The sequence below is a fragment of the Gobio gobio genome (genome assembly GCF_949357685.1).
Source record: "Gobio gobio genome assembly, chromosome: 22".
In the NCBI taxonomy this organism is placed as follows: domain Eukaryota; kingdom Metazoa; phylum Chordata; class Actinopteri; order Cypriniformes; family Gobionidae; genus Gobio; species Gobio gobio.
In genome coordinates, this window is record NC_137118.1 from 36,640,532 (window position 1) to 36,700,185 (window position 59,654).

At 40.7% G+C, this 59,654-nt stretch overlaps 1 protein-coding gene across 2 annotated transcripts; it reads right to left on the reverse strand.

The window, feature by feature from the left end:
• Nucleotides 1–19,153: 19,153 nt before the first annotated feature.
• igsf5a (immunoglobulin superfamily, member 5a) lies at nucleotides 19,154–51,388 on the reverse strand. Of its 2 annotated transcripts, XM_079804774.1 has the most exons (12): nucleotides 50,868–51,378; nucleotides 50,339–50,431; nucleotides 39,156–39,467; nucleotides 32,450–32,731; nucleotides 30,630–30,911; nucleotides 29,027–29,308; nucleotides 27,503–27,622; nucleotides 27,162–27,263; nucleotides 23,420–23,447; nucleotides 23,194–23,282; nucleotides 21,411–21,451; nucleotides 19,154–20,342 (listed from the first exon to the last, which is right to left on the reverse strand). In XM_079804774.1, the coding sequence occupies exons 2-12, from the start codon at nucleotides 50,379–50,381 to the stop codon at nucleotides 20,283–20,285; spliced, it is 1,641 nt and encodes a 546-aa protein (XP_079660900.1). In that variant the 5' UTR covers nucleotides 50,382–50,431; nucleotides 50,868–51,378; the 3' UTR covers nucleotides 19,154–20,282. The 2 variants fall into 2 exon arrangements, with proteins under 2 accessions (XP_079660900.1, XP_079660901.1); XM_079804775.1 differs by lacking the exon at nucleotides 27,162–27,263 and having other exon boundaries at nucleotides 50,868–51,388.
• Nucleotides 51,389–59,654: the final 8,266 nt, after the last annotated feature.

Consider the following 59,654-nt stretch of genomic DNA (forward strand, 5'->3'; position numbering starts at 1 on the left):
TGCATGTGAGCTTGGGGAGAATTCCTGTTTGCATACTGCCACCCACAATCTAACACAATTTCAAACCGTTTTGGGGCTTGGTGCATCAGATTCGCATATGGTCTCTATAATCGCTGCTGAGCAGCGAGTTTGGTTATTATCACAGATGTTATCATCTCTCTCAACAGATGAGCTCCATTAAACACGAGCTATTCCTCTGGTATGGGGGGAAACCAGCTAGAGCGATGCAGCTACCACCAGATCATATAATTGTGTGACATCTCTGTCTTTGTTCCTTGTATTTCCATAAAAAATTTTATTTGCTGACTTGTTAAACGACAATCGATCGCGTTCCTTTAACGCAAGCTGGAAGATTGGCTTTAACAGAGACGTTTTAATGGAGATTGGAAATTTAAAAGGCAGTCCATGGCTTTCTCTATTGACTCCCACGTGGTCAAACAGGGCACTTGTCACCATGAATTTTGTGATGAACTGCCTAAATGGAAGAAACCCCTTTTTATCTCCTTTTTTTTGCATTTCCAGCACTTTAATTCAAATCACAGCCCTGCAGAAGGTCACTGCTCTTTTCTTTACATAAGAGAATTGTGCTCGGGTCTCTGACTTTTTGCTCTTTCCTGAGTAAACAGTGCTGCAGACAGTCCCTGTTTAATGGCGCTGCTTGGTGTCATATAATGTCTCTGCTGCCCCCGAGCTCTGAATTTGATAATGACCCACACTGCCTCAGAGTTACACTGCAACACTTTAGTAAGGCTGGCTGCATGTGTTTTTCAAATTTTCCTGCATAGTATGTTCTGTTATAAAAATCCGTACCGGTCATCCAGCCAAACCTGACAGAGATTGCACTTAACTGTACATATTCAAGCAAATGTTTAATTAAAGTCTACTTCGTGTGATTACTTTTCAGCTATTAATTACACTGACAAGGCTTTGAAAATGCTTAAGCCTTAATTAAGGCCATTTCTGATAGACTATCAGTGACCATTAGCAGAATCCTATGAATCATCTCCAATGCATTGCTGGCACAGAAACTGCCTACACTGAGATGACCGCAGGAAATAGAAGAGGGGAAAGCGTTCATTGGCATTGATACAGCTTGGCTTATATTTGCCTACTAATGTCTGCGTGCTGTAACTACAGAGGAAACCCCTCTCAGACCTTCTGCCAGTTATTGCTTCTGCCCATGTGTGCATATACACCCATCACGCATAACATTATGACCATTATTAATATTGTGTTGGTCCCCCTTTTGCTGCCAAAACAGCCCTGACCCATCAAGGCATGGACTCCACTAGACCCCTGAAGGTGTGCTGTGGTATCTGGCACCAAGATGTTAGCAGCAGATCCTTTAGGTCCTAATTTGTGAGGTGGGGTCTCCATGGATCGGACATGTTTGTTCAGCACATCCCACAGATGCTCGATTGGATTGAGATCTGGGGAATTTGAAGGCCAAGTCAGCACCTCAAACTTGTTGTGCTCCTCAAACCATTCCTGAACTATTTTTTGCTTTGTGGCAAAGCAAAATACGCAACAAACTGCAATGCACTGTGTATTCTTACACCTTTCTATCAGAACCTGCATTAACATCTTGAGCAATTTGAGCTACAGTAGCTCGCCTTCGCTCCACACGTGCATCAATGAGCCTTGGCCGCCCATGACCCTGTCATCGGTTCACCACTGTTTCTTCCCTGGACTACTTTTGATAGATACTGACCACTGCAGACCAGGAACATCCCACAAGAGCTGCAGTTTTGGAGTCGTCTAGCCATCACAATTTGGCCCTTGTCAAACTTGCTCAAATCCTTACGCTTGCCCATTTTTCTAGGATGGATTCTGATTGGCGCATTGGAGATTCATTCTCGTGTGTTACACATCACGTTTGAGCTTCCACAAGAACCAATGAGATTCATTTTCGTGTTAAGCAGGACATTTGAGCTTCCGCAAGAACAAATGAGGTTTGTTCTCGTGCTTGAAGCGGGTTCAGTTGAGCTTCTGTTTATGTTCGCTGATCAATGTTTATATGTGAACAAAAGCTTAAATTGAATCTGTTAATCATATAAAGCGATCAAGTCTCTACAGAAAATTTGGACTAAACCTCTCAATTCATATATGGATTAGTTTTACAATCTCTTTACGAACTTTTTGAAGTGTCAGAGTAGTAGTTGACTGGTAGTTGACTAATATATTTGCATAGACTGTCAATGGAGGGACAGAAATATCTAAAATTTCATAAAAAATATCTTTGTTTGTGTTTCGAAGATGAACGAAAGTGTTAGAGGTTTGGAACGACATGGTGAATAAATGATGACAGAATTTTTATTATCTCTTTAACCCTATTTATTACAAGGCTCTCTGGAATACTTGATTCTGATTGGTTGCGGCATTCAGCAGCCAGATATTTCCTCATATTTGCCATTGTCTAATGAAGCATGTTTCTGCCATGGAATGTTTATTCCACAATTCTGACTTTTTTCTCACAATGAAAATGAGTCTTTTCAAAAACTGCAAGTTTATATCTCACAATTCTGAGTTTTATCTTTTGACTTTTTTTCTCAGAATTGTGAGGAATAAACTCGGAATTGAAGGGGAAAAAACTCAGAAAACAATGTCATTATATATATGGAGCTTAAGTTGAAAGCTGATTGTAGATGACATAATCAAAACATCGGCATTGCTCTTGATCGCACAACCTCATTTGAAATTTCATAATGTAAAGAGGTTTTTGTGCTTCTTGTGTGCATCTTTTTGCAGCTAAGAAATTATGAAAACATTGGGAGCCAATCAAAATCCTTGCATTCACAAACACCACTCTTTTTTTCATAAAATATAATAATAATATGATCAATATTCAATGAAGACTTTACAGTGACCACACTACACTCGGCATCCACTTTGCACCTCACTTTGACCCATTAGCTGTGTGCCGTAATGAAGTGTTCAATTCACAGTGGACTCATTTTAAGTAAATGGCTCTCTGACACTGAATCACACTGAATTATTACTGGCCTCCTGGAAAGCTTGAACATTTTGTTGGAAGAGCTTGCTCCTCGCTCCAAATAACTCCATGGAAACATGCAATACATTTTTAATTGGCCCAAATTAATGAGGCAAATTACTGAAATGGCTGAAATGTGTATGGATCTTCAGTGCTGAGGAGAGAAAGATCTTGATTACAGTATGCCTGCGTGCTTATTGGACTAGAAAAATTGGATTAAACCATAGAGTTTATGTCTCTCTGAATGTGAATGCTGCACTACATGAAACTGCAAACATTATATCAGTGAATTCAGATATGTAATCTTTACTGCAAGAGAAACACTAATGTAAAAGCTGAAATCTACCTGACTAGTTCAATTAGTTTAATACATTAATTTGGTTATATAGCAAATCTAAATACACTTAACATTATTTTGCCCCCTTTTAGAGATTATGAAAATGAATTGGCAGGGCTTTAGGGCACATTTGGGATTGTTCGGATGGCAGCCCACCATTCTGGGTCAAATTTCAACCCCATAAAATGTCTGAGCTCATCGTTGAACCACTGATATAATTTTGCTAATGAATTCCTCTGCATTGGCCTGCTGATCAGCATCGCCCCTTTCCTGCTGAAAGTACAAAACAGCACAAGACGTTAAATATTCAGACAGAAATGAGTCTCAAGTGAGTATGCAACTACAACGGAAACATTTTATTCGGCTTGTAAGGAGAGAACGTTCAGTTTTGCTACTCTCTGTAGGCGTTATTGTGAGAAAGTGATAAAGTTTTAAAAGCAAGGTTGTGAGCAAAGGTGACAATAACTCCTTTCCGATCATTAGCTCCTAAATTTTGCCTGAGACCGAGCTGCATCTTCTGGCAAGACCATCCGTTTTAGAGGTTGCCGTATTTCTGCCTTGTTTTTTTCCGAAACACAATGGCGGTTCATTAACTCCCAGATTGCCTTTAGCAAAGATCCCGCTGGATTGTTTGGACAAATAAACTGTGGAGTCTGGCTGACCTTTACGGTTTTCACATCCATGATCATTTGCTTCAGGAGAAGACAGTCATTCAAACCAACTGAATTAAGAGAGAAGTTGTTAATAGTGGGCCAAGATCTTTACATGCTCACACTCTGAATATTTCATAACTTTGAATGTCCATGTTCTTAAAGAGAGAACGGTTGGACTGTTTTAGTACTGAAGATAGATCTGTATATCCTACAGTTATTTTAGTCCATTAACACAACTAAATTACAGTAATAATGAGAATTTCTTAATGCATGAGATGCCAGTTCATTTTAATGTACTTTATTCAACCATCAATAATTTAATCCAGTAAAGGCGCACATTTTGGCATTTTTCTATCAGATGTTTCACTTATACGAACCCAAAAAAAGTACCATGATGGTTAGTTGAACATTGTACTATGGTCATACCATGGTAATTTTAAAATGTAGCATGAACATACAGTGGGGCAAAAAAGTATTTAGTCAGCCACCAATTGTGCAAGTTCTCCCACTTAAAAAGATGAGAGAGGCCTGTAATTGTCATCATAGGTACACTTCAAGAGACAGAATGAGAAAAAAAAATCCAGAAAAGCACATTGTATGATTTTTAAAGAATTTATTTGCAAATTATGGTGGAAAATAAGTATTTGGTCAATAACAAAAGTTCATCTCAATACTTTGTTATATACCCTTTGTAGGCTATGACAGAGGTCAAACGTTTTCTGTAAGTCTCCACAAGGTTTTTGCACACTGTTGCTGGTAGTTTGCCCCATTCCTCCATGCAGATCTCCTCTAGAGCAGAGATGTTTTGGGGCTGTCGCTGGGCAACACAGATTTTCAACTCCCTCCAAAGATTTTTTATGGGGTTGAGATCTGGAGACTGGCTAGGCCACTCCAGGACCTTGAAATGCATCTTACGAAGCCACTCCTTCGTTGCCCGGGCGGTGTGTTTGGGATCATTGTCATGCTGAAAGACCCAGCCACGTTTCATCTTCAATGCCCTTGCTGATGGAAGGAGGTTTTTACTCAAAATCTCACGATACATGGCCCCATTCATTCTTGCCTTACACGGATCAGTCGTCCTGGTCCCTTTGCAGAAAAACAGCCCCAAAGCATGATGTTTCCACCCCCATGCTTCACAGTAGGTATGGTGTTCTTTGGATGCAACTCAGAATTCTTTCTCCTCCAAACATGACAAGTTGAGTTTTTACCAAAAAGTTATATTTCGGTTTCATCTGACCATTTGACATTCTCCCAATCCTCTTCTGGATCATCAAAATGCTCTCTAGCAAACTTCAGACAGGCCTGGACATGTACTGGCTTAAGCAGGGGGACACGTCTGGCACTGCAGGATTTGAGTCCCTGGCGGCTTAGTGTGTTACTGATGGTAGCCTTTGTTACTTTGGTCCCAGCTCTCTGCAGGTCATTCACTAGGTCCCCCCGTGTGGTTCTGGGATTTTTGCTCACCGTTCTTGTGATCATTTTGACCCCACAGGGTGAGATCTTGCGTGGAGCCCCAGATCGAGGGAGATTATCAGTGGTCTTGTATGTCTCCAATTTTCTAATAATTGCTCCCACAGTTGATTTCTTCACACCAAGCTGCTTACCTATTGCAGATTTGGTCTTCTCAGACTGGTGCAAGTTTACAATTTTGTTTCTGGTGTCCTTTGACAGCTCTTTGGTCTTGGCCATAGTGGAGTTTGGAGTCTGACTGTTTGAGGTTGTAGACAGGTGTCTTTTATAGTGATAACGAGTTCAAACAGGTGCCATTAATACAGGTAACGAGTGGAGGACAGAGGAGCCTCTTAAAGAAGAAGTTACAGGTCTGTGAGAGCCAGAAATCTTGTTTTTTTGTTTTTGTTTTTATACTTATTTTCCATTTTTTCTCATTCTGTCTCTCATAGTTGAAGTGTACCTATGATGAAATTTACAGGCCACTCTCATCTCAAGTGGGAGAACTGGCACAATCGTTGGCTGACTAAATACTTTTTTGCCCCGCTGTATATGGTATTCTTTTAAATGCTTGGCATTTGGTAATCTTTCAGAATCATAATATACAACAAAGCACCATGGTATTTTTTTTTCCAGTGGAACCATGGTCATACTTTGATATGTTTTACATGTAAAAATGGCATCTTATTATTTCATATAAACTACCATATAAATACAATGCTACAATACATTCTATATGGTAATCATTGTATACCATGATATTAAAATACCGCAATTAATATTAACATTTATTTATCTTTTGGTCCCAGTTCCAGTTCCAGTTAAAGGAACTCTTAATGCTTCAGTATACCAAGACATTTTGGACAATTTCATGCTCCCAACTTTGTGGGAACAGTTTGGGGATGGCCCCTTCCTGTTCCAACATGAGTGTGTACCAGACAGTGCACAAAGCAAGGACCGTAAATACATGGATGAGCGAGTTTGGTGTGGAGGAATTTGACTGACCTGCAGCTCAACCTGTCCTGAACTCAACCTGATAGAACACCTTTGGGATGAATTAGAGCGGAGACTGTGAGCCTGGCCTTCTTGTCCAACATCAGTGCCTGACCTCACAAATGCACTTCTAGAAGAATGGTCGAAAATCCCATAAACACACTCCTAAACCTTGTGGAAAGCCATCTGTTAGGGACCAAGGCAGTGAGGCAAGAGGACACAGGAAGCTGTTTTTCAAAAGTGGGGTTTTATTACCCAAAAATATGAAAAAGTTACATAAGGACCAAAATTAATAACTAGGCCTTAACAAAAAAGGTCAACAAAATTCCCCCTGGCACATGGTGAGACATGGTATGGCCTAATGAGCTGGCTCCCGGATATAGGTCTCCTCAGCCCTTAGCCACTCCTTTCGCCCAACCAGGAAGGGATCGCCCCCAACAGTCCAGGTAACTCAACACAAAGAAACATGTGATTAGTGCACTCCCTGTACATCAATGTAAAATGTAATACCAAATAAACTAAATCAAAAGACTGTATTGTGTTCGTTATTTAGATATCCTAGTTTAGATGACTGTAAATAATAATAATCAGTACAATAAACTATAGAGGTGAAATAAAATGTTAATCAAATGTTTAGAACTGAGGTGATGTTACCCTGTGTGGCCGTAGCCATCACACCTTCCCAGAAGAGTTGAAGCTGTTATAGCTGCAAAGGGTGGGCCAACTCCATATGAAACCCTACGGATTAAGAATGGGATGTCATTAAAGTCAATGTGCATGTAAAGGCAGGCGTCCCAAAAGCTTTGGCAATATAGTGTATATATGTAACCCTGGTCTTGCCATTTTTTTCAGATATTTACCATGTGTTTGTTTACATGTAAAATGCCATCTTATTCTTTCACTTACATTCTTGTTACTTAAAGCAATGTATAAATGCCTGGCATTATAAATACATTCAGGCGCGCCGTTGGCACGGGGGACAGGCCGCAGTTTTTAAAAGACAGCGACCCCCACACTTTTGATAAGGGAAAATAGCCTGCGCGATTCACTAACTAAAACGTCCGACAACGAACATCACTCATTGTAAGTAATTCAAGCCATACACTGGGGTGTGCGTTATATATCGTCTGCGATAATATCGTAATTGTTGTTTTAATGATGTGTCTGACATTATCAAGTATATTCCTATCCCATACACTGCGTGATGTAGGGGAGAGTGGGGCACAACCTAACACTTTTTGACAGTATTCATTTTTTCCCACATTAATTTCACACGTCTAGTACAAGTATATGGTTTTGTTTCATTAATACAATGTATACTTTTTTCTTGATTTACCCCGAAAGAATGGAAGTGAAATGTGACAACATGCCCCATACGTGGGGCACATTGTAACATGACCATATGACAGCATATGATAGCTTATTCACCGTATTCCCCAGAGTAAGATAAGTCCTTACATGCCATTCTCATCTCTGTGCGTGCCTTAACTCTGTCTGACGCACCCACCGCTAGCCTAGCTTAGCACAAAGACTGGAGGTAAATGGCTCCAGCTAGCCTACTGCTCAATTAGTGACAAAATAATGGCAACATTTTACTATTTACATGTTGTGATGTGTATAGTTAGATCGTGTACTAAGACTGACGGAAAATGAAAAGTTGCATATTTTCTAGACCGATATGGCTAGGAACCATTCTTTCATTCCTGCGTAATAAGCATGGAACTTTGCTGCCCTACCATGGATGCAGCAGGCGCAATGATATTACGCAGTGTCTCTTTCACTGAGTGATTTACTCTTATATCATTTAATATAGTTAATACATTTCACACAAAGAGTGCCGTTTTTATCCAGGCATCAGCATAACAAATGTGATATTTATTTTATACAAGTTTATTAAACAAGAAGTTAATAAGTGACTAACATTTTAGACACCATATTGCCTGTTTTTGCTCTATTTCGCCAATGAAAATTGTTAAAAACAAAGCCACATCACACTCTAAAAAACTCTTAATTAAAAACAACCCAAGTTGGGTTGAAAATGGACTAACCCAGCAATTGGGTTGTTTTAACTCAAATGTTGGGTTGTTTTAACCCAGCAATTGGGTTGTTTTATGCAAACATTTAACCCAACCGTTGGGTTAAAACAACCCAAATGCTGGGTTAAAACAACCCAATTGCTGGGTTAGTCCATTTTCAACCCAACTTGGGTTATTTTTAACACAGCATTTTTTAGAGTGCACTGTAATTGCATCTTTGAGCAACACACGGAGATGTTTCCTTACTGAATGAATCAGCTTTTTGAACGAATCAATTGAATCAATGATTCGATGACTACACGCTAAAAAATGCTGGGTTAAAAATAACCCAAGTTGGGTTGAAAATGGACAAACCCAGCAATTGGGTTGTTTTAACCCAGCAATTGTGTTGTTTTAACCCAGCAGTTGGGTTAAATGTTTGCTTAAAACAACCCAATTGCTGGGTTAAAACAACCCAATTGCTGGGTTTGTCCATTTTCAACCCAACTCGGGTTATTTTTAATCCAGCATTTCATCCAGTGTAAAATAGATGAATACAGTCAAATGCTTCGTTCCTGAATGAATCAGCCGTTTGAATGAATCGGTTGAATCTCAATGACTCACTCATTAACAGTGACTTGCTGCCACATACTGGCAGTTTTAAATTCACGTTAAAAGTATCTTTTCATGTTTTAAATCATTTCAAATATCAACATTCAACATTTTATGTTTAAAACTTCAAAGCATTATTTATGCATTTGTAACCACAGGTTATTCATTTGTCACCTCTGAGCTACATTAACAGCTAAATGCCACTTGTAAAGATAAATTTTGTTATTTAATTTGATTGGTAACAGCCCTATTGTGTCTTATTATTATAATTAAATTTGATTAAATGATGAAATTGACAAAAAAAAGATGATGCATGCAAACAATTAAAAAATACAATTATAAAAGGTAAAAAGGCCCACAAAAAGGTAAAAAAAATCAATTAAAAAGTATTGGAAAAGATAATTAATGTCACTGCTGTGAAATGACCACCACACAGAATGTGAAAAATATCAAAAACTTTAGGAGTCAGCTGTCCACAGCAGTCCTAAACCTGCCAAGGGACCAGCACAATAACACACTCAGCAAAATATTGTTTAATTATCGCACACCCCTAATCAAAATTGATCAAAGTAGAATTGTGCAAGGTTGAAAGTTGAGACATACCACATAAAAGGCTGGTCTACAGGGGACAGATTTGTCATTCTGCAGGCATTTTGCTCATCCCTAAGTTTTGATCATTCACTTACTTTATATTGGAATAATATTATTATTCTATTAATGAATGATCAGGCAAGTTTAATATATGATGGTGGTCCGACAGTGAGCCTGAAGTGGTGGTCCGATATCTGTAAATCCGATCTTACTATCTGGGCTTCTACCCCCCTAAAATGTCTCCTGCGCCCCTGAATATATTATACTGTATATAGTAATCATTACCTATTCAAAATACTTCATGGTATTAAATTTGATAGCTATTGATATTTAAATACCTTGGAGTACCATGCAAATACCTGTTATACGGTAATCATTCAGTGCCTTGTTAAAATACCATGTATTTTGTTTCTTTTTAAATGTAGCATCGTTATGCTATTATTAGATATTTACCATGTTTTACATGTAAAATGCCATATTATTATTTGACTTACATTCTTTCTATAAAGAACTATACGTACATTATATATGGTAATCATTGCATGGTGTATAAATACCATGACATTAAAAATTAGCTATTGATATTAAAAATACCTTCGAGTGCCATACTATTTGGTAATCTTTCAGTGCCATGTAACAGTACATATCAAAGCACCGTGGTATTCTTGGAAATTACCAGCTGATACCATCACTATACAGGGCATCACCACAGAGTTCTCTGTGATATTTTGCTTCCCATTAGAATGAAACGGGAGATTCTCCATATCTGTGTCTTGGAGGTACGCAGTTACGCTGGTTATATAACAGGAAGTGAGTTTGGTGTGGTTGTAATGAGTGGGAGAATATCAGCTGCTCGGCCAGCTCAGATCTGGGTGGAGTGAGGCGTGAGGAAGAGGAAGACTCCGCTGCTTAACAAGCCACAGGGGGATAGATGCCAGCCTACAGCTGGCCATTAAGCCAACTTTATTTATTTATTTATGAACATTCATTATTTTTTAAGGGAAAAGATGAAAGAGGGCTAATATTCACACACACTGACTGCAGAGCTCTCGGATAAGAATGTCAGATACGCACTGCAGCGAGATGTTCTACTAAAGGAACGATTGCACCTCCACAGAGAAGCGCGTTGATTCGACATCTTGGGAAAGCTGAACGTTTCTGTCTGTTATCTATATGTCTCGCGTTTAGGACTGCACATGCGCATTGGCTGGTCTAGCCTTAAAAGTTAGCTTTTTCAATGCTATTTTAGCAAAAGCAACATTTATGGGACAGTTCATGCTTGATTTGAAATATGTTACTTAATTGTGTGTTTTTGAGATTTCAGGATTCCCCCCTTTAAAAAATACATGGTTTTTGATGCCCGAAATAGCAGCCAGAAGATCAAATATGGCCGCCGAGTGAAAAGACTTTCTTTGAAAGGAACGTCTCCGTTTACGTATGTAACCTAGGTTCCCTGAGAACAGGGAACGAGACGCTGCGTCAGCTTGACGCTATATGGGGAACCCCTCCAGCGTGACAGGTGTCTGAACTACTATCGAATCACGGCAATCCTATTGACCGGCGACAGCCTATGATGTCATCAAGGTGCGACCAGGAAGTATATAAGGGCGCCTCACAAACATGACACTGCTTCTTTGTCTTAAGGGACTGTTTGGCAGGCAGGCCCTGAGGCATGGCAAAGCGACGCAGCGTCTCTTTCCCTGTTCTCAGGGAACCTAGGTTACATACGTAACCGGAGACGTTCCCTTTCGAAAGGGAACTTGCGCTGCGTCAGCTTGACGCTACGGGGAACGAAATACCAACGCCGCCATGCCGAAGGGAGTGCATGCCCACTGGCAGTGACAACTGTCAGGACAAGCAAATTCAAATGAAATGCCTGAACCACTCCCCCTCTGGTCACACAAGGCTGTCAGTGACATCATTCCCTACGGTCATAGCCCAAGCTATAAGCCTTGTCAGGAACCTTAGTGCGGCTGCACGAGGTTCTATTCAGGCCGCTCAAAAGGCCTGGATCCAACCCATTCAAAAGAAGGGGGCTCCTTTAAGGGAATGTGGCTAGGGGGCCCTAGGGCGCCCCAGCCATCCACTAAGGCCGGCAAGGAGGCCTAGCTTGGTGCCTTTTTCAACGGGCACTTCGGCCATCCTTGTCTGTTCGAGAACAGAGCCTCTGGATACTCGGCTCCTGAAGAGGCATCCAGTCCAAGGGACTGCAGAATGGCAGTGTCCTCCTCAGACCGGATCTCAGAGACGGGAATCCCAGAGAGCAGCTCTCAGCATAGCGCTTTCTACCCTTGCCAGCGAGGGGAGTTAATCTGCTCGATCCTAGGATCTACTGAGTTATTATCAAGTAGAAACACTCAGGAGGCCAGGCTGGCCTATAAGCTGATCTAATTGGGAGGCCTCGCGAGGGGCCTACGACCATCTGATCAGGGCGAGGCAGCTTCGGGCTCAGAGACGACCCTCGAAGAGAGGGGAGCTTAAATAGGGGCTGCCCGGTAGGTAAGCCAGGTTGTAGGCTAAATTCCCTCCCATGGGAACCAAGTAGCAGAAGCGACCTCAGTCGCGCTAGGGTAAGACCATCCTCAGATGCTGCCAAATAAGGGGCAGATCCCACTAGCTGTCAGCATATGCCAGTAAACAGTTCTTGAACTGAGAACCCAACACCTCAGGGAGGCCTAGTGAGGCCTATTACATGATAGCAGTACATGCCAAATGCTCGAGAAACCAAACTCGGAAACTCGGCTGAAGGGAGGCCTCGTGAGGCCTACTACCTGATAGCAGTCGAAGCCCACTGTCAAAGTAGCTGGAAAACAGAAGCTCGTATCCTCAGGGAGGCCTGGAGAGGCTTACTACCTAATAGCAGGCCATGCTAGCTGCCCGAGCATCCTGACTTGGGAACTCCCCCTCAGGGAGGCCTAGTGAGGCCTATCGCCTGGTAACGAGCTCACAGGGAGGCTGAGTGAGGCCTACCACCTGCCAACAGTCCATGCTAGTCCACATGACTGAAACCTTGGGACGTGCCAACAGGGGAGGCCCGGCTTGAGGCCTGCTACCCATGGCAAACCTTCAGGGAGGCCTGGTGAGGCCTACTACCTGGCAATCCCACATGCCTGCTGCCAGAGGCATCCTGGTCCTGGTGCTCACCCCTAGGGAGGTTTTTTTGTTTTTTTTGTTTTTTAGCCTGCTGCCTGCTCGCAATCCACGCTGACCGTCACGGTCGACTGGCGACTGGCGTCTGTGGAGGGAGGCCTGTCGGGGCCTACTACCTTACAGCAGACCTGCAGGGACGGCTTCCTGTTGTGGCAGGCATGAAAAACTGCTGCTATAACTCCCGGACTGACAGCGGCTTCTCTGCTGGCTGACAAGACAACAAAGAAAGGTTATTAGTTGATAATTCTGCTACTTGAGGCCGACATCGTTGGGGAGTAAACACATAGCAATACAAAAGGGGCCGACTTTGCAAAAGGCCTACTTTCCAAGGCTGACTACCAATCTAGGTTGCAGCTATTAATCGCTAACCTCCCGAACGTCGGGACTCACTCGCAAGGAGGCCTACTGAGGCCTACCACCTGACTCGGAGTCTACTGCCCAGACTGCCCGAGTTGGCTGCTCACAGCCAACTGGCTTCCCCAAGGTCTCAACCTGGGGCTAATCCATCCCAGCGGCCTACTTTCGGGCCTACTGTATGACAGTTGCAGTCTTACCAGCAGCGCCTACAAGCTCTGGAACCTAATTACATTACTCATGACAGGGTACTCGGCAAAAACAACGCCCTGGACACCCTAAGCGGGGGGAGTACCACATACGCCACCTACCTCATGAAGGACCTAGCTTAAAAGCGGCCTACCATTACTGCAAGGGCGTCAGCCATGGCAATGCTCTGGCTTCAAGGGAGCTCACTACCAAACCAACATATGACAAAGGTTACGAAGTGCTGCTCAACCCGAGCCATGGGTGAGGCAGAATGATACAGAGCTAGGAGTGGGATACTCAAATCTACCCTGCCTTATCAGAGGAGTACTGCCACCTGGCCAGGACATATAAACAGCGCCAGAGCCTGCCAAAAACTGGCGGCTTTTAAGAAACTAGCTCTGGTGGGCAGGGTTGAGCTACGCATACAATCTCTTCGTACTTGAACGAAAGATGGCCTAACCCTGCCCCACGACCACTGGCTAAGTCGCTATCAATTCTGCACAGCACCAACCTGCATTACTAGTGAAAAACCCCAGAACGCAGAGAAGGGGGCGGGCCTTGACCGGACGACTCTACATGAGAGGAGGCTTACATTAGGGTAGAGGTCTTCACGGAGCCCCCGAGACCCGTGGACCCGGGACCCGACCCGGGACCCGTACAGGTTCGGGTCTATATTTTAAACGATCAGCCGGGTCCGGGTCAGGTCCCAATCTATTACTACGGGTCCCGGGTCTGTTTAACATTTAAGTGTAATACCCGAGTCGATCCGGACTCGGAGAACACCTGCCCGTGATCAGAGTCATTATTCAGTACTGCTTGTGTGTTTTTTTTAACTTGCAACTGTAAAATTAGGATAAGAAAAGTGTGAGCCGGGAAATAAGGTTTAAAAAAAAGAAAGAAGAAAAACACGAGCGATCTCTCTCTTGCTCGCTCGCCTCACGCGCTCGCTCGCTCTCTCTCTCTCTCTCTCTCTCTCTCTCGCTCGCTCTCTCTGCAAGCGCACGGTAATAATAATGGTTACCTTCATGAGTGATGTGCGAAAAAAGCTAAAAAAACAACGAAAATAAAGAAGTTTAACCCACGGGCACCTCTTCTGTCCGGGCATCCTTCATGCATATTGTGGACAAACATGAGAAAAAAGTAAGTGCTGTCTACGTGTGACGCACTGTTGAAGTTTGATTTGAACTTATATTTAAATAATATATTTAAAATCAGCAACAAAATCTCAGGTGAACTGTCACAAATGTTTTCTATGATGCTCAAATTGCGTAAAAAAGCTCATAATTCAGGTTGCTCCAGCCACCGCGCATGTGCGGTCTCAAGCTCGTGTCATGTTTCTATGGCAACCCGAGCTTCCGCTGTGATTGACTTTAATAATAATATGAATGAACCGTCTTATTTCTTAAAGTTTTGGTGGTCAGACTCGGCTCACAGAGATTATAGCAAATAAATAATGCGGACGTCAGCGGCCTCCGAACGAGCAATCGTTATTATAGTTCAAAAAGGCAAACAGTCAAAGTTATTATGCGAGTTAACTTGGCGAAATGCAAATCTGCAAAGTCGCATTTGTCATCCGTCACCGTGACATAAAGTGGACTTTTAAAGCTGAAATGATGAGTGAATTTAGCATGCTTGGAATAACAAGAGAGGAATAACATGGATTTAGTTTTTTGGCAAGGATGTAATGCATCACAAGTAACGTTACAAGAAAGGGAGACGACGGCTAGGTAAGACAAAAAGTTATATTTTTCATAACTTGTTTATTGACTTGTTAATATCAGTTATTGTGGAATATGTGACAGTCGGGTCCATTCGGGTCTGTGTCTTCCCGCCGGGTTCGGTTCCAGCTTTTAAATAATAGACGGGTCCAGGTCGGTTCCGGGTACAAAATTTTTGGCATTTCTCGGATCTGCACGGGTCCGGGTCCAGCTTTTGAAATAATAGACGGGTCCGGGTCGGTTCCGTTAAGCACATCACGGGTCTCTTCGGGTTCGGGTATGAATTTTTGGACCCGTGAAGACCTCTACATTAGGGATATTAAAAAACTAATTCACTTATTGAATAGCTACCCGGGGCGCCAACACATTTAGCGGACGCCTCTGTAATCCCTAGAAAGCCTAGGCCAATCTAGATCTATACCCGAGACCCGATAGGGCCACTCCTATTGCACCAGACAAAAGGACACTCGGGCAGAAGTGCCAGTCGTTTACTAGATCTGGCCCTAGATCTAACTGTGGTTCTAGCGTAGTCTGATCCTGCATTCTCAAAAAACGTATACTGAGAGAGGATATAAACCGCCTTACCCCGAGGCGGCTACCAGTTACCAGCTTAAAACTAGGAGAAAATACACGCCTAGCAATACGCTACATACCCGCAGTAATGAGCGACGCCTTCCCAGAGATACTCTTTTTTTTTTTTTTTTTAAACCTTGGGAGGTTAAAAACTGTATTCCCCACAGCGAGCAGTTACAGCTCTTAAATATAACTGTCATATCCTTTGCTGGCTCTCTACTAGCAACACTAGCTCACCATGGAGCCCAAGCAACTGGTGTATAATGATCGTTCTAGCCATCCTAACAGTGGAACTACAGGCCCTACAGAAATATCCACGATCCACAGCGATCCCCGAGGCCCTCTACAGGGAGCATGAGTCAGAAAATATATTCATATTTTTCCCTCTTATAGGGGACTTACCCACTCGTCTGCGGCGCGCCATGATATCCACCCACAAGCTTAATTCACCACATGAATGCTTAGGTGTACCACTACCATGGGCCAGAGGGGGCGCACTCACAGACCAGCCAGGCGGGCCCTAGCACATCATCGCGGACCCACCTAGGCCGGATGTAAGAAGCGCCTGGGGAGAGATAAAGAAGAGGAGTGAGGGTCAATATAGTTCTTAACTCACCCTCAGGGAGGAGACCCATCATGAACGCTGACTGCGTTTTGTGATACACAGCTCCTACTTCTGCCGGGAGTCCGCCTCTCTGTGCCCCACCCTCGACTGTGGGGGGCGCGCGAGAGGCAATGCTGGCCCTCGAGCCCCGTCACCGGTCCTCGGACCGTGACGCCTCCCGTCTGCCTGGGACCCGGATCTCAGTGGTATGCAGGTCCTTAGACGCTGCCAAATGCGCTATTCCTCCGCGATGCTGGCCCTCGGGCCCAGTCTCCGCCTGCTGCTCAACCACCGCATCAGGGAAACATCTCCTGATCGAGATCCCTCAGCAAACCGGCCTGGTGCACATGAAACACTGCCATGGTGTAAGAAGTATCACCGGGCTGACCTGCTGCCGTGTATGCCCTGCCATTAAAGCGACACATCGTTTAGGTGGCAGGGTTGGAGCTCTCAGCTTCCCAGATGCGCTTTGTTAGATTGCACACATCCCGCTGATGTCACACTGCTGATGTCAGTGAATATGAGCCGAATATAGGTTATTCCATGCCCCCTCGATCTAAATAGGAAGATCAGGAAGGAATGAAAGCCCAACTAAGCCGATGATTATGGCTGGGGAGAAATCGATCGTTTAATCCAACACGAGCGATCTCTCCTCTAACGCGGCAACATGGCGGCCGCAGCCCGCCTGCAGCGCGTTTCATAACATTCATCGGCTCAGCATACACAGTCGGTATGGCTGAGAAGATTAATCCTTCTTCTCACAGCCATCCCTAGAGCACTCTCAAACAAGTCTCGTCAGCCGCCAGATCGTCAAAGGGAAGAACGCCTTCCCGTGACGATTTAGCGAGCTCTATCCGGGAAACCCGTGACGTGCGTCCGCGCACAGCCTCGGCATGAGCGGGACTGCATCATCGGTCTCAGATGCCAGACCCTCTTCCCTCAGGAAGAGAATCAGACGAGAGCAGAGCAATCTCGGATTGAGAAACGCTCATATTATACAAACAAACAAACAGCTTGATAAGAGCTGACTGTGCATGCTCTTGATCCCAGTCTTGATGACATCATAGGCTGTCGCCGGTCAATAGGATTGCCGTGATTCGATAGTAGTTCAGACACCTGTCACGCTGGAGGCGTTCCACATAGCGTCAAGCTGACGCAGCGCAAGTTCCCTTTCGAAAGGGAACTTTGCAAACATTCCATACATATGGGACGTTCCATAGACATACTGATTTTCAGTGTTGGGGAAAGTTACTTTTAAAAGTAATGCATTACAATATACTCCCTAAAAAGTAACTAATTGTGTTACTTAGTTAATTTTTAAGAAAAGCAATGTTACGTTACTATTGCTTGACTTTTTCTCACCTGGGCTGGGCTTGTTTGCTTTTTTGTTTGGTTTTTTATAACAAAAAAAGTGATATATTGGGGCAAATGTAAAGACTCTTTCACACCAAAATTGAAAGAATAAGCCTCAGGCTGAAGGAAGTGCAAATTCCCACATATACAGTAGAGGGATATATATACATATACATATACATATATATACATCCCATATATACATATGCTGCTCAAACAAACCTTACAGCTGTGCTGCTATTCTGGATAACAGAAGAATAGGATACAAGATAAAAAGGTTTAACACTTACTTCACCAATAAAAACTAAATCAAAAGTAATTTTTGCTTATGGTTTAACTTAATCATTGAAGGTCAGCAGCAAGTACATTGGTCAATAAAGTGAAATTAAATGCATAAAAATTCTTTATTTAACATTATTGGAGGTTTACATAGTATTCTGTTTTTGCATTTGACTGATTTCATTCATTTTGAGGAATACTGAATCGTTTTTGTGCATGTGAGATTAGTAAATGCATGCTCACATTTAGTCTAGAACTACAATAACCATCATGTTTACACACAACTCTGCACTTATGATTTCTTTCAACTTGGGGACAAGAGAGCTGTCAGTCAAAAAATAGGAAAACAAAGTAACTTGCGTTACTTATTTGAAAAAGTAACTTAGATATTTTGTTGTACATTTTAAAAGTAATGTGTTACGTTACTAGTTACTTGAAAAAGTAATCTGATTATTTAACTCAAGTTACTTGTAATGCATTACCCCCAACACTGCTGATTTTTAATACTGTACAAACTGTATATTCTATCCCTTAACCCTAAACCTGCACATCATAGAAAACGTTCTGCATTTTTACATTTTCAAAAAACATAATTGAGTCTGATTTATAATAATTTGTTACATTTATATAGCGCTTTTCTAGGCACTCAAAACGCTTTACATATAGAAGGGGGGAATCTCCTCAACCACCACCAATGTGCAGCATCCACCTGCTCACCACACACCAGCTGATTGGTAGAGAGGAGATAGATTAATGAAGCCAATCGTATATATATATATATATATATGGGGATGAATAGGAGGCCATGATGGACAGGGGCTAGTGGGCAAATTTGGCCATTTTGGGATTTTTTGGGGATTTTTAATGACCACAGAGAGTCAGGACCTTGGTTTAACGTCTCGTCTCATCCGAAGGACGGAAGAGACGTCCTCATGGGATGTCCTATTAAGATGTTTTCCTCATGGGGACCTGATAAGCTCAAATTTAGGACGGTTTCTACGCAACAGTTTATAAATGAGGCCCGTAGTTTCCATGTAACATAACGATTTTTATACTGTACAAACTGTATATTCTGTCCCCTAACCCCCATCATAGAAAACTTTCTGCATTTTTACACTTTCAAAAAACATCACTTAGTATTATTTATAAGCTGTTTTCCTAATGGGACCAACAAATGTCCCCACACGGAAAAGGATTCTGGATATTGCAATCTTTGTGGGGATATTTTGTCTTCATAATGTAGGGTTTACCTGGATCACACTCACACACACACACACAGATTAGTCAAATTAATAAAAAATGTACCAAAAATAAGTTTATTGTTGAATACATAAGAATCTATGGTCACATAAATATGTTGTTATCAGACAGAATTTTCCAAAATTTTAAGGAGGATTTTGTCTTTTTTCCCCAGAATAAAATATCCAAACATCCTGAGAGGCAAAATAAGATATTAAAGGCTATATCTTGAATTATTTTAGAATGAAGTTAAACACTTTTTTCTTTTCTTTTTTCTTGTTTTAAGAAAAAAAGATTAATGAGATTTAAGCTTAAAACAAGGGGGGAAAACAAGACAAATCATTTCGTAAAACAGGTCCATTCTTGAAAGCAATTTTGCTGCATATTAATTATACCTAAAACACAGTTGTTCAAAATCATTATAAATCATTTTAGTGCTGTAGAAATGTGGGGGGAAAGTGCAGATAAGTGAAAACAACACACACGGTCTTTGTCAATTTAATCTGAATTCGATATTATGAAGTGATCTGAATCACATAGTTCCAATCTGTTTCATGACCCTTCACTGTATAAATAATTTAAGTGAGCAGTTTAAGCAGTTTTCCCCCTGTGGGGAGTTAAAGATCAGTGGTTTAGATTAATTGTTTAACCGCATCATGCTCCGTGAAGTATGATGTGTCACATAAGATGGTCCTCTCATGAAAAGTCTTTGGTTTAATTGTAAGCAGCTATAAAAACAGGAAGCAAAACTCTCACGGGGTGTTTTGTGCCATATGCTGATGATTTTATAATTATGGTGAAAACAGGATGTTGTCGATTAAAACAAACCTGCTGTGGATACTTTGTTCGTCTGACCAAACAGACACGGGTGGATTTTAACCAACCCCTCGACCGCCCTCATTTGGATCATGTTTATCTGTTAAAGCCCAGAAAATCTTAAACATGCACTGGTGATAAACAAACATACAGTATTCAATGAGATCCAAAAGCCTGAGACCACAGAGAAAATGCTTCTGTGTTCCAATAAATAATCCTGTGCAGGTGCTGAAATGAAGTCCATTGTGCTCTCTTTCTTCTGTAATTAAACCTAAAATGAAGAGTTTATGCACAAGAGAGAAGAAAACCAGAACACCTGCTGTCTGTGAATTCCAACAGAAAGGTTCACCAGTCAGATTTAGTCTCTAGACGATGGTCATGTGTCTGAGCTTCCTCTGATCGTCTTCAAGAAAGCCATCAGGCATCTGAAAAACCAAAGATTTGTATCAGATTTGGAGTCTTGGCAAATAATCATGCCAGTGAAATGCATGGCAATGTTGAAGTCAACATGAAAGACGCTCACGACCCATTTTACTTCCTTAATATGGCATATTTCACAAGAGAAAAAACACAGGTGTAAAGTGGATTTTAACAGAGTTACATTTTGATTAAAAAGATTATTACAGTGCCCCTATCAAAGCCACAATATGCAATTTTTCACCACTAGAGGTCGCTTATTCAAAACAAAGGTTTTGCTTGATGACGCCTGGATTTCGCTATTTCAATCCAAAAATCTTACATATTGTGCCTTTAAGCTATTTTAAAGGTTCCTAATTTTCTTTTGGAAGTCTAGTACAATAGGATTACACGCATCCAAGGTAAAAAAAACACTTTAATTTTCTCATTATATACATTGCAGCATGATCTCTTTTCTCACAGTGTCTGAAACGGTTTGATAAAGGATTCCGAGAGTCTGCTCTGCTCTGATTGGTCCGGGGGCTTCCTCAGCACTTGATATAGGCTACACAGTGATGCGAACAGTAACGATGGTGTCAGTTTTACCATGTCAATTCAATCCTGAGTCCTCAACCTTTTAAAGTGGAGGCAAAGTGGATTCGCAGTGCAGAAAAAAGCGCCTTCTCGACATGTCCACAACACGAATCTAACTTTTCCAGGCCTCAGCTGCGATTTCAGAGTTTGAGGCCGGGTCAAAATAGACGTTGTTCACAGGCAGCAATAAAGATCATAGGCTGGTAAATTTGTTACAAACTTACCTTTGTGAATTATGATCCTTAAAATTTTGTAGACCTTTTACTTTCATAAACAGCTATATTACACACTACATGAAAGGTAATATCCGGAATTAAAAAAAAGCATAATAGGGGCACTTTAATAAGAGCCTTTTCTTTGGAAATCTATTTTTGGAAAGAATGATTCATCAATCTTTGGAAATTGATGAATCATTTAAAACAAGACCTAAAAACATGTATTAAGGAAGTAAATAGGTGACGTTTTGGTTTCATGTTGACTTTAAGTTTGATCCGAGGCATCACCTGATGTTTGTTAGTATACCAGATTCCGTTGTTGGTGTGTCCTGCAGTAAAGAGAAGCAAAGATTTTTTTGAATATATATTGTATTTAAGATGATGGTTTGTAGCACAGAGTTCATTCATGCTTTCCTGAAACCACACATTAAAATAAATGACAATGAAAGAAAGTAAAATGAGGCTTCTTGTGTCGGGAAATGTCCGATTTTTGCACCAAATTTTGAATGCAATAATACTTATTTATAATTTCCATGTGATGTCACCCAACTGGAGGGCAAAACAAAGGCTTTACTCCATTGCTCGCCAGATATTTCCACAATGTTAGTATCAAGTACTTATGTAGTAAGACAGTGATATGACAAAAAGTAGCTTATTAATGATGCATATATATCCAGAATATAAACGCAAGCATTTAGAAAACCACTGTAAAAAAAATGCTTAACCATTTAATGCATTGCATTTATATTCTAAACTCAGCTGATCGCATATACAGTAGTATGCATCAATAATAATGCGAATACTGAATTTTATCTTTTGATATCACTTTTTTATTAACGTGTTTTTAACGTTAAATGTTTTAGAATGTCCCACTGTTTTTAGTAATTGAAATACTGTAGCATGTGCTGTATATGGATCACAAGTGGACAAAACTTGCATTTTGTTCACATATTTTTCTTTTGAAAGGTGATCTAAATATTTGTGGCTTCAAACAGTCTGTGCTGCAGTTCAATGGATTTTTTTCCCCCTCCACGCCAGTCATGTGACTGAAAACTATAAATTGTCACACTTACAAGCCATTTTTCAAGTTCAGCCAATTATATGTATTTAGGCTATTCATTTAAGTAATCCAGGCACTAATATTTGACGAGAAGGCCTGGCTCGCAGTCTACGCTCTAATTCATCCCAAAGATGTTCTATCGGGTTGAGGTCAGGACTCTGTGCAGGCCAGTCAAGTTCCTCCACACCAAACTCTCTCATCCATGTCTTTATGGACCTTGCTTTGTGCACTGATGCGCTGAGTTGCTGTTGTTCCCAATTGCTTCCACTTTGTTATAATACCACTAACAGTTGAGCGTGGAATATTTAGTAGTGAGGAAATTTCACTAATGGACTTATTGCACAGGTGGCAACCTATCACCGAACCATTCTTGAATTCACTGAGCTCCTGTGAGTGACCCATTCTTTCACAAATCTTTTTTGAAGCGTCTGCATGCCTAGGTGCTTGATTTTATAGGCTACACCTGTGGCCATGGAAGTGATTGGTACCTGAATTCAATTATTTGGAGTGTTCCAATACTTTTGGCAATATAGTGTATACAGACACACACACACACACACACACACACACATACATATTGGTATACCTCCACTCTAAAAAATATGGACAAACCCAGCCTTTGAGTTACATTTTTGTATGACATTTTTAACCCAACGGTTGGTTTTGTCCATATTTGACCCAAATTTCTGTTAAAACTACCCAGCATTTTTTAGAGAGTATCATTATGAGGACATTCCATAGGTTTAATGGTTTTTATACTGAGCTAATGACATTTTCTAGCCACTAAAACCTAAACCTACCCATCACAGAAACTTTCTGCACTTTTACATTTTTAATTAAAAAAACTAAACATTTAGTATGTTTATTTAGCAATTTGAATTTCAAGGACATCAGCATGTCCTCATAATGTAGAGGGCATGGCCTGAAACCTGAATACACACCACATAATGCAGGTCAAACCAGTACATGCAAACATATGGGATGATTGTGTGTTTGTTTATCCATACACACCATCATGTCCATCTGTAGTATATCCTCGGTTGTCCCGTCCTCGCACATCTTGTGTGACAGGTGTCCTATTCTGGGACTGGACTCGTGCCCTGAAACGGGAGCCCATACCTGTTAGCAAGCCACTTACAACAATACATTTAGAAAGAAATTATTGTACAATCTCACATTGTTTTATATTTTCAATCACTCTAAAATCCAAAAAGACACACAGGATCTCATTTCTCACCTCATGACCTCCTCTTGATAGCTTGATTCTGTAGAAAAGAAGAAATAAATGAGCTGATACCAGATTAAGGCCAGAATTACATAAACAAGATAAGTGGTTTGGCTAGTATCTGGTCCATTTATCTTATCAAAACTACACAATCTGACACTTTTTGATTTGGGATGCACTAATTCAACTAATCTGGCTTATATAATATAGTCAGAGATGGGCACAAATACATCAAAAAGTATTTAGTTACAAACAACAAATACTTCATCAAATGTTTTTAAATAAAATACTGCTGTGAAAAGTGTATTAAATTGAAATACAAGTAATTTGTCATTTGAAAATACAAACAAAAATATAGCTGCAAGCAGCAATGAAGCGGCCAAGCACAAAGAAGGCACAATACGTCGTGCAAGCATAGCTGGGCATTAGAACAACTGTAGCAATGAGCAATTAAAGGAATTTTAAGATGATTTTAGGCAAAATGCCTGAAAAAAATCATATACAATCCCTAGTAATGTGATTTAATGGTTTATCACTTTTGACCAATATGTGGCCCTGTTATGAAACAGAGTCAGGTGATCCGAGTAAGGTGTCAAGGACACATGTAAAGTTTGCTGTCAGTATGTCAAAGCATTGCAGAGATACAGCCTCAAGAGTCATTTTTGCATCATGTCTCAACTTTGTTGTTGAGGTATACGAAAACAATTTCGTCTATCGACACGAAATTCATAATTTTTTGTTGGCACGGTCTGAAGATGATGCGATTTAATTTTGGTGAAAATCGGACAAACGTTCTAGGAGGAGTTCGAAAAGGTAGGTTTTGAAATATAATTAAAATGGCGGACAGGAAGTTTGGCCAAATATGGCAAACTTCACTCTAAAAAATAAAAAGGTGCTATATGGCACCAAAAATGGTTCTTGGCTCATAATCATAGGGGAACCTTTTTTTAGTGCTATATAGCACCAAATTTGGTGCTTCAGTGGTTCTTCAGCGCTTCTTCAGAGGTTCTATATAGCACCTTAGTCAAAGAACCGCTGAAGAACGACTGAAGCACCAAAATTGGTGCTATACAGCACTTAAAAAGGTTCCCCTATGATTACGAGCCAAGAACCATTTTTGGTGCCATATAGAACCTTTTTTTTTTTAGAGTGTTGGTATCTATGTTCTATGGCATTAGATATATATTAAGACCAGTTTTATTACAATAGGCATATTTAATCAAAAAGTTATTAGCATTTTTGGAAATTTCATTATAACCTTTTGACCACAAGGTGGCGCTGTCCCAAAACTTTTTGAGTTCTGTAGGAGCTTGTGCCGAAGACGCATACCGAGTTCCGTAACAATAGGCCAATGTGTTCGTAAAATATTGCATTTTACAACAAAATGGCCTACGCCCAAAATGGCGTATCGTTTGGCTCAGCATGCTGAACCAAATCTAAAGAGACTAGTTTTGTGATTTTTGTTCAAAGCGCTAAGAAGTTATAAGCAAAAATAACCATTTTGTATCTCCAGACCACTAGGTGGCACTGTGCCAAAACGCTGCAGGTAGCCTCAGATCGTGGTTGTCATAAACACACAATATTAGTAAACAATTTTTACTTAATATCATTCGCATATTGTCACGGTTGGTTTCGGGTTTTGTTTCACGTTTATGTTTTCATGTCTTTTATTTTGTAATTTCATAGTCATGTTTCAAGTTGCTGTTCTTGTCATGTGATTCCCTTCCCTTCGTGTGATCATGTCATGTGCTTCCCTATACTCTAAAAAATGCTGGGTTAAAAATAACCCAAGTTGGGTTGAAAATGGACTAACCCAGCAATTGGATTGTCTTAACCCAGCATTTGGGTTTGTTTTAACCCAGCGGTTGGGTTAAATGTATGCTTAAAACAACCCAATCGCTGGGTTAGTCCATTTTCAACCCAACTTGGGTTAATTTTAACTCAGCATTTTTTAGTCTTATGTGTTATGTCCCCATTGGTTGGATTTATTTATGTGTCATATTCTGATTGGTTCCCTTGTTTCATGTGTCTTGTTCTCATTGGTTGTTTTTGTCACATGTTCCCCTAGTCTCTGTATAAATAGCCCTCATGTTTCCATTGTTTCTTGTTGAGTATTATCCCCTCTTCCCCTGTACCATTGTTGGTAAGTTCATGTTTGTTGTTCAAGCCAAGCCACGCCACGCCACGCCACGCCAAGCCAAACCAAACCTATGTTTATTGTATTTCTGTTCACATTTTGGATTGAATACTGCACTTGGGTTAGTTTGGGGAGACTCTTCTTCTTCTTTTGCCATTTTATGGCGGTTGGCAAACAAACGATAGGTGTATTTCCGCCACCTAGTGGGCTGGAGTGTGGACCATTAATAGAACAGGAGGAACTAAATAAATAAATGAAAGTAATAGTTTTTTTTTACCTTCTAAGTTCCATTAAACAGATCTATATTTCTTAAGTATCTCATTAAAGGGATAGTTCACCCAAAAATTAAAATTAGCCCATAATTAATAAAATCGGAGTTATATTACAAAAGTCCAGGCTAATCCAAGCATTAGAATTGGATTTATAGTTGCTCTGTTTTTGAAGTCCATAAAAAGTGCATCTGTCCATCAAATAGCGTGCTCCACGCGGCTCCGGGGTGTTAATAAAGGCCTTCTGAAGCAAATTGACGCATTTGTGTAAGAAAAATATCAATATTTAAAACTTTATCAAGTAAACTTTCGGCCGACCGCCTTCTGTGGAAAAGTGTTGAATGTTGAAAGTGAAACTCAAGATGCATACGTGATGTCATGACGAGCGGACCTGGTTGCGTTAGTCTTTCGATCGGCAGGGGAACTTTCAACAATTTTTCCATATATTGAACAGGGAAGGCGGTCAGCCGAAAGTTTACTTTATAAAGTTTTAAATATGGATATTTTCTTACACAAACGCATCGATTCGCTTCAGAAGGCCTTTATTAACACCCCGGAGCCGTGTGGAGCACGTTATTTGATGGGCAGATGCACTTTTTATGGACTTCAAAAACAGAGCAACTATAAATCCAATTCTAATGCTTGGATTAGCCTGGACTTTTGTAATATAACTCCGATTTTTATTCGTCTGAAAGAAGAATGTCATATACACCAAGGATGACTTGAGGGTGAGTAAATTATGGGCTAATTTTCATTTTTGGGTGAACTATCCCTTTAATGCATTATATGTTTTATGATGATTCAAGCCATTATTCAACAGTGTTTTAAGTGTAAGATTTCCTATCCCAATTTCTCTTGATTCTTCCAACAGAAATAGCCTTTCATTTTCATAAGCAGTACAATATATTAGTACATGCTCTACAGTTTCTGCTGATCCGCATAAACTACAATTCCCAGACTCATGTTTGCTCATTATATATAGAGAATCATTGAGAGCTGTGTGCCCAAGGCGAAGTCTAGTAATGATTGTATCTTTTCTTCTACTGCCAAAATTAGCTCGTTCACCTCCTACGTGGTTTTGAATATTATAAAGATGTCTTCCTCTTCCCTCCTCATTCCAAAGTTGTTGCCATTTCCCTTTTATTGCGGTTAAAATTTTGGCCTTAACTTCTTCCTTACTTAGTGGAATTTTAATTTCTAATCTATATGTAATAATTTCAGTGCCTGTTTTGCTAAATGATAATGAATAATGACATTCGGTGAATAATATCTGACAGTATTTTACTAGATACTTTACATTAAAGCAGGTTGACAGAGCACAAAAGCGGCTTCTTTGCTTGCTTCTGACCTTTTTCGCGATGAGCACGCCGGAACGGTTCCAACTGGTTGTCGCGTGATTTTCTTGCATCTAGCCAAAAAACTGATAGGCTTGATGGTGGCAGTATTAAGCCTGGTGATGAAAGTTATTATATGCGGAAATAAAATGACATATTTGAATAAGTATTTTAAATACAAAATACAGTCTCTCAAAGTATTTAAATTACAAATGACATTTGATTTTTTTAGGGGGAAAAAAACTATTACAAAATACTCAAAAGTAATTAAATACATATTTTAAATACCAAAATACTGCCCATCTCTGAATATACAGTAGTTTGAAAATTGGGATTCATCCCCTCAAATACTCACGTTTCTTTCTTCTCTTGCAGAAGAAAACAATTCCATAGATGATTAGGAACAAAAGAGCAGCAGCACTGAAGGCAACAGTGATAGCGATCAACACCGTCTGGTCTCTTTTAACAGGCTTTTCTTTAACAGAAAGTGATAAGAGAATCATGCATCCTCTTCATACTTAAAGGGATAGTTCACCCAAAAATGAAAATTCTGTCATCATTTACTCACCCTCAAGTTGTTCAAAATGTCTTAGCTCTGCTGTACACAAAAGAAGATACTCTATATTGCCAAAAGTTTTGGGATTTACATGCACATGAACTTTAATGACTTCCCATTCTTAATCTGTAGGGTTTAATATGGAGTTGGTCCACCCTTTGCAGCTCTAACACCTTCAGCTTTTCTGGGAAGGCTTTACACAAGGTTTAGGAGAGTGTTTATGCAAAATTTTGACCATTCTTCTAGAAGCGCATTTGTGAGGTCAGGCACTGATGTTGGACGAAAAGGCCTGGCTCTCAGTCTCCACTCTTATTCATCCCAAAGGGGTTCTATTGAGTTGAGGCAGGCCAGTCAAGTTCCTCCACACCAAACTCGCTCATCCATGCCTTTATGGACCTTGCTTTGTGCACTGGTGCTCAGTCATGTTGGAACAGGAAGGGGCCATCCCCACACTGTTCCCACAAAGTTGGGAGCATGAAATTGTCCAAAAGGTCTTGGTATGCTGAAGCATTAAGAGTTTCTTTCACTGGAACTAAGGGGCCAAGCCCAACCCCTGAAAAACAATCCCACACCATAATCCCCCCTCCACCAAACTTTACACTTGGCACAATGCAGTCAGGCAAGTACCGTTCTCCTGGCAACCGCCAAACCCAGACTCATTCATCGAATTGCCAGACAGAGAAGTGTGATTGGTCACTCCAGAGAACACGTCTCCACTGCTCTAGTCCAGTGTCGGCGTGCTTTACACCACTGTGAGGACACTACATTTTTAAACAAATATCCAAATAAATCTAATTAGTAAACTAAATTAACCATATAAACTAAATTACTGATCTAATTAGAACACCTGAATTCAAGGATTTGGAGGGGTGTCCCAATACTTTTTGGCAATATAGTGTATGTGAAGGAATGTTTGTAATCAAGCAGAATTCAGCCCTCATTGACTTCCATAGTAGGAGAAAAAATAATATGGTAGTCAATGGGAGGGCGAGATCTGCTTGGGTATACTACATTCTTTCAAATATCTTCCTTTGTGTACAGCAGAACAAAGAAATGTATACAGGTTTGGAACAACTTTAGGGTGAGTAAATGATGACAGAATTTTCCTTTTTTAGTGAACTATCCCTTTAAATCCCAACAGAGTTATCATTGCAATTAGCTCTATACTAAACTTCATGTGGCTGGATTGGTGTTTGCAGTGCCATCTAGCTGTTCCTGAAAGTAACTGTTCTGATTTGTGGTTTTAAAAACAATATGGAATCAAACCCTATTTACTAGAAATTATGATCTATTATATTTGACTCATAAAAAAAACCTACGTACTGACGGTCAGAAAGACAGTGTTGCTGTACGGGGTGTTCAGGCCAGGTACCGTGACCAGACACTGAACAGAAGAGTTTTTGACAGCAGTGACAGTCAACGTGCAGCTGGAGGTAAACAGATCTCCCTGTGTCACAGAGCTTCTGTTGCAGGAATTTGCCACTCCATTTACAGACCAGGACATGTTGGGCTCAGGATACCAGCCCACGGCCTGGCACCGGAACTCCGTCTGAGCTCCTTCCATTATGGTCTGATTTCCCCCTACGATCTCGACGCTGCCACGGTCTGGAGAAGAACAGAGCAGAATTATCTCTTCAAACACACACTCTGCCTTAATCACTATAGATTTGTGAGTTTGCATTAATGACGGTTCAGCCTGTTCACATGAACTTTAACGACATCCCATTCTTAATCTGTAGGGTTTAATATGGACTTGGCCCACCCTTTGCAGCTCTAACACCTTCAACTTATCTGGGAAGGCTTTCCACAAGGTTTAGGAGAGTGTTTATGGAAATTTTTGACCATTCTTCCAGAAGCGCATTTGTGAGGTCAAGCACTGATGTTGGACGAAAAGGCCTGGATGTTAGTCTCCGCTCTAATTCATCCCAAAGGGGTTCTATTGAGTTGAGGCAGGCCAGTCAAGTTCCTCCACACCAAACTCGCTCATCCATGTCTTTATGGATCTTGCTTTGTGCACTGGTGCTCAGTCATGTTGGAACAGGAAGGGGCCATCCCCAAACTGTTCCCACAAAGTTGGGAGCATGAAATTGTCCAAAATGTCTTGGTATGCTGAAGCATTAAGAGTTTCTTTCACTGGAACTAAGGGGCCAAGCCCAACCCCTGAAAAACAACCCCCACACCATAATCCCCCCTCCACCAAACTTTACACTTGGCACAATGCAGTCAGGCAAGTACCGTTCTCCTGGCAACCGCCAAACCCAGACACATCCATCGAATTGCCAGACAGAGAAGTGTGATTGGTCACTCCAGAGAACACGTCTCCACTGCTCTAGTCCAGTGGCGGCGTGCTTTACACCACTGTCAGGACACTACATTTTCAAACATATATCCAAATAAATCTAATTAGTAAACTAAATTAACCATATAAACTAAATTACTGATCTAATTAGAACACCTGAATTCAAGGATTTGGAGGGGTGTCCCAATACTTTTTGGCAATATATGTGAAGGAATGTTTGTAATCAAGCAGAACTCAGCCCTCATTGACTTCCATAGTAGGAGAAAAAGTAATATGGTAGTCAATGGGAGGGCGAGATCTGCTTGGGTATACTACATTCTTTCAAATATCTTCCTTTGTGTACAGCAGAACAAAGAAATGTATACAGGTTTGGAACAACTTTAGGGTGAGTAAATGATGACAGAATTTTCCTTTTTTAGTGAACTATCCCTTTAAATCCCAACAGAGTTATCATTGCAATTAGCTCTATACTAAACTTCATGTGGCTGGATTGGTGTTTGCAGTGCCATCTAGCTGTTCCTGAAAGTAACTGTTCTGATTTGTGGTTTTAAAAACAATATGGAATCAAACCCTATTTACTAGAAATTATGATCTATTATATTTGACTCATAAAAAAAACCTACGTACTGACGGTCAGAAAGACAGTGTTGCTGTACGGGGTGTTCAGGCCAGGTACCGTGACCAGACACTGAACAGAAGAGTTTTTGACAGCAGTGACAGTCAACGTGCAGCTGGAGGTAAACAGATCTCCCTGTGTCACAGAGCTTCTGTTGCAGGAATTTGCCACTCCATTTACAGACCAGGACATGTTGGGCTCAGGATACCAGCCCACGGCCTGGCACCGGAACTCCGTCTGAGCTCCTTCCATTATGGTCTGATTTCCCCCTACGATCTCGACGCTGCCACGGTCTGGAGAAGAACAGAGCAGAATTATCTCTTCAAACACACACTCTGCCTTAGTCACTATAGATTTGTGAGTTTGCATTAATGACGGTTCAGCCTGTTCACATGAACTTTAACGACATCCCATTCTTAATCTGTAGGGTTTAATATGGACTTGGCCCACCCTTTGCAGCTCTAACACCTTCAACTTATCTAGGAAGGCTTTCCACAAGGTTTAGGAGAGTGTTTATGGAAATTTTTGACCATTCTTCCAGAAGCGCATTTGTGAGGTCAAGCACTGATGTTGGACGAAAAGGCCTGGATGTTAGTCTCTGCTCTAATTCATTCCAAAGGTGTTCTATTGAGTTGAGGCAGGCCAGTCAAGTTCCTCCACACCAAACTCGCTCATCCATGTCTTTATGGACCTTGCTTTGTGCACTGGTGCTCAGTCATGTTGGAACAGGAAGGGGCCATCCCCAAACTGTTCCCACAAAGTTGGGAGCATGAAATTGTCCAAAATGTCTTGGTATGCTGAAGCATTAAGAGTTTCTTTCACTGGAACTAAGGGGCCAAGCCCAACCCCTGAAAAACAACCCCCACACCATAATCCACCCTCCACCAAACTTTACACTTGGCACAATGCAGTCAGGCAAGTACCGTTCTCCTGGCAACCGCCAAACCCAGACACATCCATCGAATTGCCAGACAGAGAAGTGTGATTGGTCACTCCAGAGAACACGTCTCCACTGCTCTAGTCCAGTGGCGGCGTGCTTTACACCACTGTGAGGACACTACATTTTAAACCAAATATCCAATTAAATCTAATTAGTAAACTAAATTAACCATATAAACTAAATTACTGATTACTGATCTAAAGCCCACATTGTCACTGTATGATAATTGAACTGAGCTAGATGACATCACCGTTTTCTCCGCAGCGGCTGTACGGCCGAATTAAACTCTGTTGTATTATTTTCCTGTTTAACACTGTGAATGTGAAGCTGCTTTGAAACAATCTGCGTTATAAAAAGCGCTATATAAATAAAGTTGACTTGACTTGACCACTGCATTCAACGCTTTGATTAGAACACCTGAATTCAATGATTTGGAGGGGTGTCCCAATACTTTTGGCAATATGGTGTATGTGAAAGAATGTTTGTAACCAAGCAGAACTCAGCCCTCATTGACTTCCATAGTAGGAGAAAAAATAATATGGTAGTCAATGGGAGGGCGAGATCTGCTTGGGTATACTACATTCTTTCAAATATCTTCCTTTGTGTACAGCAGAACAAAGACATTTATACAGGTTTGGAACAACTTTAGGGTGAGTAAATGATGACAGAATTTTCCTTTTTTAGTGAACTATCCCTTTAAATCCCAGCAGAGTTATCATTGCAATTAGCTCTATACTAAACTTCATGTGGCGGGATTGGTGTTTGCAGTGCCATCTAGCTGTTCCTGAAAGTAACTGTTCTGATTTGTGGTTTTAAAAACAATATGGAATCAAATCCTATTTACTAGAAATTATGATCTATTATATTTGACTCATAAAAAAACCTACGTACTGACGGTCAGAAAGACAGTGTTGCTGTACGGGGTGTTCAGGCCAGGTACCGTGACCAGACACTGAACAGAAGAGTTTTTGACAGCAGTGACAGTCAACGTGCAGCTGGAGTTAAACAGATCTTCCTGTGTCACAGAGCTTCTGTTGCAGGAATTTGCCACTCCATTTACAGACCAGGACATGTTGGGCTCAGGATACCAGCCCACGGCCTGGCACCGGAACTCCATCTGAGCTCCTTCCATTATGGTCTGATTTCCCCCTACGATCTCGACGCTGCCACGGTCTGGAGAAGAACAGAGCAGAATTATCTCTTCAAACACACACTCTGCCTTAATCACTTTGTTTGCTTTAATGACGGTTCAGCCTGTCTTGAAACATGGTCCACTTTAATTAAGAAGTAGATTATTATTGATTATCTGCACTTTGAGATGTAATCGGATAATTTCCCACGGGACAGCAGGACAGGTGAAAGCAGTGACTCACAGGTGTAACTGATAACATCACAGTTTTGTTTTGCCTTGTGCTGCACTTTGTACTTTCACTGTAAAATCCAACAGTTGTTTTACTAAGACTTTTTTTTAGTAAACTTTACTTAATGTCCAATAATTTGTTGAACTTACTTAAAACAATTTAGTAATCTTAACTATTTGCATGCTATGCCCTTGTTACTCAGAAAACCCAAGTAAACATTACTTGACTGGTTTGAGTACCATTTTGCCAAAGCAAAATAAAAATAAAAAAAACCTGTGGGGCAAAAGATTTTTGAGGCTGGCCAATTCTTAATAGACTTTTTACTAATTTCCTCCAGTTCTGCAGTCATCGTTCTTGGTTGCATTCACTCATTTTCCAATTATCTTGAATGTTATTGACAATACAACTAAACATTTTGGGAGAACGTTGCATGTTGACTTCAGAAGTTAGTAATATATATTATATATATATAATTAAATTAATGACATATAACATAACTATATTTCATGTCAAATAATGATCTTTTAACATTTTATTGGTAACACTTATTACATAAACTTTTAATTGGGTTGATATAATCCCTCTATATTTGTGACAATATCTTGCAACTGACCATGCTTGAGTCACACACAGACTGCAACACACAAAACACAACAATAGTAACAGGGTTTTTTGTTGTTGTTGGGTTTTTTTTCCTTAAGACCATTACAATTGTATTTGCTGTCGTTATTGGGGTTATACTAACAAAAGACAGCAAATAAAATGGTAAAATAAAGCCCAAAATAGTATAACAAAGCAATTCATTTATTCGTGCTGCAATGGATTCTGGGAGTACACTTCCTCAGATCACAGATAGAATTAAGTTGACAAAACTTAAATGGTTTAAGTAAGAACAACTTGATGCAATTAAGCTTACTTAATTGAGTGTTAAGTGCATTCAATGCTAGTTGAACTACTAAAAATACGTTCGCTTTACTTGAAGAAAATGTGGAAACCGATTGCACAGTTTTTTAAATCGCCATAGCTGAAAATGACAGATTAAAACTATGTTGAGAATAATAGTATTTAAGATGTTTGCAGAACATAATATAACACTGTTAGTTAAATGGAACTACTCAAGTAATCTTACTATTAATTCTTAAATAACATTAGTAAATATTCTAGAGTGTGTTAACTATTGGCATTATGTATTATTTAATTTACTTGGGAGGTGTTAGTTGTCTTTACTTTGAGCTGATTATTAAATGAACTTCAGTTTTCCCTTTAAGTGAAATAAGGCAATCGGTTTCCAAACTTATTTTTAAGTAAACTGAACTTGTTAGAATTTACAGAGTTCTGACAGATCGTGTAAGGCAAATGTGAATGTCACTTATAAAAATGCACCAAAGAATGAAGAAATCCTTGCCAAGTTCACAATTTCCCTATTATTTAGGCTTTCTGTTGATGCTTTTTCAAATTTAAATGTTGACACTGAAGACTCTGACATATGGGAAAAAACAACATAAGACTTATTATGAAAAAAATATTATGATGTTATCTTCAGATCTGACAAGATCTCCATTTAACAAGAACATGCTAAAAGGGAGCAAAATTAACTTTTTTTAAAAAATGAACAAGAATCACTGGATTCCTGAAACGGGTGATTTATTTTGCGGTTGGGGAAAATGTTTTGCTCTTTCATTGCTCAGGAGACTTAATGGAGTTCTTAGTTTTGTTTTGTTATATGAATAATTGTAAGGACCCAGCTAATTTATAAAAGTTTTCTAAGAACGTTTTGCTGAAGTTCCCATTGAGTTATTTCTGAATGTTCTCTGAATATTCAAAATGTCCAGTATATTAAATGTTTTAGAAACGTTTTATCTTGCTTATACGAACATTAAGGGAACATTCTATTTTATAATTATGCAAAAGTATGTGAATTTTACTTTTGAATGTTCTCTGAAACAAGTAGTAACGTTTAAAGAATTTGTTTTTTTTTTGTTTTTTTTAAAGGTAACCGAACTTCCAACTAAAACATTTCAGGAAAAAGTTCCATAGACAATGTATAAGTAACGTTTTTGTGCTATAGGGGGTTGAGAACATTATTAAGATCAGGTAATTTTGAATGATTTGAACATTTTATTCTATTAATGTTACTGGAAGAATGTTCCTCCATAACAACAGAAAGCTCTGAAAACGTTTCCTGTTAGCTGGCAAGAAATAGAAAGAAATTATTTTTTACATGTGTATAGACTAGAGCAGTGTTTTTTTCAGTGGTCCGGGAGGCACCCCAGCCCAGCACATTTTTTATGTCTCCCTTATCAGACACACCCAATTTAGGTCTTGCATCTCTTTTCATAGTTTTCAGTCACGTGACTGTCGCGGAGCCCAGGAGGGCAAAACACCCATTGAACTGCAGCACAAGCCTGTCAATTTTCCATCTTAAAAACAAAAATATGTGAACAAGAAGCAAGTTTTGGGCACTTGTGAACCATATACAGCACCTGCTCCTGCTGCAGTATTTCAATCATTAAAAACAGCAGGACTTTTTAAACGCTTAACGTGAAAAACACTTATTGGGTAAATTGCACTACTAAGGATTAAATTAAAGGGATAGTTCACCCAAAAATGAAATTCCTGTCATCATTTACTCACCCTCATGTTGTTCCAAACCTGTATGAGTTTCTTCGTTCTGCTGAACACAAAAGAAGATATTTTGAAGAATGTTTGTAATAAAGCAGATAGCAACCATTGATTACCATAGTATTTTTTTCCCTACTATGGTAGTCAATGGTTGCTCTATCTCAGGGGCGGCGAACTCCGGTCCTGGAGGGCCACTGTCCTGCATAGTTTTGCTTCAACCCTAATCAAACACACCTGAACAAGCTAATCATGGTCTGAAGGGTTACTAGAAAGCTACAGGCAGGTGAGTTTTATCAGGGTTGGAGCTGAACTCTGCAGGACAGTGGCCCTCCAGGACCGGAGTTCGCCACCCCTGCTCTATCTGCTTGGTTAGACACATTCTTCAAAATATCTTCTTTTGTGTTCAGCAGAACAAAGAAACTCATACAGGTTTGGAACAACATGATGGTGAGTAAATGATGACAGGATTTTCATTTTTGGGTGAACTATCCCTTTAAGCGAAGTTTAACGTTAATCAAGGATTTGTTGATATGGGTTTTATTTTTAATCGAATTGTGTTGCACCACTTAATTTTAAACACAGATTAACCATGTGCAGAAAGACCATTAGAATTAAAGAGCTGATTGGGATGAACCGACGCCAGGCTAAATAATTCTTATTAGTGCAACTCAACCTTAAAATGCCTTAATGTACCGTGATATTAAAAGAGTAAATTCAGTTTACACCTTTTTGATGATGCATACTATAGGCGAGTAGATAAGCCAAGAATATGAACGCAACGTGTTTTCTTTATAATGGTTTTCGATGGGGAAAACACTTAATGAGGAACCTTGTGTTGCATTAATATAAAGTATGCAACAATAAAGTTGAATTTGGTCTTTTAATATCACTGTCTTACTACATTAAAACTTGCTACAAACCTGGTAAAAAAAGAATTACTGGCGCGCAATGGAGGAAAGCCTTGTTTTGCCCTCCAGATGGGTGTTCCTATAATGGTGTGACGTCGCATGAAAACTATGAATTAACAAGCTGATGAGTTGAATCAGGTGTGATAAATGAGGGAGACACACTAAATGTGCAGGGCTGAGGTGCCTCCAGGACAGGTTTGAAAACCACTGTGCTAGAGTAATTTTGAAATATAAAATAATACAGATCAGGCATTATGACAACTGACAGGTGAAGTGAACAACACTGATTATCTCTTCATCATGGCACCTGTTAGAGGGTGGGATATATTAGGCAGCAAGTGAACATTTTGTCCTCAAAGTTGATGTGTTAGAAGCAGGAAAAATGGGTAAGCGTAAGGATTTGAGTGAGTTTGACAAGGGCCAAATTGTGATGGCTAGACGGCTGGGTCAGAGCATCTCCAGAACTGCAGATCTTGTGGGGTGTTCACGGTCTGCAGTGGTCAGTATCTATCAAAAGTGGTCCAAGGAAGGAACAGTGGTGAACCGAGGACAGGCTCATGGGCGGCCAAGGCCCATTGATGCACGTGTGGAGTGAAAGCAACTGGTTTCTGCTGGGAAACCTTGGGCCCTGCCATCCATGTGGATGTTACTTTGACACGTACCACCTACCTAAGCATTGTTGCAGACCATGTACACCCTTTCATGGAAACGGTATTCCCTGGTGGCTGTGGCCTCTTTCAGCAGGATAATGCGCACTGCCACAAAGCAGGAATGGTTCAGGAATGGTTTGAGGAGCACAATAATGTGTCTGAGGTGTTGACTTGGCATCCAGATTCCCCAGATCTCAATCCAATCGAGCATCTGGGATGTGCTGAACAAACAAGTCCGATCCATGGAGGCCTCACCTCGCAAATTACAGGACTTAAAGGATCTGCTGCTAATATCTTGGTGCCAGATACCACAGCACACTTTCAGGGGTCTAGTGGAGTCCATGCCTCGACGGGTCAGGGCAGTTTTGGCAGCAAAAGGGGGACCAACACAATATTAGGAAGGTGGTCATAATGGTATGCCTGATCTGTGTATTATAAAAGTAATATTGAATATCATTTGGAGTGGAAAAAAATTGGTGGGAATATTTGAGTTTCTATTGCGATCTTTGACTTTATCTTGGCAAATCTGTCAACAGTTTGGGACCTTGTTGAAATATTACGTGAAATTCCCATTAAGTCATTGTTGTGTAAAAGAAACAATTACTCCTGTTATTTAGTTGATAGATGTGTTTTGGTCCACAAGGGTTAATTTAGTGCTGATGAGGGCATTAGTTAGTGAAGATAGATTTAAGGAGACAGTCTCTGGGAATGTTCTAGCTGCATTTTACGCTCTGCCATGCATAAAATTGCTGAGTAATGCTTAAAGGTTGTAAAAAAGATCAGCATATGGATGTAGGTGCTGGAACTCACTTAGGCTTGAAGATGAAGCCTTAAGCAAGAAGGTAGGCGCTTTTGTAGAGTGTAATTTAACATTCAAACCATGACCAAAATCATTAAGGCTGCAGCCTTGCATCTGAGAAGCAGTAGTTTGAACACAGAGAGTTTTAATAAACGGACTCCTATCAAATCTGTAAACCCAAAGGCAATCTGTACAAAATGCAACCCAAGAATATACAACACAGTGGAAATGAGAGTAAAATAACACTAATTAAAAAGCTTAAATCATGCATTTGTGTTTGTCTGCTTTAAACGGTTTACTTGGATCCTTCTTAAAAAGACTGGAAAGGCCTGGATCATACGGTTTAAAAAGGTTCAGCTGTCCCAATGTAAATAAATGTACTTCAGTCACATGATCCTTCAGAAATCATTCTAATATGCTGATTTGGTGATGAAGAAACATTTCTTACTATTATCATTATTGAAAACAATATTGAAAACTGCCTACAACTAGAAACCATGGTACTTTTTTCTTCCCATAGTGCATCCTGGTGCCATGAGTTTCCCAGGTAAGCGGCGCACACTCACCCGGCCATCCACATGATGTAAAAGAAAATGTGATTCAGTAGCTCGTCTGTTGGATCGGACCACACCAAGCTTTGCTCCCCACGTGCATCAATGAGCCTTGGCCGCCCATGAACCTGTTGCTGGTTCACCACTGTTCCTGCCTTGGACCACTTTTGATAGTTACTGACCACTGCAGACCGGGAACAGCCCACAAGAGCTGCAATTTTGGAGATGCTCTGACCCAGTCATCTAGCCATCATAATTTGGCACTTGTCAAACTCGAACAAAAAATCCTTACACTTGTCCGTTTTTTCTGCTTCTAACACATCAACTTTGAGGACAAAATGTTCACTTGCTACCTAATATATCCCAGCCACTAACAGGTGACGTGATGAAGAGATAATCAGTGTTATCACTTCACCTGTCATAATGTTATGCCTGTTCGGTATATATATGTGTGTGTGTGTGTGTGTGTGTGTGTGTGTGTGTGTGTGTGTGTGTGTGTGTGTGTGTGTGTGTGTGTGTGTGTGTGTGTGTGTGTGTGTGTGTATCTTTCTTTACACTTGCTCTAATCTCACGCTCTCTCATATTTCCCATTCTGTCATATCTTTATACGCCAAACATTTTCCATACTCCATACGTCATTTGTTGAAGGTGTATCACAGTGGCATGATCAGTTGAAATGAGTCACAAAAGAGCTTCATACACTCACCTTGAACAGACAGTGTGGCCACCTGAAGCGCTCCACCCAAAACCTGACAAGTGACTTCACCAGCATCGTTCCTCTGCACGTTGCTAATTATAAGCTCCCATTTGTAATTTCCAGGCGTAGTGAAATCTGTGGCAGAAAATCGTTCTGTGCTGTTCAGCACAGCAGATCCTCCTATAATGGAGATAACCAAGAGTTTGTTGACTGTCCAGGACATGACAGATGTGGCCTGAGTTGAGCTGCAGTTGAACCGAGCCTTCGAACCACGAAGCACCACTGCATTTAGAGGCTGGAGCTGCACCTCAGCAGACACTCCTGTGGGGAATTTGACAAGAATCAGTTATTATTTATGCTGTGTTCCAGGCAGGTTTTTGAGCCCGTAAACTACGACTTCAAACCACGACTCACGACTTTGTAACGTTCCAGGCAAAGTCACGCCAAACTGCCTGAGAGCAAGGAATTGTGGTAGCTAGATGTAAACAAACCATGATGGACCGTACAGGGCTTATTTTCATTTACAATCATTTCTATTGCCAAAGGTGCTTACTCCTTGCTTATTTGAGGGAAACGGAGGAGAAACATATTTTTTATTAATTTATTCTTGCACTCAATGGACTGAAAAGTAGCTAACGCTAGAAAAGCTGCTGATAATGCATAAAATTTGCAGATAAATAACGTTAGAGCAATACCATATTTTAATAAACAATTTTGTTTTTAATGTACAACTTTCATAAACACTGCATCTGTAGGGGCTGCCATTGTTGTTTCGCAGTCTATGTGACGTCAGAGCGCGTAACTGGGAGTACATTGTTCTAGTACGAGTACGACTGTCGTTCCAGTGCACTTTCACGGGTAGAAGGCTGGAAAAACACGGGTTACGGGTTGCCTGGAACACGGCATTAGATCCAGTTATTCAAAGCATGTTTTCTTGTTTGTTTGTTTTTCTCATCTTAAATGGTTTTGGTTACACTTTATTTTAAGGTGCCTTTGTTACAGTGTAAAATACAATTAAGTACTAAGTAATAGTAATAAACTACATGTACTTACTATATAATTAGTTTTAAGGCCTGTTCACGTCGAGGGCAATAACGATAAAGACAAAGTTCGTTGTCAATATTAAAGAATAGCAAAGAGTCCACACCACAGCTTTACGATAAAGGCACAGAGAAAAAAATATGGTTGAAATCATTTTCACAACGATTTTTTCCAGCTCATGTTTCTCCCTCCTATCTGCTTCAAGGTCTTGATAAATTGTGGCATTTCTTTGTTTAGCATCCAGTATTCCAGTAAATTCTTTTGTCTTTTAATAAAGAACTCTGTCTCGTCTTATGTCGCGACATATGCCGCGTCATCTTTAAAGAAGGATCAACTTTTACATACGCCAGGTGGCCTAAATGTAAATGTTTCCATTGCAGTTTTGCGAAATATTCCTTTTTCGAATTGACTGAAAAACCACCTCATGCGGGAATAAAAACTTTTTTGAGATATATGGTAAATGGTAAAATGGACTGCATTTATATGGCGCTTTCAACAGACCCATGGCCACCAAAGCGCTTTACATATTGCCTCACATTCACTCATTCATTCACTCCTTCTTTCCCCCGACAGCGGTGTCAGCCATCCAAGGCGCCATCCAGCTCGTTGGGAGCAGCTGGGGTTAGGTACACTTGGTCAGGTGGAACCGGTGTCATGAGAAATCCTGTCCCCCTGTGAAATAGTGTCCGCTTAGGACCCCAGAGCGAACTTTTAATGGGTAATCTGTTCAGAGCCTGATTACAATTCTTACAAAATCACATTTTAATTTTTGTTGTTTACATCGTGTTAAAATAGTCTTTAACGTCTTGCAAATCATATGTTTCGTATACTAGTATATAACCGAAGCTATAAGTTGTGAAATCAAGCATATATCTTTCTTAATGTTTTTTTAGTTAGTGTACATGCTAGCATAGCATACAGCTACCCGATTAGCTTCGTTTTTACACCACGGTCGCACTTACCCTACATCTTAAAGGCCCTAGCCCCGCTTTAATGTTTATACAATTTTTTTAAAAATCCTGTTGTATTTATTTTCTGCACCAGGGGCCCGTTCTTCGTACCTCGCTTAATACATTTTGATTTGACAGATCCCAGATCTTTTAATCGTGATAACTGATCTCTGGCTAATTTGGTTCTTCAAACGAATTTGCGGATTGGATTAAAATATCTGGATTAAATGATCTAAGATTACTGAGCATTCTTTTTTTCCCTGAAGAGGGCAGATGCATCGATACTCGAAACCACGATCAGCAATGCAGCGATTGGCTGGCGTCAAGACAGCAATGACATCATATAATTAAAAAGCCACCTGGCAAAAAACTTGACAAATTACGCAAAAAAAACCCACACATTTCTGAACCTTTATAAGGAAACAGCCAAACGACCAAACCAACATAAAAGTTATAATACACTCTAAAAAAAAGGCTCGTAATCATAGGGGAACCTTTTTTAGTGCTATATAGCACCAATTTTGGTGCTTCAGTGGTTCTTCAGCGGTTCTTCAGAGGTGCTATATAGCACCTTAGTCAAAGAACCGGTGAAGAACCTCTGAAGAACCGCTGAAGAACCTCTGAAGAACCGCTGAAGAACCTCTGAAGAACCGCTGAAGAACCTCTGAAGAACTGAAGAACCGCTGAAGAACCTCTGAAGAACCGCTGAAGAACCACTGAAGCACCAAAATTGGTGCTATATAGCACTAAAAAAGGTTCCCCTATGATTACGAGCCAAGAACCATTTTTGGTGCAATATAGAACCTTTTTTTTTTTAGAGTGTAGATAAATGATAAATGTTTTTTAAAAACAGTATTTGTACACCCTTTACATTTTTATTTCAATGTTGTAATTTAATTTTTAATTCAATTTGAAGCAGATTTGTAACGTGACAGTATTTAAGTTTCTTATGGGTCAAGATCAAATTATCCTCTCTTGCGCTGCATCAAGCCACTCCCATAATATCCGTGATCACTTAATGCACGGCTCAGATTAACTGTACAACATATGTGTAAACCAATAAAAACAAAATTATATAAAGTAATTATTCCATCACAAATAATTCGCTCAATCAAGTGGCTGTGTCTATAGTATTATACACAACATTATACATTCTCATATACATATACAATATAACATTTTATATTATTATTTAAAATTATTATTATTGCCCCTGGTTCAGTAATGCACTCTTGTAATAAAGTAGCAGTGGCTGGGACAGATTTTAAGTATCACCTCAAGATGCAATCTAATCCTGTTTACATGAAATAAGCATGCTCATGAGCAGATTTAAGCTTATGGACCTGTTACTATGACAGCAAGTCCAGGAAGAGCTTCGAAGAACCAAACAATCCAAGATCATGCCAAATCGTCAACAATCAAATCCAGCTAACTGAGTTAGCGAGGTACGAAGAACGGGCCCCTGTTCTGTATATTATTGTTTTTGTTGTTTTTTCTTTATTATTTACATTATAGGTGCATTACTATTGTATGATTTTGTATTGGTATTATTACTTAGTTTGTCAATTTAAATAATTTACAATATGTTACGCACGTTATTGCTCCCTGTTACATATCTGTCTGTTTACATATCTGTCTGTACATATCTTCATGTCACGTGTTCCTTTGTCTCAGTTTCCCGCCACTTGTTTGTCACCATAGTTACCCTCATTAGTTATGTTCGTTTCAGCTGTGTTCAGTTAATTATCTAATTTCTGTTTGCTACTTAAGTTCTTCCCTGTTCCTCACTCTTTGTCTCATCACCAGTATGATTAGTTGTGCTGTTGCCTGTTTGCCTGCCTTTGGAAGTCTTCTGCCTGTTCCTGAGCACCCCACCTGTAACACTCCCATTATAGCAATCAACCACACCCGTAACACTCCCATTATAGCAATCAATTACATGATAACATCTTTTGATCAGGCATTTAAAACAGCTACCGCGTTAGGTCCTAAGCAGACACTATTTCACAGGGGGACAGGATTTCTCATGACTACGGGGATAGAACCACCAACCTTCCGGTTAGTAGACAACCATGAACCACTGAGCCACTGCCGCCCCGTATATATGGGAATTTTTGCTAAATTAACGTGTTTCCGTTGGGCGGGTTTTCAATTCGCAATTTCAGTTTGCGCAATTTGAAGGGTATGGAAACGCGGTTACTGACAGCCAATCAGAATCCATACTGCTGTAAAGAGCTTGAGCATTTAAAGCGACAGACAAGCATATGCTGGTCTATATCCTCCTGGGACCCAAGAATAGACTTTTGTCCACTGTAGTGGATATTATATTTTAGTGAATTTCTCTGACATCATACATGTCACATGTCACAGTCTGGATGTCCAGTAAAGAGCACATTCGGGGCTTTGCAGGGATACCAAATGTTTGGAGGTTTCACCAGGACAACAACTTCTTCTTGGTCTTTAAAAATGGCTGACATTAGGCCTAATGTTGAGCACTCTTATGGAAATATGATCATATTTTTTAATTATAATTTAAATCTGATTAATTTTAAAATTGTTTGTTATAAATCAACATCTCAGGAAAATGTTATGGGGTTTCTAATCAAAATATGACTTTCTGTTACAGAACAGGGCATTGATTTCATAAATGACCACTATAGTGGACACCAGGATTTAAATCATGTTTATCAGGCATTTTGGAGACATAACAAGTGAACAGGGAACGAAATTACATATCAATATTCCTATGAAATATTAGATATTATTTTGAAAATGTTGCCAATTTTTCCTCCCATTATTACACTTCTTTTTTCATTACATGTTGCACCAAGAACACATTAATATACAAATTAGATGCATTGAATAGATACATTGTATTGAATGGGAAAATCCAAGTATTGTCATTTTACCCACATATTTCATAAAGTAAAATGGTATATGAATGCATTTCATTATATCTTTCATAACATAGTTCAGAATCATCTTTAAATAAAGTTTGTTTAAAAAAAACCCTGAAACCTAAAAATTGATTGATGAATTAAAAATAAATCCCATTGTTTTTGCCTATACATGCAATTTCATGTCATTTAATTTTTTTAACAACTCAGTCCTGGTGTCAACTACAGAGGACATATCATAACATATGAATAAAATATCATTTTTCAAAAATGTTTTTTTTCTCCATTTGTTTCTTATGCTCTAAACAATGTAATGACATAAAAAAATACTAAATTCAAAAAATGTCTCAGGTTACGAATGTAACCATTGTTCCCTGAGAACAGGGAACGAGACGCTGCGTCAGCTTGACGCTACGGGGAACGCCTCCAGCGTGACTGGTGCCTGAAATCACTATCAAAAAACTCAATCCTATTGACCGGCGACAGCCTATGATGTCATCAAGGTGCGACCAGGAAGTATATAAGGGCGCCTTGCCAACATGACAGTATCTAATCGTCTGAAGGGACTGTTTTCGGCAGGCAGGCCCTGCGGCATGGCACAGCGACGCAGCGTCTCGTTCCCTGTTCTCAGGGAACAATGGTTACATTCGTAACCTGAGACATTCCCTTTCGAAAGGGAACTCGCGCTGCGTCAGCTTGACGCTACGGGGAACGATATACCCACGCCGCCATGCCGACGGGAGTGCATGCCCACTGGCAGTGACAACTGTCAAGACAAGCAAATTCTACTGAAATGCCTGAACTCCCCTTCTGGTCACATTAGGCTGTCAGTGACAGCGCTCCCTACGGTCATAGCCCAAGCTATCGCCCAAGAAGGAACCTTCACACACATGAGGTCCTTCCCAGGCCCTGCTCGAAGGCCTGGAACCACCCATTCGACTTAGAAGGGGTTCCTTTAAGGGAACGTGGCAAGGGAACTACGAGGGAACCCTATGCCAGTCACTATTCGGGAGGTTCTCACCGAATGCCACCAGGGAGACCTGACCAGGTGACCCAGTCTGTTATGGGACACGTAATACGGTCAACCCTGTCTGTACAGTACAGAGCCTCTGGTACTCGCCTCCGAAGAGGCATCCCGCTAGGGTGCTGCAAGAAAGGCAGTAACATCCACTAGCCGGATCTCAGAGACGGGTTATCCCGGAGAGCAGCTCTCAGCGAAGTGCTATATAACCCTTGCTAGCGAGGGGAGTTTAGCCGCTCAATCCTCGGATCTACCAAGCACCTACTTTAAAACGTGCTTAGGAGGCCAGAGGCCTTACAGGCTGATTATGCCAGGGAGGCCCCGAGGGGCCTACAACCTTTAACCAGCGCCAAGCGGCCGTAAGCTCATAGTAGACCCTCATTCGAGAGGAGCTCATAAGCCTGCCTGGTAGGTAGCCATGCAGTAGGCAAACTATGAAAGTTCCCTCCCGTGGGGACCGCATAGCAGCAGTAACGTCTCGTCGTGCTAGGGTAAGAACACCGCCTCCAGGTCTCGCGAACGGCCAGAGACCGGCGCCTGATAGCGGGTGACCACTAGCTGTCAGCGTAAAGCCAGTTGTGTGTTCCCGCCAGGGGAACTCGTTCCCCATGGAGGCCGAGAGGAGCCTCCACCTGGTAACCCTTGCCGACTGCTCGCGTGTCCAACAGCGGAGCTCGCCCTCAGGAAGGCCATACGGGCCTGAAACCTGATCGCAGTCGTGCTAGCCCTCGAGGTAGCTGGGAAGACCAGGGACTCGCTTCATCAGGGAGGCCAAGCGGGCCTACCAACTGCAAAGATATCGGGCACTCACAGCCTAGCTGAACGTGCTACTCGTAGCACTTCATGCTCACCACAGCGGCTGGGGACCGGGAGCTCGCTCTCAGGGAGGTACCATGCCTACCATCTGACAGCAGAACGTGCCGCTCACGGCACTTCATGCTCACCAGAGCGTGCCCTCAGAGGAGGCCACGTAGGCCTACTACTCCAAGCGAATCCCCTCAGGGAAGCCCCGTGCAGCTTGCCTGATAGCATCCCATGCTACGATCCGTTAATCGACCGGGGAACGATTTCAGGGAGGCGCAATGCCTCCACCTGATAGCAGAGCGTGCCGCCCATAGCCAGAATGTGCTACTCATAGCACTTCATGGTCACCATGGAGACTATGAGGTTACTGCTGACGTCGACACCAGTGGAGAAGATCCTCCAAGGCCCACTCGTGGGCCATGGCGTCGAGACTTCCTTGCAGGGAGGCCGGTTGACGCCTACTACCTGTCCTGAAGTCCAGCTGCCCAGACTGCCCAAGCTGGCTACTAACAACCAGCTGGCTCCTACGCCCGCACCTGGGGCTGGCTCCATCCCAGAGGCAGCTAGGGACAACCGCTTCGCCGTGTCCTAGGGCCCCCCGGACGGCGCAGTCTCTCGGGCAGCGCCTACAAACATGGACCTAATCACAATGCCAACAGCAGTGTACTCAGCGAAAGTGCTTAAACAAAAACCCTCTAAAGCGAGGGGAGTACAACTTACGTCACCTGCCTTGGGGCGGCTGTCTTACTTTCCATGCAGCGGCCAACCATAAGTACGAGGTCGTCAGCCATTGGCAATGCTCGGGCCTCAGGGGAGCATCCGACCAGAACCTCCACAGAGGTTTATCCGATGTTTAGTTCAACCCGAGCCCTAAAGGAGGTGGAGCAGAGACATAGAGCAAGGGTGAAACAATACCTTTTCTTTTAGAGAATATAGAACCCACCGGCCAAACATCCTCCAGGAAGAGGCAGAGGGCCGCCAAAAGATGGCGGCCACCAAGCTCTGAAAGGCGGAAACGGCAGATAAAGTCTGATCGCAAACCAGCGAAAGACGCTTCACTCCGCCCCACGACCACTGGCAAAGTCGCTGTCTGCTGCAACACCCCGACTGCGTTACTCGTAACCCCAGAACGCAGAGAAGGGGGCGGGCCTTGGCCGGACGACTCTGTAACAAGAGGAGGCTGAAACAAGGATGCATAAACCACGCCATGTTCTTATATCAAAAGACAGGCCAGGGGCGAACAACCTTCATTAAAAGGGAACGCCCCCATCCTTGACAAAGCCTAGGCCAAGTAGTGCGACATAAGAACGCACTAGATCTACTCAGGGCTCGGGAAAGAAATATTATCACCTCTAATATTACACATTGAGGCCCCGAACCCCTTTTCCCAAAGCCCCGCAGAGCTGGGCGCAGATCTTACTACAGCTCGCGCATTAGCGCGTACCCGGTCTTCAGCTACTTCCCACTTTTACGCTAGGAAAACACAGCTAGCCCTCTACACTACAAGCCCTCGGGCAAGAGCGCGAATTAATCACCCACATAGTGGGAAAAATAACACGGAGAGGCAGCAAGACTCAACTAGCAAAAGTGAGGCATACACACACAACCACATAATGTTGCAAAGTAGATCGTTCTTAGCTTACTCACGGGGAGCTGCAGGCCCTGCGAAATCCCTCGATGATCCAAAATCTCCCCAAGCAATCCCCCAGGGGAGCGACGGTCAAAAAGTCCTGAAAAACATAGTTTTGAAAATGTTTCGCCCTCATAGAGGGGGACTTACCAATCGCTCCTCGCGGTGCTTCAACCCAGCCATCGAGCTAGTATCCGCCCGCCATCCTGAGGGGGGCGCTTTTAACAAACAAACCAGGCGGGCCGGCAGAGTCTTACATTTTCTGCTCATCATAGGCCCACCGGCCTGATGTAAAGCGCCCGGGGGAAAGCCAGAGGAAGGGAAAAAGGCAGCGTTCATCTCCACGTCCTCGAGGGCGGAGTCCGCTGCCTGCGCTGGTTCCGGTTACCAGCCCCGGCTTCCTTCCTCTTCCTGTTGCGGGTGTCCCGCCTCCCCTGCGCCCCAGTCCTCCGCGGCGGGGCGCTCGAGAGGCGACGCTGGCTTGCTGTTCCCGTCTCCAGCCCTCAGACTGGAACGGGCCGGGGACACCCGACTGCCTGGGCGCGGTCCCGGACCTCAGCGGGATGCATGTTCTAAATGCTGCCGAGCACGCCTTTGTCACAGATGTCTCTCCGTGGCCACCGTCGCCGCCATCGGCGCAATCTGTACGGTGGCCCGGAGAGCGAAAACCGCGGTCCGGCGCGACTCGACTTCCGCCTCAGGGGGTCCCTCCCCCTGATCGAGGTCCCTCAGCAGGTCTGCCTGGTACGCCTGCAACACAGCTGTGGTGTGCAAAGCCGCCGCAGCGTGACCCACTGACATGTACGCCCTGCCATTCAAGCATTAGACCGGCAGGGTGGGAGCCACAGTGTCGCAGGCCGCCCAGAGGCGAGATAAACATAACATCTTGTCCACGGGCAGCCCCGACACATACCCAGCCAGGCAATCCCTCGACATCAGCGAAATTTAGCTCGCCGATGTCGACAGATGCAGGGCTGAGTATGGTTTCTTCCATCCCCTCGAGATCTGCTGATGGAGACCTGGAAGGAATGGAAGACTCCCAGGAGTTGGGAGGTCATGGGCGGAGAGAAACCGATCGTCCAAACTGTTTGGACGCTCAGCCTCTCTCCTCACGCGCCGCAAAGGCAGCTGCAGTCTACCCGCAGCGCGTTCCATGACTTCCAGCAACTCCCCGTACATGGGACAGGATGGTTTGAAAAGCTTCAGCATCTTTAACTGACTCACCCATCCTCTGCTCGAGCCTCTCGCAATCTGGATCGTCCTCAAGAACCATAACTGTCTCCAAGCGACGAGCCAGATCCATCTGGGAAGCGCATTTCAGACGCCGCTCAGCCTCAGCTCGAGCGTGGTCTTTCCCAGATGCTGAAACCTCTCCCCTCGAGAAGAGGTCCAGCCGAGTTGCATGCTCTTCTCCCAGACAGTAAACACAAAGTGTGTGTGTATCCAAAGCGCAAGCTACACGTTCAAAACACACTTCTGCAGAAGTGGCCTCAGCACACTTCATTGTTATCCTTCTTGTAGACGTTTCACGTGAAGACAGGCAAAACAGTCCCTGAAGACGAAGAGATACTGTCATGTTGGCAAGGCGCCCTTATATACTTCCTGGTCGCACCTTGATGACATCATAGGCTGTCGCCGGTCAATAGGATTGAGTTTTTTGATAGTGATTTCAGGCACCAGTCACGCTGGAGGCGTTCCCCGTAGCGTCAAGCTGACGCAGCGCGAGTTCCCTTTCGAAAGGGAACTTTTTTTTTCTGGGTCCCAGGAGGATATTGAACGATATTGTCTGCTGGTGTGGTTGCTAATATAGTAAACTTAGTTATCTTCATATTTATCCTTCTTAGTGTGAACAGGCCTTAAAGTTTGGTTTGGGGTTAGTTGGATGTAACTTGAACTATTGACTGTTCTTACTATAGTATACTAAGTGTAACATGTGTAACAGGGACACTGTAAAATAAAGTTACCATAATTTTTTTTCAAGTAAATAAGCATTATAGGTCATTGTATTTTAGAGCTTCTCTTGGTTTTCCCTCTTTTGAAATGAAACAAAGATGCAATAACAAAGAGCTGAGCAATAGACCGGGGCTAGTTGACACAAGGGCTATATCATTAAATGTGAGATTTCGAGTCAAAAGTCCAAAATGAATTACACATTTTTGTGTGCGAGTCAAAATGACACAAATGTTTGTTTGTTTTTTTGGCAGTGAGTTTTTGTGAAATCGGTCCTTCAAACAAAAATTTTCATTTTCTTAAATGACAGGTTGTTTTAAATGTTATCAATGTACACAATTTCATAATTACATTTTTTTTTTTTTTTTCAATTTTGCTTTTTAATGGTAGATTGCATATCGTGAGACAAAATTAGATATTAAGAAATATTGACTGGAAGAAAGTGTGACAACTTGTCCCAGTCTGCATTCCCATTGGAATATCCATTACTTTGTAAGATTGCACTAATTTCAATGACTTTTCCGAGCCTGCAAATCACAATTAAAATAAATTGTATTAAAATGTCTTATTATATATAATTTTTTTCTTAATCATCCCTCCATTTGTTCTCTAAACCACTTAACTTCTGTAGGGATGTGGATTTTCTTCATCAGTATTTGTATAAATAAAATAAAATGTACTTAAGAAGCAAAATTGTGTGACATAACAAGACAATATATTTTCAGAATAAATCTTGTGTGGTTTACACATAAAAAAGAAAAAGAATTTACTAGTGAGTGGGAAAAAAAACAAGCAAATGTATCCTGCTTTAAAGATTTTTACTGGAAAACAAGGCAAAAATTCTGATTAAGAAAAGTATTTATTTCAAAGCATGACTGTGGGTGAATATGAAAACTCACCCATGGTGATCAGAAGAAAAAGGCCCAGTCTAAAAACATCCATGTCTCCTCAGATATTGTCACACCAGCATCCTAAAATGACAGGCTGGCTAACTGTTGGGACACAACCCTGAAATTATTAGTGTTCAGTTGATTGTCATCAAGCATCAGGAATTCCTCATATGTTTTTTTGTACAGTAGGTGTGTCTTTGTCATGCAACATCTTATTGTATTATGAGGTAAACACAAATTTGTCACAAATGTCCAGACATTCCGGTTATTTAAACTATCAAGCTTTTATTAAGCTTTTCTCCTCAAAACTTTACTAATATTACCCACAATGGTTTTTTATATCTTTATTCACATCACAATATGAACATCACGAAAGAATTGAAAGTATCCAATATAGGCTAGACATACATATACCGCATGTGCTATTGTCTTGTACTACATTATTTGTTCAGTACACACCCTAGAACAGGTATGACAGATTTCAGATTTTAAAACACACTCTCCTTTCAGTGAACTTAAAAGCATAACAGCAACATACCTCAAAAAGATTCCATGGATTTCAATTAATCCAGTAAAATAGAGAAACAGTCCTTCGGCAGATCACCTTTATCACCTGTCGGCCTACAGAGGGGCCAAAGTCCAGCTGGCTGCTGAATGTCATGTTATCAAAGACAGAGAGGTAAACCTCTATTACATCTCCATGCAGTCGAAACCCATCGAGCCTGTCTGCTTTGCATATGTCTGCAGATCTCGTGAGGATCTGAAGTCACGCTGACATGTCAAACAAGGTGGTCCGTCTACCTGAAAGATTACCTTTGGGGTGCATGAGCCCATGGACTGTTTGGGTTAATGCAAGGCTGTGTTTGAATGTAGTTGATTTAAATCCTCTGAAACAGACACACCCAGTTTCACTGAAAAGAGAGAGAGTTTACAGTGTCAACAGCAGTCATTCCTGCAGCTCAGCGGATTTATATATCAAGTCTCCATCACTATATGTGCAAAGACACTTCTACAGGTGATGTTCACATATCTACAGACAAAAAAGACATGGCGAAAACCAGGAAATCTCGGGGTATTGAGCAACTGTGTTTGTTTAGTTACCTGGGCATCAGCTGCTTACAGAGAAGGACATATGCAAACAGGTAACAATGACGTAGTCAGGCCTGACACACATATTATACATGAATCTACATGCCCTGTGACTCCAGGAAACATTGTATTTGGTTTCTACACCTGCTACAGAAGAGACAAATTACAATAAATCAACTAGGACTTTGACCTGACAGGGATTGTCCGACTAGCTACTCAAGTACAGGGATAAAACCAAACCAAACCCTTAAAGGGGACATATCATGAAAATCCGACTTTAAAGGGATAGTTCAGCCAAAAAAGAAAATTAGCCCATGATTTACTCACCCTCAATTCATCCTAGGTGTATATGACATTCTTCTTTCAGACAAATACAATCTGAGTTATATTTAAAAAGGTCCTGGCTCTTCCAAGCTTTATAATGGCAGTGAATGGCCGTTTCTGTTTTGAAGTCCATAAAAGTGCATCTATTAATCCATCATAAAACTGCTCCACACGGCTCTGGGGGGTTAATAAAGGCCTTCTGAAGCAAAGCGATGCTTTTGTGTACGAAAAATATCCATATTTAAAACTTTACCAACTGTAATCTCTTAACTTACTCCACTAACTTTCGTATGCGCGTTCACAAGTTCACGGTTCACACGTTGCCACCTTCAGTGTGGCAAAATAAGAGACACCCATTCACGACTTCCATAGTAGGAATGTATCTTCCTATGTGTTCAACATAAAGATATTTATACAGGTTTGGAACAACTTGAGGGGTGAGTTAATATAAAGACAGAATTTTCATTTTCGGGGGAACTACCCCTTTAAGCTGTCATTCTGAACCAGTAATCACTTTTTTGACAATTCTGAAATTCAAAAATGTTTATTTTTTTATTAATTTACTTAAATTATGACTATAGTAGTATGCAATTATTTGTCCCATTTTTATCTAAATATATATTTTTAAATGTCAAACTTTATATGACAGGATTATTTGTTATGTGTGATTAATATAAATTAATAATAACATTAATTAGGCTATAGTCTAATCTGTCTAATATATAATAATTCTGTCTGCCAAGCTCTGATAATGTATGGAATATTATATTATTATCGATAAAAAAAATAGGCCTATAGCCTACCTTTAGAAGCACGCATGTGTCTGTCAGCGCTGTTGCTTTAACCTGAGGTCCATCATGAGTTACTGGACAGACCCATTGATATCTTTTTTATATTCAGTCCTCTTGTTTTCAAATGGTGGACGTGAACTCGACATGTTTTTGAAAAACCGTGCAAGTTTACATGCAGCTCACGGAACGATTCCGTATTTCACGTATGGGTGGCAACCTACATTCTCATCTGAGTGATGTTGAATCGACGGGTCAACATGGAAACGGATGCTAAATAAAAAATTGCTTTCATCTTCTTTTGTTTAATGGCTATTTTGCATATCGCCACAATCATTATTCAATATTTTTGTTTATCTGCTTACTTAAAGGCCCACTGAAGTCCTTTGAAATGTGCAGCATGTTTCAATGTGCTGACATAACTTCCACTAAAACGGACATAGAGACAGAGCGACACGCGTCATAATCTGAAGGCCACGCCCACCGGGGGGGAAAACAATCGAACGCTCTCCATTGACTTTGCATTGCGTGAGGTTGCATCCTTGTCATTTCGAACTTATAACAAAAAACAGAACAATGTCTAAAAGCGGATATGTGACAAAGTGTACAGCAAACAAGCTAAACAAAACCCACAACCAAAAACCCAGAAGTTTTTATAAGCTATTGCCCCAAAAAACGAGCGTTTAAGGACAAAAAAGTGGATGCAGGCCATTGAGACAGAGCGCGACACGTTATATTACACTGAGAAGTACACCCACTAGAGGGGAACGTAATCAGAGACGGGGAATATAACATATAAACCTGACATTTGGATATTTGACTTAACAGTGACAACATATTTACTGCACACATAGGCATACTGAGACATACTGAGTGTCAGGATCCCAAAATGTATCCATTCTTCAGCTGAAGCGTCACGTTTTACTGCCTTTATCCACTTTTGTCTCCTTAAACCTTTTGGGTCAACAGCTTATAAAAACTTATTTCTGTGTTTTTTAGCTTGTTTGCTGTACATTTGTCACATATCAGCTTTTAGACATTGTTCTGTTTTTTGTTATAAGTCCGAAATGACAAGGATGCAGCCTCACGCAATGCAAAGTCAATGGAGAGCGTTGGATTGTTTTCCCCCCCGGTGTGGGCGTGGCCTAAATACGCTCTGTCTCTATATCGAACTGCTCCTCCCCTTTTTTAAACATAGCCAATAGTGTTTTGTTTTTATCACAGCCAGAGCCGTTGAGCTTGATAAAGCCGCAGTTTCCCCCTTATCTCTAACCGTTTCTCCTCCTAATCTCCTCCATATCGCTTTAAAATATAGCATTCTGTGCAGAATTCAAATGGGTCCAATATGTTTTCTGGTCTGTGCCGACTCGCATATGATCCGCTCTGTGCTATGGTGTCTCTGGACCGGAGCAGACTGTGTGCGCAGTTGGCTTGACATTAACGTGAACCTAGACTTCATTCGCCCCAATGGAAAGCACTGTCTGAATTGTTCCCTGTCCCCTATATATAGTGCACTTCAACATGTAGAAAATAGTAAATGTGAAGTGACCGATTTTACCTGCAACTTCAGTGTCTATTTGGGGGCGGGACACTATAGATTATAGAGAGCATTTGATTGGACAGAACATCTGATGAGAAGCTGAAGTGCAGGGTGTTGTGCTTACAGTGGCAAGAAAAAGTATGTGAACCGCTTGCAGAATCTGTGAAAATGGAAATAATTTTAACTAAATAAGAGGCATATTACAAATGCATGTTATTTTTTATTAAGTACTGTCCTGAATAAGATATTTTATATAATTATTTTTACATATAGTCCACAAGACAAAAAAATGCTGAATTTATTATAATGAACCCAATCAAAAGTTTATGAACCATTGATTCTTAAAACTGTGTGTCGTTTGATGATCCACGGCTAATTTTTTGTTGTTGTGATGGTTGTTCTTGAGTTTGAGTATGAGCTTGTTTGTCCTGTGCAGTTAACCTGCCCAATGTTCTTCAGAAAAATCCTCCAGGTCCTGCACATTCTTCAGTTTTCCAGCATCTTTTTCATATTTTAACCCTCTCCAGCAATGGCTGTACGATTTTAAGATCCATCTTGTCACACTGAGGACAATTGAGGGACTCAAACACAACTATTAAAAAAAAGTTTCACATTCACTGATGCTCCAGAAGGAAACACAATGCAATAAGAGCTGGGGGTGAAAACTTTTAAACAGGATGAAGATGTCCAAATTTTTCACAAAAACTTTCTTTTTTTTTTCATTTAGTACTGCCCTTCAGAAGCAACAGAAGATACTTACATGTTTCCAGGAAGACAAATTAAGTACAATTTACCTTGATTTTCAAATATACATGGGTATGTGACATAACCTAGTCACCCCTACCCCCCTAGTCACAGATTTAACGTCACCGATTTCGGCACAACAATTACGATTATGTCTCTCAAAAAATATCATAAAAGAAGTCCACGTGACTCGAGTTCTGTATTTTGCGTAAGCCATGCAATATAGCTTTGTGTGAAGAACAGAATGATATTTAAATCATTATTTATTGAAAAGCTTCCCGAACTCAACAATGATTCAGTGCAGAACCATACGCCACAGCAGTCTGAGGACAACAGCGCCAGGTCAGCAGCCTCACAGTGTTGGGGTGGAGCTCATAGCGTCATTACGAATAGGTTTAGTGGTTGGGTGGGGTTCACATTCGTTGAGGTTCAGCTTATAATAGTTATAGTGAAGGGTGGGTAAGGATTAGTGGTTAGGGGTGGGTTATGCAATCGTCAACACCACCCTAACTTCAGGTCTGATGCTGTTGGTCTGGCACTGTTGTCCTCAGACTGCTATGTGTGGTTCTTCAGTTAGATATATCTCAGTGGAGCAGGTTTGTGTTTATGTCAAAGGCCCTCTCCCAAATGGCTAAACCTTTGTGATCTTCCAACAAGGCCGCACTTTCATGATGTAACGCCGCTTTAACTGTCAGGAAGAAGTCTGCTGTAGAGTTCACATCAGTGCGGGCTCGGCAAAAGTGTGCATCGAGGTCGCATATCGACCACAAAGGGAAGCTAAAGAAGAGCTACTGTATGTTGTTCAAATGAGATGCCGTGTCCGAGTCAGTCTGCAGGGGGCGGCAGTGAGTTAATGCAGAGGGGGTAGGTGTGAGTCAGCCGGCAGGGGGCAGGAGTGAGGCTCTTTATTAGTATTGAGTGTGAACTGCACCTATGGAGTGCCATGAGTTGGCAGGTCACACATTTGATTAGAGTCAATGGGAGGGAGAGAAACAGCACAAGGTCAGAGACAAAGGTTCCGAGCAGGTGCACAACTGTCGAATAGCTCAGTCAGAATGGCCAAAATGGAATTAGCATTGTGCAGTGTGAAAAAGAAGTAGCCTACAATTTTGCATACCTTCAAAAAGAGTACTTAAATTTGAAATGCAAAATAGAATTTAATTAGGACTTAAAGGAAAACTTTAAATGAAGAGTTTTGAAGAATATGGGTAACCAAACAGTTGATGGGGCCCATGGGGGGAAAAAATGCTATGGAAGTCAATGTGGCCCATCAAATGTTTGTTTACCGACATCTTCTTTTGTGTTCAGCAGAAGAAAGAAATGTATACAGGTTTAGAACAACTTGAGGGTGAGTAAATTATATATTTTGGGGTGAACTATTCCTTTAAGTACATCTTTATATGTAATTATAAATATGGCTAAAGTGTACTGCTAAATGTAGGCCTAATGACAAACATTAATAGTAAACTAATGTAATTTCTACTGAAATTTGTATGTCATCTATTTATATATATATATGTATTTACACATTTGTAATGATAAAGTGGCAATATAGCTTTAAATGTAGTAGCAAAATGCAGTACAAATTAATCAAGTACTTTACATGTTCTTTAGTATGTTAGTCAACACATCCAAAAAATGTACTTCTTTAAAACACGACAAACGATTATTAAAATACAATTATTTAAAATGTGCTTTAAAGTAAAACTTTTATTTTGACATTATTACAAAGTGTACTTTTTAAAAGTGTATTAAACACAGTCATGAAAGTACACTCTCTTTAAGTGCACTTAAGTGGCCCTTTATTTCCTTAATATTATATTATATTATCAACAATATAATCTAAGTAAACATTTTTAAATACAGTTTTAAGGTCTGAGGTACACTACAAGTACACATTCAATACAGTTAAGCGCACTTCTTTTTCACATGGGACACCATGTTGTTGTTGTTTTGTGTACAGATTTCATGATATTAGTTACATGATACCATCAGAATTAGCTTTCTCCATTGTACCTTTTTTGCTATAGTACTGGGGTAAATACATGCTGATTTACACTGAAGCAGCATGCAAATTTTGAATAAAAATTCATATTTTTATTCTTAGAATTTGTATTACTATGTTCTTGTTGTGTTTGTATTGTATATGTGCACTGGAAGCTTCAGCAGGGAGAAAAAATCCTTTTGTGTGCAAGCATACTTGGCAATAAAGCTCTTTCTGATTCTGAAATATGATGATATACATATGGTAATATTTCAGTACCACTGTTTAACTGAAAGTACCATGGTAAAAAAAACATTTGATACCATCACATGCCTCAACTAAAAAGCCTCAATAAAATACATTTGACCACAGAATGCTTCAACTGACCAATCAGAATTAATTGTATCAGAGAGCTGTGTAAAAAGAAAACTTAATAGTGAACTGTGGAAATGTGATCACTGAAATCTTGCTGTTGCACTGCAGATTTTCCTCTTGAGCTCTTCAGGTTTCCTGCACCGGTGAATTTGGCTGCTTCATTCAGCAAAACAGAATTGGCACAGGGACCCAGATGGATGTGTCATGGGGTTTGAGGTTTGGGGAAGTGTGACCTTGCAGGGTCCTTCTTAAAAAAAGATTTTCTGGCTTACAAAATGCTGATGTTGTCTCCCATACAAGCAAATGGTGAGTATTCATTAATATTTTAATATTATTAGGCTACTTTTCATCTGCCACATGAACATTAAACAATGCGATATTGATGCACTAAAGTTATTAACAGAGTGAAAAAAAAAATCATAAATGTTTTTTTTTTTTCATTGTGGTGGGGAAATCATACACATTTCACCGGTCCACATATGATTGTCTGTTTCTCTCTAGCTTTATGGTTTTCCTTATATTCTGTTCTTCTTTTCTCTTTCTTTACATTGTGTAGGATGTCCGTGGCATCATTAAATTGAAAATAAGCATTAAAAAGAAAGAAAAGAGATAGAAAACGTTGATCAGGTCTGTATTAACTTTTCAAAATATTCATTTTTTTAACATTGACAACATTGGCATGAAATAGAAGTATATAGTATTATATTATTATTATATTATTTTATTATAAAAGTATAATAAAATAAAACAAATGTATAATTTTTTGCTAATTGCATATTTTGCTTGACATAGTTTAGTCCTTGCACTAATATTAATGCTCATGCTGGAAATACAAAATTAAATGAAATTAAATAATTTCCATAAAAGCATTTTTTCAGACACATGGCAAATTCTAATCATTTTAGCAAATCAATATTGGGGCAAACACTTCATATTACAATGATATAATATTAGGTTGTATAATTATACCTTTTATATGAGGTTACTTTAATTATTTCAAATATTTTTCATTACTGAAAAATCAAGTATTATGTGCATCACCATACCTTTTTAGATTGGCCAGCGAGAAGCCCAAAGTTTTATTTTTATGGATGGGTAAAGGAAAATGTTTGAAGTAAAAATTATTTGATACTTTTTTCTGCTAATCGTTTTCTGTAAAATACAACAATCTGTCTGCAATCCTGTATTGTGGGTGAGAATTAAGCCTACATCAATCTCAGATGAATGTTGAGTACAACACTCAAACACAAACACTGGCGTTTCCTTGCGATGTCTTTGCTTTTGTCGCCCTCTAGTTGTGTAATGCGCTCCTACATGGAAAAACAGAAAATAAAACATTAGAAAATGGCGCCTTTTCGGTGTATGTAAAGGCTTTTAATTTGTGAATGGCGTAGTGCTGTGTTGACATTACGAATTAGGGCAGAAACATTCTGAGAAAGCAGGAAAGAGAGAAATAAACGAACAGTTGCAGGGGGCTTCATAACATTTACCCTCCACTGTCACATTTGTCTATTTGAAGATTCATGCGAAATTGCCCCCAATATTTATTAGGATAGCCTATATAATTAAATCACTTTTGTCGGATGACGGGGGGGGGGGGGGGGGATGCTGTGGATCTAATACAATAAAACAGCTGAATTGTAAGCAATAAAAACCCTGGTGCTGCAAACAGGAAATATTGTAAAGTGGGGGAAGGGAGACACTCTCTGGCCCTGATCCCCTGACCATGTTTTGAAGGCACTACTACCACTACAGGGTCTTAAAATCCACTGCCCTGTCCCTCATTATCATCTAGAGTTACTGACTTCCCAAAGTCCCTTGTTAATCTCATTACTTCACCCTTGATTAAACCAATTGTGTGTTTTCACTGCAGTTTGAGACAATAAGCTTAATCACAAAAGAAAAGTTGGTCAGCCATGATGGCAATTGTCTAAGGCGGAACTCTAAGAAATCTCTAAAGCTGTTAAGAAGAGTCAGTCCGTAAGTTAAATCGATACTTGGTCACAGCTGTTTCTTGAGCTCTACTGTACATCTTTGGCACGTGGCCTCTGTTGACAATAGTAGTGCCATGTGTTGTGAGCATGACTTTCTGTCTGTACCATACACATTTATTTTTAGCTTCAAAATGACAACAGTCATATTTGTGTTTTTATGTATTACATCAAATCTTCTGGCAATACATAACGTCAAGTGAGCAAAAATTTTAACATAGCAGATAATAATAAAATATATGAGGAGGTTTACTTTAGTTTAGAGTGACAAATAAAACAAAAAAACATGGTTATTTAAGTTAAACCATGGTAGCTACCAAAAATTAACCATGGTTTTGCTACACTTTTTGTAGTAAAACTACCCAAAAGAACACCATTACTATAATATAAAACCATGGTTAATTTTCATACGAAAAAACTTCACACTTTAACCAAAATATCAATGAAAACAAATTATTTATTTGCAGATGATAAGTCTGTACCAGACTGG

Bases quoted from the DNA above. Each gene is read 5' to 3' on its own strand.
- igsf5a (XM_079804774.1), bottom strand. From the start codon at position 50,381: ATGGATGTTTTTAGACTGGGCCTTTTTCTTCTGATCACCATGG. The intron at 32,732-39,155 runs GTGAGTGTATGA...GTTCTTCTCCAG, and splicing joins GGCCACACTGTCTGTTCAAG to ACCGTGGCAGCGTCGAGATC. The intron at 23,448-27,161 runs GTCAGAAGCAAG...TCTTTTCTACAG, and splicing joins GCGTGCTCATCGCGAAAAAG to AATCAAGCTATCAAGAGGAG.